Below are 72,089 nucleotides of genomic sequence, written 5' to 3' on the forward strand. Positions count from 1 at the left end.
CCAGTAAAAGAAAGGCTACCCACGCTTGGTTATACAAATAAAGCAGTTCCTAAAAGATTATTATAAATACAGAAAGTTTGTGTGTGTGGTGGGGCTAAAAAAGTAAAAAACCAGCTTAGAAGCACTTTTCTGCTGGAAAAGCTATAAATTTCTGCTTCTTCATCTTGGCAAAAGCACTTTAAAGAAGTTGAAAAATTGACCCCAAATGAAGGTTATTCTTCATTACTTTTCACCCAAAAGCACTTTTGGGTGTAAAAGTGCTTTTCCACCGGGTAGAAGAACACTATCTACTTCAGGCCATGCATCTATGGTCTCCATAAACATATTTGTAGCTCTTCTTTGTGCTTGCATTGTGATTGGTCATCTTTTGGAGGAGAATAGATGGATGAACGAATCAATTACTGCCCTTATCATTGTGAGTTTCTCTATTGACATCTTTTGACGTGGATTTTGTCATTCATGGACAATTCAGCTAAGTTTTGATTACATGGTTTTGTATGCTTTTCTTGTTTGATATCTTTGATTTAAATTACTTTTGTTGGCAGGGTGTTTTTACTGGGGTCATTATTTTGTTGACAAGTGGGGGTAAAGGCTCTCATATTTTAGTCTTCAGTGAAGATTTGTTCTTTATCTATCTTCTGCCCCTATTATACCTTGTAAAAGGTAAAATAGATGGACATATAATACTTGTCCAATGTGAAGCTTTGTTTTGTTTAAATAGCCATTCCTGAGTTTCTATTCTGGCTTAAACTTGAGTGCATTGAGAATTCCCCAATGTTTTCATTGCTGTAAACAGAGGAACATATATGTCTTTTCTACTTGTTAAGGTTTGATGTTTTATTTAAAATTTTTTAGAGTAAAAATGATGGCGACATTTAGTTAATATTTTGCTTTCCTAAAGCCTTTCTGATCTCTGCTTTCTCTGCCAGGTTTCAGGTGAAAAAGAGGCATTTTTTCCGTAACTTTTTCACCATCATGCTGTTTGGGGCTGTTGGTACACTAGTATCTGGTACAATTATATCTTTAGGTATTTCCAACGGCCTTATGGAGACAGTATATAGTAGTGTAGATGTTCTTAAGCGAAGCACCTCAATTCGCTGGAATAATAAACGACAAAGTGGTTTTAAATCGATGAAGAAGAAAATTGAAGGAGCAACAGACGAAATTAGAAATGTTGTAAGGTAATGTAGCTGCAAAATCATGTTTGCATACAGTGGCTTTATTTATATCTTATTGTGACTTTTTTTATAAACCTTATTCTTTCTTACATGCATATCAGTGTAATTTCCCTTTTGAAGCGTTCAAACCACCTGAAACTTCTCTGGTTGTTATATTAGAATGCAATGGTAACGCACATGTGATACCAACATTCATAGTAATAAACTATCACGATGAAGTATTCATTGTGCTTGCAATTATGATAAATAAAAATCTATTATAGAAGATACAGTACAGATGAAATTAAGTGCAAGAACCTTAAACACTCGGTCCTTTGTTTTTTGTTTTTTTTTTTTTGTTATTCTCAGTCCTTTTGATCTTAAAGGAATATAAAACCAGACAAAGTTTTAAGTTTTTGATCCGGTTTGTGCAGGATTGGTAATTACACAATCCCTAAAGAGATGAATGAGGTCTGCAATTGGATTACAGCAAGGTTGGGGCTTGAGGGATAACGCTAAATATAGCAAAGAGTCGGGAAGCAATAAAGGTGAAAAGAAAGAAGACTGCATATGTTACAAGTAGGTAGTAAACAAAATGGATTGTTAGGGTATATGGTTACTTGGATCTGGAGATGCTTCACTACCTGGGGCTACCCTTGTTGAAATAAAAGATTAGTAGAGTTTCTTGGAATTGAAGTTGCAATTTCAAACTGTATTAGCTTTTATGTAGTACAACATCAATATCAATGCCCATCATCTTAGGTACTTTTTTATTTGTTTACTTTTGTACATTGAGTTGAATGTTGGTGGTATTCATTTCGGCTAAATGTTAGTGTATTTTGATGGTTGGATTAATTTTTGTGGTGAATATTCAATCTTTTTTTAATTTTAATTTTATATTTTTTAGTTGTATTTAAAGCACAAATCCTATCATTATTCATTGTAAATGTTTATGAAAATATATTAATATTGAAATAATAAAAAATAGAAAAAAAATACCTTATACGTGTCTATCTCAACCTTTTTAAGGTTACTTTAGACGAGTTTATCCCAACCTTTTTTAAAGGTTGCCTTAAACGAGTCTATCCCAACCTTTTTAAAGTTGCCTTAAACGGGTCTATCCCAACCTTTTTTAAAAGTTGCCTTAGATAAGGTTTATCCCAACCTTTTTAAGGTTGCCTTAGACGGGTCTATCCCAACCTTTTTTAAAGGTCGACTTAGACATGGTTTATCCAAACTTTTTAAAGGTTATCTTAGACAGGTTTATCCCAACAATTTTTTTATAGAGGTTGTCTTAGACAAGGTCTATCTCAACCTTTTTAAGGTTGCCTTAGACGGCTCTATCCCAACTATTTTTTAAAAGTTGCCTTAGACAAGTTCTATCCCAACCTTTTTAAGGTTGCCTTAGACGGATCTATCCCAACCTTTTTTAAAGGTTGGTCTTGATTAGTTTTTTGCCAACCCTTCAATAAAGGTTGGCTTATGTTGACCTATGCCAACGCTTTTTCAAAAGTGTCGCAGCACCTACGCCAACCGTACTAAACACAACCTTTTTAGAAGCGTCAGGAGAAGTGTCGCGACACCTATGCCAACCTTTTCTGTGTCGTCTTAAGTCAAAAAAAAGTGTCGCGGTAAACCTATTTTGTTGTAGTGAATTGAATTGCTTTTAACAAATTTAACTTTTTTAATATCTTATGTAAGTGAATTTTTAGTTTAGATGAATTGAGGTGACCAAAGAAATTACTTGAAAAATAATTTAAAGATAAAACGAAAATAATTTGAACAAATAAAATTTTACACACAGAATAAAAATTATTGATAATATTTATATTTATAAATTATTGATAAATTATAATAAATACATTAAAAAACAACAACCCAAAATGCTAAATATTATTCTCTTTCTTTTATTTTTCTTTCCAACTTTCCTTCTTATTTTTCTACCTTTTAATTCTTCTTTTTGCTCATCACCAAAATCACCCAAAACCTAATATATATATATATATATATATATATATATATATATATATATATATATATATATAAAAGATACATGGGTAGGCATATTTATGGTGCACCCATGTATTTTACTTTATATATTATTATAGATTTTGGCCAAAAAATTGATCTAATATGCATATATTTTTTAGCAATTATGTTTAAATCAGAAAAATGTTAACAAGCATAATTAAAACCTCTTTTGGTCCCATTTAGGCGGTTCTAAAAGCTTATTGCTAAACTGTACAAATTTACATGGCTTAATTAAGAGCAACATTGTTTGAAGAGAGAAAAGGAAGAGGAAGAAATTTCATATTCTATCTGCTTTTCTTTAGGAAATGTTCTTTCTGTAATTTTTATGAACTAATAATTGCATTCTTTTGGCGAAAAATAATAGATATGTGAAAAATAAACTCTTTATTTAATCTATTTTTCAGTGTTGACAAACGATAGCACAACAAAGCTTTAAACCCCCTAGTTCTCGAGGCACCAATGATTTGTGGATCTCAACGATCACCTTTTTCTCATATTTTTAACCGGATGCTTCCCAAAGGTAGCGATCTCGTGATCCGTTATGGTAGCTCCGTACCTACTGCTAGGAGTTGGCTAACTCAGGTGGCTAAATTGTAGATATATGTTGATTTTTTTAATCGGTTAAATATGTCATTTTTTTCAAGATTTAGGAAAATAGATCGATTTTGGAGAGAGTGTGTAAAAGTGCGTCCAATGGCCACCCATATTTTTAGGGTTTTTCTAGGGCTAAGGGTTTTATTTAGGAATTAGGGTTTAGTGTTTAGGGTTTTGAGAGTGAAACTGTAAAAATTTATAGGTATATTTGAGGGATTGGGGATGCGATAACGTGTCTCAAAACACATACGATTTTAGGGTGACAGTGCTTGATACGGTCACGGGTCGAAGTTTAAGTGGAGGTCCCAGTTAGTGGTCGTGATACAGTCACGGGTTTGAGTAGAACTGGGGGCCAGTTGATGCTCGTTATGCGATCACGAGTTCAAGCTTTTTGGATTCTCGAAAATTATGTCTTATATAGGCCATACATAAGATTGGAACCATAATCATAGGAAAAACGAAGGGATTTCCGGTGTAATCAACGCAATTTTTTTATCTATTTCTAGGCAGACGGTATCTTTAACATTTTATTCTTATCCGAAGGCTGATATCAAGGTAGACATAAGAGAGCTCTTAAGCGGAGAGCGGATGTTCTGACGAAGTAGAGTTCAAACTTGGGTCAGCGTGACAACGATTGTAGTTATTAATGAATTGTTTAATAACAGAAACTGTTGTCACCCCGAAAGGAGCATCACATTTACTCCACTGTCACAGGCGCTACTCCTTTGAGAGTCTTCCTACGTCTATGGCGATGTCTACCTTCGGATAAGAGGAAGATTAAAGATACCGGTTACGTGGAAATGAAGAAAGATTTACACCGATTATAGCGGGAAATCCCACAGTTTTTCCTTATGATTTATTCCATTAAACTTTTGTATGGTATTTATAAGGCAACATTTCTGGGTATCCAAAAATTTTAAGCTCGTACCCGCATAAATTCCTTTAACTGGCTCCCTCATTATACTCCGATCCATGACCTCATAACAGTCATCGACTGAGACCTCTACGTAGACATCCACCCGTGATTATATAAGAAAAATCACCCTGGAACCCAACTTCCATAAGATAGGTTTCTGAAGTAATGGTCTTATCTCAGCAGAATATATGAAATTTGTGTGTCCCGGAATGATATTACATCACTGATAACTCAAGAATACCTCAAACAGGAAACTTTGTTATCGAAAAAAAGTTTAACATTAAAGTGGGAAAAAAATCGAGAGAGAGAATATTGTAAAGTGGAGGGATGATGGTCGGGAGAGATGATGAGTTTAGGGATGACAGAGTGTAGAGGGAGAGCCTCCCTTTTATAGGCGAAATGGAGGGGTGAGATTGAAAAGAAAAAAACCTGTGGTTAAAAACGCGTCGTAGAATAGGCATTTTTATTGAATATCTAAAAGAGGAGACTCAAATCTTACCCAAGATTCCCAAGATCAAGGCACTTTTGTTTGGCTTTGGGTGGTGGTGGACAGAAGGTGCATCTAGTTGGGTGAGCTTTCCTACTGACATGGAAAGAAAGTGCACCTAGTTGGTTGCGTTTTCTTTGTATTTAGTGGAAAAGGTGTCCAACTAGGCGCATTTTCCTGTCATATTAGTAGGAAAGCTTGTCCAGCTAGACGCGTTTTCTGTCCACTACCATTCAAACCCTGACAAAGTGCCCTACCTCCGAGAATCCTGGGTATATTTTCAAGCACACTGAAGACCCTTTAAAGCATGCGTTTGCTGAAATCGATACAAGTAAGTCAATAAGCAATTTTTGGATTCCTCTGCACCTTCTATCGATACAACTATTGGTGCAAGTCTAAACCCTTAAAACCTCCACACTTCTATTGATACAAGTGGACTTCTACCAATACATTGAGCTCCAACGATCATAATTTTGAGACTTCTACCGACACAAATCCACTTGTACTGATGCAAGTATATATACAACTGTAAATAAGCTCGTATTTAATGCTTTCAACGGCTACAATTCATCCCCAACGACCATAAATGTCCATAAACTTATTCATTGGTATAAATACAAGTTTAAGATACATCAAGACCTAAGATAGACATATCCAAGCATTAAACACAAGAGAATCAACTTAAAATATTTATTTTCTTCATTTCTTTTGTAATATTATTGAGAGCTTATTGTAATATATTTTTTCACTTTTAAATCTTTGTAGTTAGAGATTCAATTTGCAAAAACACACATACTAAAGGTTCATTGTTAGCTTTCTCGTCTTTTTTTTATTGTAAATAGTATACTTAAGGTTTTTGAGGTATAAAACCTTTAGTAGATTGTAAAAGGTTTCTAGTTGTGCCAAAAAGCTAGAGGGTTTTAGTTAATCCATAAAAACTAAGAGGAAGATTCTATCTTAGCCTTGTGGAAAAGATAGGGATTGTAGATGTTATACCATTTCCGTAAAAGGTAACAATTTAAGCATAGTGAATTGGGAAATCTTTGGTTGAGGTATACTAAGGTAGTGGAGGTAGGTAATTGAGGTTGAACCACTATAAATCGAATTGTCCAAGCTTTTCTTTTCTTTCCTCATCATTTAGAAAAGTTTGCAAAGATTTTCAAAATCCCAATTCACCACCTCTTTATATTTTCGGGCCTAAAAATTGGTATAAAAGTTAGCTCTCCATCAAAGGTTTCACTATTAAGAGAGGCAATCTGAGGCAAAAATATAAGTTTGAATATGGCACAAGATTTTGAAGTAACTAGCTTGGGTAAAGGTTAATCAATTGTGAGACCACATTTTCAATGGAGAAAGCTACTTATATTGGAAGACAAGAACGAAGCTCTTCATTTAAGCAAATTATTATCATGTTTGGAGGATAATCATAAATGGTGATTTTATAGTACCCAAGGATGAAGATGAGTGAGAAGAAGGTGACAAGAAGAAGGCTCAACTCAATACCAAGGCCATTTACATTTTCTTTTGTGTAGTAAGGCTTAATGAGCATAATAGAATATCTTAATGTCATAGTGCCAAGGAGATTTAGGACAAGCTTGCCACCACTCATGAAGGAACAAGCCAAGTCAAGAATCCAAGATTGGTCTTCTTACATTTGACTATGAGCTTTTCAAGATGAAGTCGACTGAAAGCATCAAGGAAAGTTTTGATAGATTCACTAACATTATCAACGAGTTGAAAGCACTTGAGAAAGTTATTCCAACAAAGAAATGGTGAATAAATTGCTCGATATCCTACCAAAAAATGGAAAGAAAAAGTGACGATTATTGATGAATCCAATGATTTAGATAATCTTTATTTAGATGAGTTCATAGGCTTACTCTTCACCTAAGAAATGAAGCTAGAGCATGGAAAAGAAAAAACCAAGACAAGTAGGAGTTGTTCTAAAGTCATATGTAAAAAAAGAAAGCAATGATGATGATAATGATGAGGATGAAGATGAAGATAATGAAGAATTTATCACACTTGCCAAGAAGTTTAAAAGGTTCATGAAAATGGACAAAGGCAAGTTGTCACATTCCAAAACCAAACCTAGTAGTTTTGGGTTTGTAGAATCAGGTCTTTTAACTTGAGGTTGTGTCAGATAACAGAAAATAGGGTCATAAATGAGTAATTTAAGTATATGAGTGTCATAATAATTTTTTTATTTTATTAACTAGCTTAAAACAAAATTTAATTTTGAGGTCTAACTTGAAAAAAAATAGATTTTAATTAAGTTAGGACATAGTTGGAAAATTGCCCAATTTTTGAAATTAGTCTTAATTGCCCAATTTTTTAAATTAGTCTTCTACATGGAGTATACCACCGTCTTCTTCCTTTTCTTAAACCCTAAACTATTCAAAAGTTTTCCAAAACCTAAAATTAGAGAGGTCTTTCACAATTAATTCATTCCTTCAGATTTATTAACCTCCCAACCACCAAAATAAACCTCAAATTCAAACAAAAATCGTGTTTTCTTCCCCAAATTTGTCATTGTTCTTCTTGAGTTCTAATCTCGAATTAGAGTTGTAGATCAACATTTTCATCAAATTAAGGTAATATTTTGACTTTTAGGATTAAATAAAGAATGTTGTTAATTCATATAAACTTTTAAACAATTATATTTGGATTTGATGTTTTAAAGTAAGCTTGGATTCAAAAATGGCAAAGCTCAAAATCTTTAGCAAACTTGTGTATTTAAAGTGATTTTTGATTCATTCTAACCTAATTAGAAGGTATTTCACTTCAATTTGATAGTTTATAACTGAATTTTTAATAATCAAACATTTTCCCCTTTTATATGTTCTTGAAAGCTTCAATTTTTTGAAAATTTTAGAACCATGGATTTGGTGAAATTAATGGTTTAGATATGAAATTAAATGTTATTTAGGATGTTTGAACTCAAAATGGAGGATTAGAAATGAGGTTAAGGTGTTCAAACTTTATTTTTGGAAAAAGTAGCTAGTTTTCGATAGTGAAAAAGGAGAGGCTTGAATTGTGTATTTCTTGATGTTTGGTTGTATTCAAGGTTGTTTTTGATGAGTTTGGAATGTGTTTGTTATGTGTGCAAAGTATCGGATTAATTGGGAGCCATTACGAACAAGTCTAAAGGCAATGAAAAGCTTGTTTGAGCTTTCGGCTTGTAAGCAGAAGCGTGATTGGTGAGTGTTCGGAGTTGTTGCTTGTATGTGCGATTCATAGCATTAACAGGAAGCTTAGGAATAGCCTAAACCACAATCCTAAGTTCCAAGTGTAAGCCTTTCTTATACTGTTGCTTTGTTGTGAAGTTACGTTTGATGAATGTTGAGTTATAGATTGAGATGTTATAATAGATAAACTGATTTTAATGCACACATATGTGGTAAGATATGTTATGGCTCAATGAGCATAATTGTGGCACTTAAACTGAAATAAATATGAATCTGATAAGCTTGTATTGTGTTCAAATTTGTGATATGAATTGATGATTATGATAAGGGATTATGTGCATTAAAAAATAATTAAATGTGTGTATTTGCTGATATTTTGGCCTTGTGATCTCTTAAAACCGTTGGATATAGTTGGCATGCCATAGGATTGTAAGTACTCACCCTTATGTTTTGTGATTTGGGTATTGAGACCCTATAACAAATTTGAGGGATAATGGAATGTTGAGCTAAACTCCCTTCACCGAGATATGTGGGTGTGTTGGAGAATGTTTAGCTTTATGCTACACTTATGGGATATGTTAGACTCTTTGAGTCATTGGTGTGATAGAGATCCGTGTATCCAATGTGTGGTGATAGAGTCTACTTTTATGATTCATGTTTTCAAGTTGTCAAATTATTATAAATTGATTAATATATGAAAATGTTGTGTGTAAATACATGTGAATATATAAGCTAGACTTGTGAGTGATTAAAGAATGAATATGTTGTTTTGTCTTGATGAATTATCGTTAAATGAATTATATATATATATATGAGTTGAGTGTAATTGCATGTGAGAGTATATGTTAGTTTTATGATTTAATGAAGTGTAAATATGTTATTTTGACTTGATGAAAATATGGTTATGAGTGAGCCATAGTATGCTCTTGCTTAACATGTGATGTTGTGTATGCTTAACGGTAGTTCCAAATATTCACTGAGCTTATTTAAGCTCACACTCCACATTAACATCTTGCAGATAAGTAGTTTTTTCTGTTTGAGTGGAGCAATAAAGGAAGTGATCTAAGCAAGGCAATATTTTTGAATAGGTGGTTTTTGCGATTCTTTTGAACTCATTGAATAAAGGCAATTTAGGTTAGACTTTTAGTTTTGATTATTAACATTATTTTAATAATTCTATCTTGGTATTGGATTGACAAAATATGGATGTTGTTTTGGACTTCGTTTGCAACTAAATTGACGTTTGAGATTAAGATTGATAATGCATATTAGATATTCGTATTTAAATGTATGGATGTGGCATGATAAATGTTTAAAGGATGTTAATAAGTTTGGTTAAATTAGACTATAATTGTGTGTTGAGTAGAACATTGTTTTGAGCACTGATAACATTTTAACTTGTGAATTTTTGGTATTTTGGGTAAATATATCGATACTCGAGATATGAATATTGATAACTCAAAGTTGGGACGGTTTCAAAATTTGACAGAATCCAATTTTGATATCGATACCCATATACGGGTATCGATACTTGAGATAAAAATATCGATACGTGCTCATTCGGTATCGGTACCTACATGATTTTTCGAGATTTATTAAAAATGAACCTTAATTATAGTTAAAACTATTTCTATTGTCGTTTAAATGTTTAAATTAGCCATGAACTTTTCTTTAAATGTTAATTTTAGTAGGTTTTGCCCTTATTCGAAACCGTATATGCATATGATTAAGTTTCGTTTCGTTGATTGATGTAGCATCCTGTAACTCGGATCTAACGACCGAACCGAGTGAGGGGTGTTACATAAAAGGCTTTAAGAAAAGAAAATAATTTGAGACATTTGCAAGAAGTCAAGGCACAACAAGTATGATTGTCCCTTAAGGAAGAAGCATAAGAGAGAAGAATGTCATAGTAGCTGTAACACCCCTAACCCGTTTCCTTCGTCGGATTAGGGTTACAGAGCGTTACTATACAAAACAGAAAAATAATTCAACTTAAGTATAAATTTCTAATAATTTATTCCAATTATAGCAAACATACACATTTGGGCCTAAAATCGAGCTTTTGGGGCCCTAAAAATAATTTAAAAATGATAAGGGATCATTTTGAATAAATTAGAAAATTTTAGGAAAAACCTGAAAAATTGGGAAAACAACGGTCATGTGACACAGGTCAAACTGTGTGAGCATTCGATGTAGGGACACATGACCGTGTCCTAACCCGTGTTATAGATCGTGTAACTCACTAACTTGAGACACATGACTATGTCTCAATCCATATCTTAGATTGTATAAAACCTATACCAAAACTAATAGAACACATACGACCATGTGGGGTGATCGTGTGTGGCATACGACCGTGTGACAGACCGTGTCCCAGGTCGTATACTTCCAAATTAACCCCTTAAACAAGTTAAAAATCAAGCCAAAACTTACACATTTAAAACACACCATTTCAACAAGCATTCATAAGACCAAAACTCATTCCAAACTTGCTCATAATATACCAAATCAATCATCCTATATGTTCTAACCAATGTACCAATAGTAGGTTCCACAATTACAATCAATTTTGAAGTTATTCAACAATATAGTTTCCATCACATAGCATACCTTATGCATACCAAATGACCATATCACAAACATATCTGATAGAGGGTTGCGCGCGGACCAAGATCGAGTTGTCAAGTCACGGAAAACTCCTACGAAAACTCTAGACGATCAGATCTGAAACGAAGTAGAAAGATTAACTTTTAGAATTCCTAGATCTGAAATCAAAGAACCTTAAAATAGCAGAAAATAAAACAAGAATCAAAACACTTATTATTAAGGAATTCGGAAGTCAAGAACTCGTGAATAAGCTTCAAATAAGTCACCAATTCAGCCGATTCTGTCAATTGAACCAAAACAGAAAATTAATTCAGTAGATCACAAAAAAAAATGAAAATTGAATTAGAATGAGGAATCGTGCAGCAAGAAAGAGAGAAATTATGGATTAAGAATGATCTTCGATAATCAAGGACGTTTATGAACTTTCCAGGCCGAATCTGAAAAGATTAAATTCCAAAACAGCAAATCAAACTCTAAATTCCAGCAAACCGAATTTAATCAGAATTGAGATGAAAAGTCGACAAGATCAATAGAAAAGATGAATGAACGAATGGTTCTTGATGCCAAAAGAATGCCGATCAGCCTCTTTAATGTTGAAGAAAGCTGGAAACGCAACAAGAAACCGTAAATAAGTTAGATGATGAATTCGGCCACAAACAAGAATTAAAAGGAAAACGAACAGCAAGAAAATAAAAGATAAAGTCTTAAGAAGCCTTGAAATCGAGAAAGATTTCACAACTCCCTTCAAACGGCTCTAATCTCCCCTCCAATGAAGAACAATGGCAAGAAGAAGGCTGAAGATGACTCCCACAATCAAAAAGATTGTTAAAACTCCTTCTAAAGAAAACTCAAGAGAAAATTCTTGGAGAAATCAAAGAGAATTTTCACTCAAAGCAAATCTGAAATTTTCAATGTAATTGTAATGTATTCAATAGGGCGGCCGGCAATGCCTATTAATAGGCCTTCTATCTATTTCCTAATCTCATTAGGAAAACTTAAAAAAAACCTAATTAATAAATTAAGAGGGAAATTCGGCCAAGACATTTTAATGGGCTACTTGGGCCGAATTTTTACATATAATAATCCTAAAGTCTAAAAATTAAACTTAGATATTTAAACAATTAAAATTTTTACAAATTTGGCCACTTTAACAATTTGTCCTGATTTTCAACTAAGCATGGTTTGACTTCTTGGTTGGGCTTGGAATCATCTTATTAGGCCTTGCCTTCAAGAACTTGGGCTTGTAGTCCATCTCCTACCGAAATTGGTTCGTTGATGCTCGTAACGGAGATCAAATGCACTTTGGCTGCAAGATTCAGTTTCTTGGACCAAGATTTTCAAGATTTGAAATATTGATTTTCTTGATTCTTGAAATCGCTCCAAATAGCAAAATTGGGACAAGATTCGGTTTCTTGATTTTCTTGAAAACAAGAAAGTGAATATTGATTTTCTCTTTCTTTCGTGTACGCATCTAAGGCCTTGCTAACAAATTCCTGAATGGTCCTATTTAGTTTGGAACGCATTTGTCTAGCCTTTGACCTCGTTATTGGGCCTTGTGGTAATTTGAGCCCATCACGTTCTTGAGCTTGGGTTGGGCCTTTGTGACTCGTATCAATATCAAACAGCCTTATTCTTTCTACCCACATGAGAGTATGCATAGCTACTATTATCTCATATGAATACACATTATTTACAAGCCTTCATCAAATTACATGAACCAAAATGAACTTGGCACCATTCAAAAACAAACCAATCTCCATAACAACATTAAAATCCTTATTACATTCAAATCATACCAAAATAACACACAACCTTATACATGCCACTTATAACCATTTCAATATGTTCAAAAGCTACCGAATTAATTCGATGGATAGTATGATCGTACTCCGATGAAGTTTCCAATTGTTCGAGTTTTCTAATGATATACAAAACAAAGAAAACAACTATATCAGCAACTAATGTTTAGTAAGCTCATACAAAAGGAGTTAAATTCACCAGTTGTAATAAATTAATCAACTATGAGTAATTTCATTTAGCCATAAATCATATTTCCCTTTTCCTATACACCAAACCTCACAAGGTTAGTAGGTGAAGCAATACGCATATAATTCCAACCCATTCAAGGCATATAAAATATCGAACATTTCAATTTCACCATTCATCTATCATATGACTATCGTATACCTTCATTTTTTTAACTATGCTTATCATATGTTCCATACTCAAATCTCGAAATCAGCCAGAAGTTCCACTTAAAATGATTTTTTTTCAAGAAGAGTTTTGAACCCAAAACCCACGGTTGAGTTTTGTAAACTTGACTTTGATACCACTAAATGTAACACCTCAAACCTGGCCTAGAAGTTTAAGTCGAATCTGGACGAGTTACACCAACGTAGTAAAAATGTACTTCTTTTCAGAGTTTTAACTTTAAAAACCAAAAATTCATTTTTGTTTATTTAGATGATTTTGTAGTTTCATTTTAGACTTAACAGATATTGACGAGATTATAAAAATAAAAATAGGACAAGTCCAAAATAGATTACAAATCTAAAGGATTAAATTGTAGTTATCTCAGTGCAAAATAATCCGAGCTTCTACACGCTGTCCGATCCTAAATCAAATGTCTTTCTAACAGATAAAAGTAAGAAAATGGTGAGTCACCAAGCACGCGTATAACCAAACTCAAATACAAATAAATAGAACGTAATATATAAATCATAGTAACGCAAACATTTGATAATAGTTATATAACCAGTACAGAACAGATCTAGAGTATCACAGAGGTTTCAACAAAGACAGTACAACATAACAAAACAAAATAGAACAGAGCAGAACAACGCAATTCAAACAGAACAGAACAAAATAGAGTAAAACAAAACATCATGGAACAGAGCAGAGCAATATTGAACAGAACGGTGTAGAGCAAAACAGAACATGTATGTTTATGCAGATGTAGTGTTTTTCAAACAGATCAAAATGCAAATTTATCAAAAATAGTCGTCCCAAACTCCGTTACACACCAAAATAGAGTTCTCCCCTGAACTCATCCATCCAAAACACACCAATAAAGTCATCCCAAGTTGCCCGGCAATGATGACTCGCCATCCCGGGTTGCCCAGCAACGATGGCTTATCAATATACAGTTAAACTACCAATCAAATATATGTGGTCAAGCCACTATATTACCATCTAACTGTCAGAACAGAAGTGTGGATAGACCATCAATTAGTACAGATCATTAAACTGCTAGAAATTTCCTCCTTTTACTTCAACCTAAATTCCATGCAATGTGTCATGGCATGCTCATGCAGAATTAAAGTAATGAGCATGTAAGTCATGTTATCTCTCATTAACAGAATTAGAAAATATGGGGGTCCATATTTTGTAAAAAAAAACTTATCAAACCTTAGCGGATCACATGAGATTTTCTATGAAGTCACACGCACGGTTATAAATCAGAATCAGTAACAATCAGTCTAACATGTTCAGATATCGTATATTATTCATCAACAGAGCAACGCAGAGGCATACCAACAAACTTAACAGAATATAGGCCGAACCTGATATTTTGCACATGTAAACAATAGTACATTACATTCTAACGGATCCTATTCACTTAGGTTCAAACATAATAGATATACGTACAGATCACAAGTTATTCATCGTCAATCTAACACGTTCAGATATCACATATATCATTCATATATCAGTCTTAGAGCATCAGATAGTCCTCTTACGATCAAATTCAGATCATAAATACATTGTGGAGGTCAGTGCTCGTGTTGGGCAACACTCACGGCCTCAAAAATAAGATCCGAATCCTATTCATATGCCACAGGACCTGGACACACGTTTATGTACTTGCCTGTGTGGCTCACACGACTTGGGCACACGCTCATATCGTCTGCCTGTATGGTTCTAAAGCATAAACAGTGAGTTATATGGCCCGGACACACGCCCATGTCCTTGCCTGTGTGGCTCACACAGCCTGGGCACACGCCCATGTCCTTGCCTGTGTGGCTCAAACAGCTTGGGCAAACACACCCATGTCCCTAGCCGTGTGGCTTCGATTGTCTCATTTTCTGATGACTGAAAACGCAAAGAAAGAGGGGTTTCAACACCCACCTGATACAGAATCGATACAGGAGCAACAAGGATGAATTCCTGCCCCGGCTAACGAATTGAACTAAAATAGAGAAATCAGACCTCGTACAGAATCAATGTAACGTAACATAGCACAAAAAGAAAAGAACTTGAAACGGTTAAACCGAATCAATAAAGAAGAAAGTAAAAGCGTAACGTTAGAAAAAAATGAAACAATGTGAAATAAAAAGGGAGTTTTTGTTTTGGGAAAGTTTAATTAACTAAAATAAACTACCCCACAAGGCAATTCAATAAAAAACATCTCTCTAGCTTTTGTCGAAACTCGAACCCAAGACTAAAGGGTATGTAAACGCTTAATCATTAAACTAGCAAGCTCATTCTTGTCATTAGTTTATTGAAAATATAACTTATGCCAGGCGATTAAGAGTAAGGGTTTGATAAAAATAACAAAATTTCAAGGAATAGAGTTCGAACCTAGAACCTTTCACACATGACCAGAACACCTAACCACTAAACTAGATCAATTTCCTTGTCAAAAAACTCAAAACCGAAGAATGACCATACTTGGTTTCCAAAACCCAATTTATAACCCGATTTTTAGGGTTTTACAAAGAATGACGTGGATAAAGTGCTAAGTTATCTTCCCAAGATTTCCATGGCAATCCTATTAGCAATCAATCTCACTATTTGCCACGGTAATTTTTCACTTTCCTTATTTTCCCTCTTCATCTTCTTCCTCTTCCTACACCTGTGTTCATACAAAACCACACATTTCCTCCCCAAGTGATAAAAGTAACAAATAAAGCCCATTATATCGTAATCCAAGTTTTGTTATGCAATGTTCTAAAAATACCCTAAAAATGCAAATGTATTCACTTAATTACAACCAATTAATTCCATTTATAGGCCTTAAATATAACTCTTTTCAAGAGTTATCATCTTTCAAAATGAAATTTCTCTTAAATTTTGTTATATCAAAAGTGAGAGATTGTTAGCTTTGATGTCTCAATCTTTTGATATAACAACATTTAAGATAAACTTTTATTTATATTTCCTAAGTCATTTGGTGAAAATAATTATGAAAAATATTGTTAAACATTTTCAAAGCATTTCAAAGACTTGTAAAAGTACTCAAAAACATATTTTAAATGTGTTTTAATTTATCTAAATATTTTTGAGTCAATCCAAAATGTTTTTATGTGCTTTAACTCATTTTATACAACTATGGGAATTTGTATCGATACTTGGAGGAAGTTCTACCAATAGAAGTAAGTCACAGAGCAGTTTAAGCATACCTCTAGACTTTTACTAATACTTAAGGGGACTTCTATTGATATAAGTAAGTCAATAAGCAATCTTTGGATTCTCCTGTACCTTCTACCAATATAATTTCTACTGATATAAGTAAGTCAATAAGCAATCTTTAGATTCTCCTACACATTCTAAACCCTTGAAATCCTTAGATTTCTACTGATACAAGTGGAATTTTACCGATACATTGAGCTCCAACGGCCATAATTTTGAGACTTCTACTGGCACAAGTCCACTTATATCGATAAAAGTATATCTGGAATTGCAAATAAGCTCGAATTTAATGTTTCCAACAGCTAGAATTCATCCCCAATGGCTAGAAATGTCCACAAACTTATTCCTTGGCATAAATACAAGTTTAAGACATATCAATACATAAGAGAGACATATCCAAGCATCAAACACGAGAATTAACTTAGAATCTTTATTTTCTTCATTTTTCTTGTTCATATTGTTGAGAGCTTATGGTAATATCTTTTCTCACTCTCAAACTTTTTATTTAGAGTTTCAATTTGCAAACACGCGGCTACTAGAGATTCATGTTAGTTGTTTCATCTTCTCTTTGTTGTAAAGAGCATACTTAAGGGTTTTGAGGTATAAAACCTTAAGTAGATTGTAAAAGGTTTCTAGTTAAGCCACAAAAGCTAAAGGGTTTTAGTTAAGCTATAAAAGCTAGGAAGAATGTTCTATCTTACCGTTGTGAAAAAGATAGGGATTGTAAAGGTTATACATTTTTCTGGAAAGGTAACAATTCAAGTATAGTGAATTGTGAAATCCTTGGTTGAGGTATACCACTATAAATTGAATTGTCCGAACTTTTATTTCCTTTCCTCATCATTTAGGAAAGTTTGCAAATATTTTAAAAATCCCAATTCACCGTCTCTTGGTATTATTGGACCTAACACCTTAAATGGAGCAATTGTCACTTTTGTGATTATGCTTAACCCTATGTTTGGATAAATAATTAAAAGGAAAAAGAAAAGGAAAGGAAGGGGGAAAGGAATGTTACAGAAAAGATATTGCCCAAGGATAAATAAAAAGGAAAGTAAAGTAAATGAATATTTATAATTTTTATTTGATTAAGTTGTAGAGAAATTAAGATAATAATTGATTATATGAACTTGATTTCAGTTATGTCCATTTATAAAATAATTAGTATAAAAATTAATAAGATACAAATGTAATTTCACATCTTAAAGTAATTTTCTTTGCCTAACTTTCCCCCAATTTAGGGTAATTAAAAATTAGGTAATTTAAGGAAAATAAGTTTACTTTCCCTTACTCAAATAAAAGAAACTATTCAAAAGGAGAAACACGTTAATTTCCTTTCCTTAATTTGAATACAATCCAAACGTAATATAATTGTGGGAGCTATTTGTTTTCTTTAGACTCATATATTATAAGGGACTCAAACTTGAAAGATAATTAGATTTATTGTATTATTTTATAAGTTCTGCTTGTAAAGATAAATAAGAAAAATCGAAAAAAATTTAAGATCGATCTGAATTGAGACGTTTTAGACGGTTTATGAACTATAAGTAAAAAATTTTACTTGAATCAAATCAAATATTATTTTTATTTAATTTATAAATAATTTTAATTTTATGACATAATAATAAATATTTTATATTTAAAATAATGAAAATAATTAAAATTATATAAATTTTTAAAATATATATTTTATAAGAATTATTAATTTGGCTTTTTTTTGAAATTTTATTGTATAATGCAATAAAATAAGTCTAATAAATCAAAACATAAAATTAATAACGATTCGAGAAATTCAATAAACTTGAACGAATTCTACTTCCCTTTATTTGCCGGTATAAATAGGTGGAAGCCCTTTGGTTTTGGATTAGCCAAGACCTGAACCCAATAAAGTTTATACGACGACCCAAGGCCCAAATACGAACAACTCAGTAGGACGGAGCACATGAATTTCATCCTTCAGCTTATAAAAACTCAGAAGTTAGTCCCTCTATTTTTTCATATTTTGATATTTATGTTTTTTGAAAATTAGGAAGTTAATCCAAATCTGTAAATTTGAATGTCTTTATTTTTGTAATTTGTCACATAAATTTGTTGAACTGCTAATATTTTCTTCATTTTATATATAAATTAATGAAGTGATGACTTTTAGTGAACAAGGTGACGTGATTTAATTGGATTACTACCAAACTTTAATAAATTAAAAATAAAAGAACTAATATTTCAAATTTTATAAATAAAAAGGATGAAATTTATAATTAGAACTTCTGAAAGATTAATTTATAATTCTATAAAAATTGAATCCGAGACTTTGACAGGCGCTTAAATGGTCATTCATACGCTGTACAACACACACTGTCTCTGAAACTTCAAGAATTTAGGGTTCACTAAGGTAAACAAGATTCCTGAATCCCCAAATCGTTTCTCAGTTGCCTCCACCAAGTTTTAAACTTTAAAGTTTGTATTTGAAGAAAGCACAGGAACTGTTTTGGAGTGTTTAATGGATCGTCTACGCCTAAGGCAGAGACAGAGACAAAGAGCAGCCTTCTCTGGGTTTACAAAACCCGAGGTGAAGAACCATGTCTTTTCTGTTTTAAGTGCCATTTCTTCATCTGGGTAGTTATTAGTTTCTCCATTTGTTGACAAATATGTAGTTTTAGCTATTATTTTTATTTTTGGGGGGTTTGTTTTCATGTTCTTTTATTTTGAAGAAACTTATCAGGATATTGCATTCATATGCTGTTACCAGTTTATGAATGATTAGCTGAGAAATTGAGCTTTAACTTGTGGGTCTAGAGAAAATATTTGCTTTTTTTCTTCTTCTTATATATGCATATTTCTCAATATAAAAAGCTTACTTACTTTATTTCTTATTTTTAATATATTGTACCATGTTTATGCTTCTGGTTAGCTCTGGCATACATGTTGATGTTTTTTAATTCATGAACATATATTCTTTTTTGTTTATTTTCATGTTCTTTGCTTTTTAAAGATATTTACCAGGATATTGTATTCATATGCTGTCACCCGTAGTTGTTTGTTTATGAATGATTAGCTGAGAAATTGAGCTTTAAATTTGTTTCATGCTTTTTTTTTTCTTTCATACGTGCATGTTTCTAAGTATAGAAAACTTCCTATATTTCTAGTTTTTTTTTTTTTTTTTAAATATATTGTCCCATGTTTCTGCTTCTGGTTAGCTCCAGCATTCGCGTTGATGTTTTTTGTAATTCGTGCTCATGTCTTTATTGTGGATAGTGTATGTTACTGTTATGTAGCATTTCTTTATTTTCATAGTTACGAGCTTCTCTGGTTGTTATCAAAGGTGTATATTTAGCTGTTACATTTTTGTTTATTTTTATGTTCTTTGCCCTTAAAGAAACTTATCAGCATATTGTATTCATATTTGCTGTTGGCAGTAGTAGGTTTGTTAATGAATGATTAGTTGCGAAATTGAGGTTCAATTTGTGGTGTTTAGAACAAATGGTGGCATGCCTTTTTTCCCCTTTTTCATACATGCATATTGCTCGATATAGAAAGCTTCCTATATTTCTTACCTTTTAATGGATCATCCCATATTTTTGCTTCCGGTTGGCATGCATACATGTCAATGTTTTTTGTAATTCACGACCATGTGAAGTTAGAGTTGTTGTCTTGATTCTGGATCTTGCATGTCATAGTTCTGATTCTTTGCATGATGCTTTATGCTTTTGTATTAAAATTAGTATCTTTCAACCTTCTGGTTTGACATGGTAATATTGTTCAAGTGTTGTTGATTCTAACCTTTTGTTCTAAATGAGTCAATGTGATCCTCATATAGAATTTTTGTAGTAGTAACTGTTGAGATATATCATGTTTGTGGCTTTTGCAAAGCTATTTTGTTATGGGATTATAAAACATATATTTTCCCGTTTTATTATATATTTATGTTCAGATCAAGAAGATGGAGAAATTTTTAATGAAATCAAGAGAGCTACTGCTGAGTAAGGAATTCTGTAAAAAAATGGCTAGAAATTTCAGGTTAGTTGCATTTCATGCATATTTCTCACCCTTCCTTTCTTTTATAGATAACCAAATGATTTTTATTAGACATTGATGCATATTGTCTTTGCAGTTCATCTGCCGGTCGTGCTGGCAAACCTATTATTAAATGGACCGAGGTCTTTCTTTACTTTTTTCTTTTTTTCATTTTCGGTGTTACTTATCTCATTATTTCTCCTCTTGTCCTTAAATTATGATCATGGTGTTTATGGTTAACAGTTTAGGATTTCTCCTATTGACCCCTAATTCCTTATATTTTCACAGGTACAAAGCTGGTTCTTAGCTAGGCTGCAAGAAAGCGCATCTAAAGTTCCTTCCTTGACTGATACCTCCAAAACTGAGTCCAGAATCTCTGAAACTTGCCCTTTAGATGATGGGCCTCAAATTCCTCAGATTCTCAAAGGTTCGTGTCTTTTCGGGAAATTGAAAAGTGGAATGTTCAAAATCAAAACTGGCAAAGTTTCAGATGTCTGGTTGTTCTAATACTGTTTCGTTTCAATTTGTTACCCCATTTCATAGAACATGAAAGCTCTATAAGCATTGAGGATATTGTTCTCCCAACTTTGTTTTGCACATGGTCTCATATAAACTAATTGTTTGCACAATGTTATGGTTTATATTATACTATCGCAGAAATCTTTAACGGGTTTCTTGGCCATTTCTACGTTTGCTTTGTGATTTAGAAACCATGACATAAAAATGAAATAAAGAACTTAACCATCACTTTAGTTCCTTATTCTAGAGGCTAAATTTTTCCCTCTTTGTCTCTTGGAGTGGTTTCGAAAATGGGAGAAAAGATCCCTGATCTATCGGGACTAGAGTTCGAGGCACGGTCATCTAAAGATGGAGCATGGTAAGCAACACGAATCTAAATCAATTCAACAGAAATTGTCTAGGCTTTTCTGTTGTTATCGTTGAGCTCTCTACATATAGAAAACTACTAGAATTGACACGCATTTATACTGTTATGTCATAGGAAATCTTATCATCTAGACCAGCTTATATTGGACTGTGCTGATTTTAATGTGCAGGTATGATGTCGATACGTTTCTCACACAACGACATCCCGGTTCTGGTGAACCTGTAAGAAACTAATTGGAACTATTGCAATCACTGTGTAGACTGATGCTCTTCCACGGCTAATATTAAAGTTGTCATAGTTGTTGCCGAACTTTTTGTTGCATGATGGATTCAAATTGATATCTAGGCAGAGACTGGTAATAGGGTGATTTATAACTATTTATTTTACAAGTCGTTTGATAAAATATATTGTTTGTTATAGGAAGTTCTTGTTAGATTTGTTGGATTTGGGGCTGATGAGGATGAATGGGTTAATGTAAAAAAGGCAGTGCGACTTCGATCCATCCCATTTCAACATTCTGAATGTAATAAGGTGATGGTCGGAGATCTTGTATTATGCTTGCAGGTCAGCATTGATGCGCTTGTTCTTTATAAATTTCTCCAATTATCTTACACCTCTTTGTTGCTTAATTTTCTTCTCTCTCACTCTCTTGATTTTAGGAGAAAAGGGACCAATTAATCTACTATGATGTTCACGTCAATGAGGTCGAAAGGAAAACGCATGACATAAGAGGTTGCAGGTGTATCTTTTTAATCCGATACGACCATGACGGCTCTGAGGCAAGTGTTGTATCTCACTGCATACTCCTCTTAATTAACAACTCCATTGCAGGTACGAGAAATTGATGTCCGTTCAAGATGTTAATACTGATCTTTCTTGTTTTCTTTCCCATTTGCCAGGAGAGAGTTCGATTGAGAAGACTATTTTATATTCGAGGCCAAGAAATCTGAGAGTTTTCGTGATACTTCTGAATCTTTGCTCATCTCCCAATCACATTTTCGCATTGTCATCTGTGTGAGTTCATTTATTGTGGTTTTCTGAACAAGAGAATTACAAGTATGTAAATCTATAGCTTATTTGCATCTTGGAACTATATTTGTTTCGAGGCATGAGGGATAGTTTCAATGTGTGTTAGGGTTCATTTCGGGCATCTCTTGTTGTCCACGTTGTACCTCCCTTGGTCTTCAAGCTTTTGTGATGTTTAGGGCTTAGCTGGTTTTGGTTCTGTAAAAGAATTTTAGTTTGAATTAGGTTTCTTATAACCTTTTTTTAGTAAAGATTGATGTTTAGGGTTCGTTCCTCGCATTTAGGCAATCATAGAAAAACCGGATTGGATCGGTTTAATTGAAAATCAGTGGGTTTGGCACTTCAACATTTCACATACAAGTGGAATCTCCAAAACCGGAAACTAAATCGAGAATAACACAAGACAAAAATAGAAATGGAAATCATTCAATTTCATTAAACACAAATGATGAATAGGAAACTACTCGCTGTGAGGATTTCGAGTTGGTCGGAGTGGGGCCGGAAAATCACAATAACAGGATGGGAATAAGAAGAAGAGAAGAGAAGAGAGAGTTCATCCTTAACAGAATATTGTCCTTTTTTTTCACAACAGCCTATAAAATAAAAGAAAACAAAACTAACAGTTTAGAATTAGGTTACTGCAGCTGGCACACCAAAACACAACGTTTCCACTTAAATTTGAAATCATCAAAACACGTCCGTTCTCTTCACTCAGGTTTTTTGCTCTTCTCTCAAAATTATCTGTCTCAAGGATCAAACTGAGGAAAGTTGGTTCTCGGCTAATCAAGGGACTCTCATGTAGCATCCTCAGGAAATGAATTAGCCCACTCCACTAAAGCTTCAGTCACTGCCCTGCTTTCGCTTTTGACTAGAGGTGTTCAAACGGTTAACTGATCGGTTAATCGAACTGAATTAGTATTAATCGAATTAATTATTTTTTTAATCCATTAACATTAACCGAACTAAAATTTTTTCAAAAAAATTAACTGAACTGAAATATTTCAGTTAATTCGATTAGTTAACTGAATTAATCGGAATTTATATATTTTTATTTTTTATTGAAACAAGCATAAAACATATAAAAAAATTAACCGAATTAATCGACTTAACCAATTAATCGAATTAACGAAATTTAAGTATTGAAACACTACATAAGTCTTGAAATTAACACATAATTAAAATGTAAGTCTTTAATATTCTCCATTTGCATCCATTTCTTCTCTCCAAAAAATCTCCATATGCATTATACCTAAAAAAATATGTGCAAAAAATGAGCATATAATAGAAATATATGCATTTTAAAAAATCAAATAAAAAACAAAGGAACAGATTGTAAGTTAACAAGAATAAGATAAGTAAGCATACCCTTCAACTCACAAAAGCTCATGAATTTAGGGTAGGCTCTAATGCATTCCAAGAAAAGTCCAAACATTGAATTGATTAAATAAGTTAGTGTAGGAGTGGTGTGGTAAAAAATTGAAACTATTAAATTAAAAATAAATATACCATTTTCAATCTTGTCAAGCTCTTAGATTTGTTCTTCATTCTTTTTTATGTCTTCTGTGATGATGATTTCTGAATCCAATCTTTGAGTACACACAAGAGCTTGTACAATTTTAGGAGTTAAAGAACTCCTAAATTGATCAAGCACATGCCCCCCGATGCTAAACTCAAACTCTGAGGCAACCGTAGAAACCAATATATCTAACACATCTCTGGCCATTTTTGAAAGAGTGGGAAATCAAGGGCTATTCACTTTCCACCACAATAAAATATCAAAATCTTCAATAAAATTCTCATTATGTTTTGTCCTCACCACCATTTTCCAACTCACACTTTTTATACAAAACTTGTATACGCCTTTTCATTTTTTGTTGTGGTTCACCAAGACAAACATGTGCTGCCACACTTGATTGGTTATAAGACTATGAAGTGGAGGCTTATACTCATCAAACAATTCATACAAAGCTTCCTTCAATTTTTGCATCATTTCACAAGCTTTTTCAACATTAGACATTTCACTAAGTGCAAATTCAAGATATTTTAACTTTTTTTCTAGGATCTAAAACACAAACAACAAACATAAGCAAATTCATCTTATCAATATCACCCCAACACTTAACATATTTGTCTTTCATCTTCATGGCCATAACACTAAAGTCAACATCAATATTTGACTGAGCATCTCATAAAAGGATATCAATTTTAGAAAGCTCATTAAAAAAATTATTGGATGTGACATATGAAATGTCAGAAATACGCAAAGTGACTTCATAAAAATATTCTAAGAAATCCCTCAAGTTTCTAACACTAGCCCAACCATCCGCACTAAGTCAACCCTCCCTCCTTTCAAGTTCAACCCTAATGTTTGTATCTTGGTCCTCAAATATCTGAAAAGCTCTCTCAAAATTCTGAGTAATGTCTAACATTAAGTAGGTTGAGTTCCACCTAGTACAAACATCAAGACACAACAACTTGCACTCTATCTTTTCCACCACAACACACTCCTTAAACTTTTGTAATCTAGCTGGAGATTATCTCACATATTAACAGCTCCCCTAACACGTTCAACGAATTTATTCATTTCCTTTAAGCCTTCAACAACAATCAAATTCATAATGTGTGACATGCATCTCATGGGAAGATATTTACCATTTTGAACTAAATCCCCTCGAGAGCTAAATTTCTTTCTCAAATAACCAATAGCAACATCATTTGAACTTGCATTATCAACAGTAACAGTAAACAATTTATCAATCCCCCAATTCAACAAGCATTTCTCAATCACCATCCCAATGGAATCACCCTTATGACTAAAAATTGGATAAAAGTTTAAAATCTTTTTATTCAATTTCCAATCGTTATCAATAAAGTGAGCAATAATACACAAATAATTAACTCTTTGCAAAGAAGTCCATGTGTCAGTAGTTAAGCAAACTCTAGAATAAGAACTTTTCAAAAGTTGTTTTATCTTGGCCCTTTCATCTAAATACAATTGATAAACATCCTTAGTGATAGTAGTTCGTGAAGGAATATGAAACCTAGGACATGCCTTGAACATAAATTTTCTAAAGTCTTCACTTTCAACAAATTTGAAAGGTAATTCATCAATCACAATCATTTGTGCTAACCCTTTCCTACATACTTCTTGATCAAATCTCCAAGTTGGAAGATGCCCTTTCGCCCCTTCAACTCCCTTACTATGTAAAACTAGTTGTTTTTGGTTAGTGTCAACAACATTACTAGGATTTTCTTACATGAACTGATATGATATTTCAATGACCCATACAATTTTTTTTCCATCACAACAAAATTCCTTTTCACAATAATTACATTTAGCTTTTCTTTTTCTAGCAATCCCCTTTGTTTGGCTTAAAGCTTCACCTATCGGTTTTCCAGAATCTATCGAATTAGGAGATGTAACACTACCCTCAACAAATGTTGGTTCTGTGGACATTCTGCAAGAAAAAAAAACTATATAGTAGATTAAAATACATTTATATACAACATACAAATGAATTAAAATGTATACATATTTAAATACATTTACTGGTGAACAATAATGAAAATTATCAATCTGTTTATGTATTGGGACAATGTGAAGGTGATATAGGAGATTCAAATTGTGGAGAATGTATTAAAATGCAGTTCAAAAAGCTCAAGTTGAATGTGGTGATTCAAATTGAGGCCAAATCTATTTACATAAATGCTTCATTAGTTACAATTATTATATCCATGGAATCCCTTAGAGAACTTTAAAAAACAATTAGTTTCAAAAATGGTTTTTTTTCATTTAAACTCTTTTAAAATTAATTTCTACTTTTCTGAATTTTCAATCCATAAATATCAATATTAATATAAATTTATATAACTTTTAAATATTAAACATATAGGAACTTTGGTATTATTCAAAGTTACATGTGATAAACAAAGGAAATGAGAATATATTTTATAAATTTTAAATACTAAACATATGCTAAAATAATTAAATCTAAAAATACTCTAATTTTTAGACATCAGATTTTATTTGTATGTTACACGAGTACATATGATTTCCAGTAAATTTGATTAGATGTTAGAGTATTCCACTATTATTATAATTGTTCTTCCAGTATGCAAAACCATATGAACGACCTTGTTCAGCATTTTGTATGTTAGCTTGGCACCTGTTCTATCTTCCACAGTATTCAGCTATTAACCTAAAAAAATAAATTTACAAAAATGATCCTGTTCGAAAAATTATGACGGAAATAACCTGAAATCTACAGTGCCAAGCGATGCCGACATCTCACCTCCGGTACCACCCTCCATCATTCCCTAATCATGTCTTAATGATTGTCCCGTCTAATAAAAAAAAGATACTTTTTTTTTGTCGGCACTATAATGGTCGGCACTCATATGTATTTTTTGAAATACCTTCAAAAAATATGGATATTCTACGATTTAAAAAGAAAAAGAAATAAAATAATATTTTAATAGGTACCAGCATTGGTTGAGAACTTTAAAAAATAAATTTTTTTTTTTTACTTTTTTGGTGCCAATGTTGAAGTTGCCTGCATTGGTTAAAAAAAAATGGATTGAGGAGGAAGAGATCTGCACTCCGATTATGCCAGTTGGTCCAATGGACGTCGGCAGTAGTTGACTGCATAGTGGAGTGAAGGCGGTGGCTAGAAGAGAAGCAAAGAATGAAAAATGAAAAAAAAAATAAAACTCATCTGTTACCATTATTAAAGAGAAAGAGGATATGAGATAAAAGAGAAAAGTATTACAATTACCAAATAAATAACAAGGTTTAACATTAATGGTCCACCAAACAAATTTTGAAATAATAATAATAATTGAATTATTAATTTTACCTTTTTTAGAATTAACCAGAGTTAAATAAGCTTTTCATTTACCACTTAAAAAGATATAAAATTTTATTTGAATAAATTAAAACTCATGGTTCATATTTAACATTCAATTAAATATTTCTAAAAGAATCATTCAATACATTTTAAACCCCTTAGCGTTTAAAGTCTAATTCCAAATTTCATTATTTTAGTTAATATCTCTTGCATTTCGAATGAAGCAAGAGTTTTTTTGTTAAGAATGATTCTTTTCAAAAGTTTTGGTGCTTGCGGGTATGATATTATTAGTTTTCATTTTTAATTATTTTGTTTTTTTCTGATTAATTTCATAATAAGGCTCCAATGTTATTTCATTGGTATTTTCTCTTTTATTCAACTTTCATCTCATCTCCTCCATAATTGTTACACATGGGTTTTGGTTTTTTATTTTTCATTCTTTGCTTCTCTTCTTCCTTCTCCATTTGCTCTAAGCCACCTCTTTCGCTCCACTCTGCAATCAGCTATCGCCAACGCCTTTCGGCCCAATTGATACAATTGGAGTGCAGCTTTATTCCTCCTCAATCTTTTTTTTGAACCGGTGTCGGCCACTTTAACACCAGCACCAAAAAGTAAAAAAAATTATTTTTTTTAAGTTTTGAACCGATGCCGGCCACTTCAACGCTGGCACCTATTAAAATATTGTTTTTTTATTTTTTAATTGTAGAATACCCATATTTTTGAAGGTATTTCAAAAAAATACATCTAGGTGTCGGCCATTATAGTGCCTGCACAAAAAAATATAAATTTTTATAGGACGGGACAATCATTAAGGCATGATTAGGGAATGATGGAAGGTGGTGTCGGTGGTGAGATTGTTGGCACTGCCCAACACTATAGATTTTAAGTTATTTTCGTCATAGTTTTTCAAACAGGGTCATTTTTGTAAGTATTTATTTTTTGAGATTAGTTGGGTAAAATAGCCTAAATCAGGCCTTGTTCTATATATTGAATGATCATAGTATATTAATAGTTGAATACTTAAACATATGAATGACCTCGAGAAATGGCTATCTATAGATAGCCTTAAACATATAAAAATAGTATATTGCATGCAGTTAGTGAATAAAGAACAAATTGTTGAGGGAAGAGGACTGGTATCTCTTTAAATGCCATAGCACAGAGAATGAGCACATCAAGAAACAATACTATGGAACTAACTTTTCAAGAATCATGTTTAAATCTAAGCCTCGCACAACACACAATTATACCACACTAGATTTAACCCTTTTTTAAGTTCACAAGCATAACAATACAAATATACGTTAAAATACAAATACGTAACAATCACAAAGTTTAGAATCAAACTATTACAGTTCAGCACAAACTAAAAACTGAAATAATTTAAATTAAAATTGAGTAACTAAACCAAAACCTACAACAACACATAGTGAGATTTAGATACCCACATATATAATTCAGATACCTAATTTCATAATTTCAAATAAAGAAAGAGGAAGGGAAGAATGAAATTTTTGTCATAAAGAAGAAGAAGATACCTTTAATCCTAAAGAGTAATAGTAGAAAAGTTCATTTCCAATGAAAACAAAAAGAAGAGACCTTTGACAAAAAAAACACCTGAAAAATCCAAGGTGAGTGCCGAACAAACGTCGAACAATGAGGGTGACCTGGTGGACGCCAGACAGTGTGACTAGTAGTAGGGATTTGGGGAGATTTTAGATTAGGGATTTCCAATTTTGAGGGATAAGATTAGAGATTTAGGGTTAAGGATTTCTAATTTTTTGATTTTTTGTGTGTTATTTTTAGACTTCTAGATTTTTATGTTTTATTAAATTATTAAATTATTTTTATTTTTTAGGATTGGGTTGGGTTTATAGATATATATTGGATTGGGTTTATTTTGGTGGTGGGCCAGTGGTTAGGGTCTGGGTGGGTAGTGAGCTAATACTTATAATATATAATATTAATTATTAAGTTTAGTTAATTTGATTAATTACCCTATCTCGAATTGAATTAACTGATAACTAAACTTCTAAAAAATAATTAATCGACCTCCGATCGATTAATCGAATTAGATTGGTTCGATCGGTTAATTCAGTTTTAACCAAAATTTGAACACCCCTACTTTTGACCATTCGACGATCGATAGCTCGTGTTGGTTCCTTGGCCCAAGCACCACTTGCACTGACTATAGGTAAGGCATTTTGGACTAGAGCTGGGCCAACATGCTTTTTAAGTTGTGAAACATGAAATGTGTGGTGCACTCGCAAACCAGGTGGCAATTTCAGTTGATATATTACCTTCCCCACTCGAGTTTCCACCTTAAAGGGACCAAAGTATTTGGGGGATAACTTCTGATTCAGCAGCCTTCTGACTGAATGCTGCCTATATGGCTGCAACCTTAGATATATCAAGTCATCCTCCTTGAACTATCTTTCTCTTTTATGTTTGTCTACTTGTTGCTTCATTCTATTTTGTTCCCTCTTCAAATGGAATTGAAACAACTACCTAGCAACTTCCCTTTTTGTAAACTCCTATCAATGTTGATTATGGGAGAAGTGTCTACAAAATAAGGTATATGATGTGGAGGCTGTTGGCTGTACAGTGCCTCGTAGGAGGAGTGCAGATAGAAGAATGATAAGTGGAATTGTACAAACATTCGGCCATAGGAAGCCATTGTAACCAATCATTTAACCTTTCCCCTGTCATACACCTGAGGTAGCCTTTAAGACATCGATTTAATACCTCGATTTGGCCATCATTTTCTGGATGGTACGCAGTGGACAATTGCAACTTTGTTCTATCTCGCCTGAAAAAGGTCTTGCCAGAAATTACTGATAAATATTTTATCTCTATTTGAGACTATAGACTCGGGCAACCCATGCAATTTAAAAATATAGGTCAAGTACTTCTGTGCCACTGTAGTTGCTATAAAATGATGTGAAAGGCTCAAAAAATTCCCAAATTTAGTCAGACGATCCACCGCAACTAATATAACGGGCTTCCATTTTATGTTTGGGAGGCCTTCTATAAAGTTCATACTAATGGAGGATCAAGCCCGATCTGGTATTGGAAATGGCTGAAATAGGCCAAGTTTAACTATTTTGCACTTTTGGCAGGTAAGACACTCTTTGACCGAAGTCTTTTTATCTCCTGTCATACCCTTCCAGTAGAGAAAGGATGTCATTATACTTTTAGAAGCATGAACCCCTGAGTGCCTTCCTATGGCACTAGCATGAAAGTGTTGAAACAATTCCATCCTTAGCTTTCCATCATTTCCTACCACGATATTTCCCTTCCTTCTTAAAAATCTTCCATCCCACACATACTTAGGGTGTTGAGATTGTTGTTATAGAACCTCTTCATAACTTTTGTAGCTTTTCATCTGATTGATACAAGGCTCAAACCTTAGATAAAATTTCAGAAACAACAGTTAACCCATTCATTTGTTATACTTGGCTATCCATTAGGGATTTGTTCCTAGAAAGGGCATCAACAGTGGCATTATTCGAACCCTTCCTATAAATAACTTCATAATCATACCCTAGCATTTGAACAACTCATTTTTGTTGAAATAGGGTAATGGCTTACTAATCTGATAGGAAACAAAAACTTTGATGGTCTATTTTGATTTTAAAATGTCTCCCTACTAGGTAGCCATGCCATTTTCTCATAGCCAACAACATTGCAAGCATCTCTTTCTCGGATATCGATAAAGCTTGATGCCAAACACTAAGTCCCTTGTTGAAAAAAACTACTAGTTGTCCTTTTTGTTGAGGGACAGCCCCAACACCATATCTTGATGCATTTGTGTCTTCACATAGTTCAATTTGGAAGTTAGGAAAGACTAGTACTGGGGCTGAGCACATGGCCTCTTTTAGTTGTTGAAATACAGTAGTAGCTTGCTCATTCTAACCCCGAGCATTTTTCTTAAAAAAGATTTATTAGTGGCTTGGCCAAAATACCATAGTGCTTTATAAACCTCCTATAATATCTAGATAGACCCAAAAAACCTCTCAATTCTTTAATACATGTAGGCATCAGCCACTTAGCAACATAATATACATTGCTTGAGTCCATGGCCACAATCCCATTAGATATTACATGGCCCAAATACTCCACCTGTCCCATACCAAACGAACACTTACTCTACTTGACAAATAATTGGTGTTGCCTTAATATTTGAAAAACTTCTTTAAGATGTTTTAGATGCTCATCCCAACCTATGGAATACACTAAAATGTCGTAAAAAAAATACTAGAATTGACCTTCTCTATAGGGGCTTGAATATGGCGTTCATAAGAGCTTGGAAGCTTGAAGAGGAATTAGTGAGCCCGAAGGTCATCACTAGGAGTTCGTAATACCCTTCATGCATATTAAAAGTTGTTTTATGGATATCTGGCTCATGTATTTTAATTTGGTGGTAACCCAACCTCAAATCGAGTTTCAAAAAAACTCTAGCATTACCCAATTCATCCAGAAACTCTTCGATAATTGGGATAGGGAACCTATCCTTAACGGTCAGTTGGTTGAGCTACCTGTAATCAATGCAAAGCCTTGAATTGTCGTCCTTTTTTTTACCGTAACAATGGGGGATGCAAAGGAGTTGTTACTGTCCCTTATGATACTATTATATAGCATTTCCTGAATGATTTTTTCCATCTCAATTTTTTGAACTATAGGGTACCTATAAGGCCTGATTTCTACTACCACACCCTCAAATTTTAGTGGGATTTTATAGTTTGGAGTCTTGGTGGAGGCAAACCAGTTGGAGTTTTGAATATGTCACAAAATTCTATTAGGAGTGCTTGTAGATCAATAGGTACCACTGAAACTGCTGTTGATAGAAAAACATGGGCAGTGAGATCATAAATATGGTACAAGGGCCTAATATCTTATTAGCTTGAGACAGACAGTTCGATGATTGTCTAGCAAACATTAATTGAATATTGCCAAGCAATACACCCTTTAAGGTACATGGACTACCTTCAGAAATAAACTTCATGGTCATGAAACTATATCACTGTATCCTAATAACTATATCACAACCCTTCAGAGGTAGTAGCATAAACTCGATCACAAACTTAGATCCTTAAGCTTCCCATTGAACTTTTTTGCAAGTACCCCTAATGAATAATCTCTTGCCATCAACTATTGTTACCTCGAGTTGCTTCTGTTGCCATATAGGAAAAGATAATTTAGCCACAAAATGAGTGTCCAAAAAATTTATAGGTGCTACCCGAGCCTACCAAAGTAATAACTCTAGCAACTCCCATTGTGATTTCAATTCTCATTGTGTAAAGGCCTTGTAAACCTTTTATGGTATGAAGGGATATGACAGGCTCTTGAGACTAGTCACCTTCAGTAGGAGAATCTTCTAGCTAATCCGAGCACTCATGAAAGTCCTCTGCCTCTCCATCTGAGTGAGAGTTAAGTAGCATTTGGTAAAGTTGACCCTTTACACATTTATGGCTAGTGTGGTATTTGGCACCACACCAAAAACACAACCTTTTTTTTTTCTATCGGCAATCAATGCTGGGATGATACCTTTTTAATAGACCCTTAGCGCATTAGTCCCACTGGACCTAGCAACATCTGGTTGTGCAAGTGTACCATGATTAGAAGAGGTCCCTAATTGTTTAGCAATATGGAAACCCTCAACTAAGGTCTGTGGTCTAAAAAATCGTAAGTACTGACTTACCTCCTATCTCAAAATGCTAAAAAAATGCTTAAAGCGTAAGGCTCAGGTAATTGTAATTGATTTAAAAGACTTACAAAAAAAATCATGGTAGTTCTCTACTGATCTTTGCTACTTCAAGGTCACCAACTCAAACACAGGGTCCTTGAACATGCTAAAGTCGAACCTTTCCTTTAGACTCTGGGCATACCCTCCCCAATCCAACATTTGCATGCCATCATGCTTCTAGGCATGAAAATAGTGCCAATCCAAGGCTCGCCCTTCCAAATGTAACATCACCGTTCGAACTTTTTCCCCATCTAGTACCCCTTCAGCTACGAAGTATTGTTCTAATTTGGACCACCAACAACTAAAATTCAAACAGTCAAAACGAGGACCCTCCAACCTATAAGTTCGATCTTGCGAAGACCTTAAGCAAAACAGGGGTAAGCCCTCGAGACCAAACCCCAGAATAGTTTGTTGTGCCTCCAAAGGTTTCTTGGGGAAAAACCCAAAAAGTGCCCCTCAATACACCTTTCCCTTTAGCCTGAGTAGTAGCATTACTAGAGGAAACCAGATTCCCAATATACTGTTCAAATAAGTTATGAAGTTCAGACCGCACCTCCCCCTCTATCTCATCTTTGAACCCTTGCAACCTTGCACCAACCTTAGCTTCTTGTTTAGCATCCAAGTGAGATAGTTCCTCTTAAATCTTCACCATCTCTTATTGCAATACATTCACTTCGTTCTGCAAACGCGATGTGATTCCATCCCCGACCATAGCAATTGTTGAAGCTCTAGTACCCTGATATGAATCGAACTTGAAAATCACAATAACAAGATAGAAGAAAGGATAATAGAGAAGAATAAGGAAGAAGAGAAGAGAAAAGTAACAATTAGGAGAAGAGAGAATTCATGCTTAACAGAATACTGTCCTTTTTTTTTACAACAGTCTAAAAAAATAAAAGAAAACAAAACATAAAGTTTAGAATTAGATTACTACAGTTGGCACACCAAAACGCAACGTTTCCACTTAAATATTAAATTGTCAAAATGCGCATGTTTTCTTAACTCATTTTTTTGGCTCGTAACAAAGAAGTTTAGGTTTCATTGTTTTGATTGGTTTATGTATATTTTAGGGTTTAAACAAAAGACAAGGTTACATTGGGAGAAGAATGAAAGGGAAATGTAACTTAACAATCAGGGCAAATGTACCAACTTGTTAGTTGAATTGATGAAATCGAAAAAAATCGAAGATTTAATCGATTTAATCTCAATTTTGGATGACATTCAGTGTACTTTGACCGCTATCTTCTTTAGAGAAGAGAATGGCTAACGTTAATCTCAAGCTTAGAATCTCAATTTTGGATTTAAATTGTTTGGTGTTTGTAATTTGAGTTTTTAAGTTTTGACAATTTTAGGTTCTGACATTCAAATTTAAATTACTTGTTGGAAGGGCTTTGGTAAAATGGTATAATTTTTCTTTTAATCCCTCTTAAAAAATAAGAGTTCAATTTCAATTTTTGTAGGTTCGGGGAAATGAAAAATATCGCATATTCCATGGATGATTTATTCCATTCAGATAATTTTAACATGAAATTCTATTAGCTTTTCCAAAAAAAAAAAGAAGATTTTATCTTAATTGAGATTACAAATTTTGACTTGAATTCAAAATAACATGAAACGGAGAAATGTATATATTTAGATGAGTTGTAGTTGAGGTTAAAGAAGACAAAAAAAACAAATAGGGAATTAGGAACGCATGGTGGGGTGAGAAGATTCTATTTACTAAGGATAATATTTTTAAGGAAGAACATCCATTGATAGTACCAAATATTAGAATGACACCCACCTGTTTCCATAGTCAAGACTTGACACTTTTCCTACAGAGAATACAGAAAAAAAGCAGGCATTTGTCCTCATAACTTATTACTAGAGAGTTCAATTTTAATAAGGATTATCATCTAAATAAATTGCAAATATCACAATTATATCAATTCAATTTTCTTCTTAGTAGACAGTTCAAATCACAATCAAGATTTGACATTTAATATTTAAATTGAGGGATAAACTGGCTAGTTGATATTATTATCAAGTTTTGGATTGAATTTAAAATTTAAAAGACCACAATGGAGGGAGAATATTCCCATGATTTAAATACTTTTAATAAGGATTATCATCTAAACAGCATCACCAGTTTCCATACAGAATACAGAAAAAAAGCAGGCATTTGTCCTCACTCTTCAAAACTAACAATTAAATCTAAGAAATAAAAATCCTAAATTATGACTTCAATTTTGTTCATGTCGTCTTCTTTTTTTAACCTCCACATCTAATAGCTAGAAGCTTCGATTTTATCGGGTACATTTAAAATTTATAGGTTAAATTAATAATTATAAATATTTAAAATTTGGACGTGAATATCACCATTTATAATCAAAAACAAAAAACAAATATCGTAAATTTCGAGATTTCAACCTTAGCATCCAACCATCTCCTAATTGCAAATTTTCATATGCGTTACTTAAATACAAATTACACACAAAAAAGCGGGACAAAGATAGCATGAAAGAACGACTTTGTCGTTAAAAACCTTTGCTGAAATGTTACATATGTTACATATCTGTTGAATTTGTTTCCCCTAAAGATCAAAGGATCAACATATATATAAACTTCCAAAATTATACATTCTTTTAGGCTTTTTAGCCATAGTAATCGGTTGCTTCCATGACAGCCAACCATTTCTGCAACCTTAGTTGCGTATAAAAGCTTTGAATAAACTCCTCAGCCGCTTCATCTACACGGTATTCATCCTCATCATCTTCATGATCCTTCAACACCAATGGCAACTCCCTACTAATATGCACTCTCCTTCCTTTTAATGGCTTCGGCGACACGTAATCACCCGAATCTCTACATCCCATTGCTCCCAAAACCACACCGTCTCGCCCCCGAGGCCGCCCTGCGTAGTAACGGTAACGGGCGGCAGCTTTTCGCTTTCTGCCATTGAAGGGGTCGTAAGGTTGATGCGACGGACTTGTACGGCAGCTGAACTCGTACTCCATTGGTGATACGAAGGAAAGATGCACGTCACGTGATCTGCAACTCAGTGATGCCTCATTTAATGCTTTTCCCATGATCTTCCCACGTTTCATTAAGAATTGAAGGTCGTCAAGCACTAGCTTGCCCTTTGACAACCCTTTTCTTATCATGAATACACTTAAACGAGCCAAGTTAGATAGCTTCTTGGTGATAAAGGGTGGGCTTGGTTCCATATCTAGAGGGAGACTTTAGGGGTTTCTTTTTTGGCTTTGTTGTAGGAGAAGAATTGGAGAAGATTAGGGTTTATATTTATTGGAATGAAAATTGGAAAAGTTGATGAGTGTACTGTTTTGGGTGGTGTATGTCATGATTACTTGACTTTGCTTTTCTATTGGCTTTTTTTGTTGATTATGTTTCTTTGTCCTCAACCATGAGAGTTTGGAATTATTTATTCAAAAGTGGTTTTTAATTTAATGCCTCCACTTCTAAAAGGGGTTTGATTTCGATTGAAATTGACCAACTGAGTGTATTGTTTTTTTACTATCATTTCACCATCATGGTTGCCAATGAGAAGGAAATGATGAAAAAGAATCTTGCCTGTAATCATATTGTTTTACATGAAATTTTACGGCAAAAGATAATGATATTCGTTTGTCTTTTGGTAATTGGATAGGATGAATGGGCTCGTTTTGCGAGTTAAGAGGAGGTTGAAGTTGGTATTTTGAGACGTTATCTAATGTTTTAAGTTAGTAAAAGATGTAGTCTGAGCAAAGAAGCAAAACAAATTAGGCTAACGGTAAAATTGATAGTGTAGAAAGGAGGTCATAGTTGGGTATTTGTATTGATCGGTCGTCTAGCCATCTTAGTATGTTGGTTTGTCGAGTGATCAAGCTGTACATCCTGCCCGAAGTAAGGAAGCCATACAATTTAGGTTAGTAATAAAACTGAGAGTGTAGAGAGAGAGAGAGAGAGAGAAAGGAGGTCGAGAGGCCACTTGGAGACTATTAATTGATCGGTCGTTTGCCTAGAGATTAATTTGTTGGCCCTGCTGTCTAGAAATGTTGACGCGTTTGTTTACTTAGTGATCAAGTTGTTAACTCTACAACCGCAGATTGATGCTTATAGTTGTCCTAGGTGGCTAGCTCTTGGGTTAACATCTTGCCAAGCTGAGTGCTTGATGCCCTATGAGCTTAGACATTTTTTGAGCTATGGCCTACTTTAGTATTAAACTACAGCTTTACTTATAAGTTGAAATAACAATATTATTCAACTTAAAATAAATAAGAGATTCCATTTGAATATAAAATTATAAATAATTCAAAATATTAACCGATAATATTTTTGAAACCCTAAATCCCAAATCACAATTCTCATGATAAACATATCAGCTGTTTCATGCCAGCAGTTTGAAGTTTAGATAAGTTGGAAGGGAAAGAAAGAAAAGATGGAAAGTTAATTCCATGGACCAACTAATATCAGTGGGAAAGTGTGAAAAAGAAGGAAAGATACAGGCGATTCGTTATGTATTTATTATTATTTGTTAAAGTTAGGTGTAAACCCTACTTTATATCCTTACACTATACAATACAAATTTAAAAATTAGCTTTTCTTTAGTTTATTAACTAATGGGTTTCATAATGATTACACAAGCTAGGATTAATCCCTGGCTAGTGGATTGCAGAAAATAAATGTCAGGTTTATTTGCAATTGAAGGGATTATGGCTTTGATTTATACACAAGCATTTGCTAATGTTATTTTGCTTTATGTATGTGGAATTGGGGCGTTGGGGGTGTAAGGGAGGTTGATTCCTTGACATCATAATTTAGGCTGGATACTGATAATGATAGGTTTATTTTGACGTGAGGATTAGGAATGGTAATGGCTTTTTTTTCTTTTTTTGAATTTAATAAATATGTGAATCTATTTCCAAATTCATTTATTATATGCATTATATCCGAGTAGAGAATGAATTGTATGAAACTAATGACAAATCAGATCAGTTTTTTCCTCTCGAAAAAATTCAAATCAAACCAAAAATACTAAAAATCAGGAGGAAAAATCTGATTTGTCATTCTCCTATTGGAAACGGGTAGGGATGACGTGGAATCATAGTTTTATACAATCCTTTCTCTATCCGAGTATTATCATTTAAATTAATTAAATTATCTATCGGATATTCAAATATGTTAAATGTTAAATTATCGGTCGGATATTCAAATATGCTAAATATCTACATTTGGTAAGTACAAAATATTTTTTTCAAATAAAAATTTTGAAAAATAAAACAGATAATGGACTCAAATATTTTCATTTGAACCCATTATCTACAAAAATAAAGTAGATTAAAATATTCATCATCCAAATCCATAATTCGTATATGTAAAGTGAATTGAATAATTAATATTTAAAGACTAATATATATACATTTGCGGATAATAATTAAAATATTTGAATTCATAAATAATAAGTCGGACATCCATAAATATTTCAAGCTACACTATCCATTGCCAATTTGCCATCCTTGGTAAGGATATTGCCCTAACATAGAATAGATTGTACAATGTTAGAAGAGAGTTGTGCTACTTTCGGCTTGCTTCAACGCTTAAAGTTAGATGTTGCTTGATAAACTGAAACTTAAGTGTTGAAAATTTAAGTAATAAAATATTTACTTCTAAATTTTATAAGTGTTGAATATATATAAAAAAGTATTTGATAAATTTAGTAAAATATAAGTAGATAAAAGTAAATAATAATTTTAAAATTTTTTTATTATTAGTTTTAATGTTAATAACATTTTATATTATTTGGATGGTGGAGGTTGAGCCTTGGTTGTTGCTGCATAAAAACTAATACCGACTGAAATTGTGCATTTTGTACTTGTATATTCTCCATCTTTCTCCTATCTTCATCTTTTTCATTCTTCCTTTGGCTTCATCTAGTTCTTTGGCTATTTATGTGAAAAAGCATTTCATTAAGAGCCAGATCTGAAGAACTGAAATGGAGTCAGACCTATTTCGGAAATTTGCACTCCTCCATTCCTCTTTACTCCAAACACTTCAATAATAACCCGATTTTCAAGTTTTTACGCATCCAATGAAGTCCCTTCTAGTGCAGCATCTTGGGGTGATTTGAAAAACAATGCAGGTTCAAGAGCTAAAAGAGATGAAAAATTAAAGAGAGGACTAAAATGATTTTTTGTAAAGTTGGAGGGCTAAATAAGTCATTATGCATTTTTCAACTATATATGAACATTTTGACAAAAAAAATAGAGACCATGAACACGGCAAAGTGGCATAGCACCATATTTTTTCTATATATTATATAACAATGGTCAAGTTTCAATTTTGGTCTTTATACTATGCTCAAATTTAAGATTTAATTTTTGTACTCCAACTTCCTGACATAATTGGTACCTCAACTTTTACGGTGTATTAGTTAGCTCAACATTCTTTATTTTGATTAAAATGATTATGTAATTTTTAAGTTACTGTATGAGCATTTTTAAAAAAATCAAATTGTCAATCCAATGAATTTAGTAGAAAAATCTAATGGTGTTAACAATTGAACTTAAATTTTAAATTTGAAAAATAGAGACTAAATTTTTAAAAATAAAAAATATGAGGACTAAATTTTAAATGCATAAAGAGTATAGAGATTTGACATATATTTCAACCTTCAAAATTTTCTTTATAATTTGATTAAAAATAATTAATCTAACACGAAGCATGATAAAAAAGATATTATTTTAACATTGAACCCTCATAGAGTGTTATTTAAAAAAAATAAAAAATTATAGACCCAAGTGTTTGGGGGCCATTTCCGTTGAATTGGCAGCAAGTAATGGTTAACTGATTGACACCCTCAATGCTGCAACTTTCCAAAGCTTAAATGGTAGGCCAAGGTTTCTATTGATATGAAAGGCTATAGCAACAGCAAACTTTGGACTTTTTAATATATATAGACTTCTTCTTAACTTTCATAAATGGGTATCTGATTTTTTTTTTAATTTATGTCCACATCATCGGATTATCTATTCTTATTGTTGATATATTATAAAAAATTTAAAAAATTATATTAATATTTTTTAATATTAATCTCACTATAAATTTTTATAATATACAATACAAACTACTTATAGCCCTTCCTCAACTCTTAAATAAGAAGATAATGCGTTTCAGCCTACTCGAATCCACGTTCTATTGCACTAATAATAATATTGATACCAATCAAGCTAAAACTCAATCAGTAAATTATATTAACATTCATATATACTTATAATTTAATTTGAATATATATAAAAAAGCTTATTTCAATTTCTTCGAATGGTTAGTACTCAAAATTTCTTTTAAAAAGTTTGGAACGACAATGACAATGGCACGCCCGTTAACTTAGGCTTTATTTCTTATTTTTATGCAATAAAATAAAATAAAATTCTTCAAAATAAACTTTACAAAAGAAGTTGGCTTATAATTCAAACTTTCACAACGATGTGGTCCACTAATTTATAATAATGTAAGCATAATACAAATTACATAAATATGTAAATTTATTAAAATATCAAATTATATATAAATAATATTATATGTTGTACCTTTCATAATAGAATTTGTAAATATGAAGGATTAAATTTATTGATTTATTTAAAATTAAAAATATGTAAGTATTAATGACTAAATGTGATATTGTACCTCTTAGAAAAAAGTCATATCAGTGACCAAAATAGAAATCCAAATATACGCAGCACCCCTTAACCCAAAAACTAAAGCTTTGCATAGCAAGTAACAATCACAAATGCCAACCCATAGAATGAAAAAATTTTAGACATCAACCGCCACATATATAACATCTGAATATGGTTACAGATTTCATTATAAACCTCAACCCTGAAACCAACCTTGTAAAAACATCTACACGTGCTTTCTAAAAAGAAAAAAAGAACACTTAAATCTATCCTGATTACCAGAGGCAATCAATCTTTTAATATCTGCCACTGCCATCTAATCTCTTCTCCATCCAGTCGATTATATCCTGCCCTATTTCTTCACGCTCCGGTTCAAACAGAAGGTCGTGCAAGAAGCCGTCATAGAGCCTTATGTCTTTGAACTTAGAGCCCGCTTCGTTGTATAAATCCTGGGAGGCAAGTGGATCAGTGACTTTGTCTGCGGTTCCATGAAGAACAAAGAATGGGACCGTCACAGACTTGAAGCTTTGCATCAAGTACGATGAAATGCGTAGTATTTCATGCCCTGTTCGGACCCTTATCGGACCAGTGTAGACCAAGGGGTCGGAGTACTTGGCCAGTAGTGCAGCAGGGTCCCTCGAAACTGGGATGCCCCTCTTGTTTGCACCTTTGAATTGGAGCTTGGGGACAACCAGAGAAAAAAGGGGAGCAACAGCCTGCGTGTGGACAAAATGTACAAAATTCAACATGGAGAAAAAAGAGAAGCACTTTGTCATAGGCAACTGAATTAACACCAGTCCCATTCTTATTCTATATACAATATGTCACCGAATACTATGACTATATCCTAGCATTATCAAATGGAAAAAGAAAAAGGTTGTACAAACCCAAAGAAACTCACACTTACCATAATATACACGGCATCAACATCATATACAGTTATCGAATCCTGGTCCAGCTTAATATACGAGCTTCAAATTTTGACATGCCCATCCATAGTTTTAAATAGTTAGACTCAAGCCTATTTAAGTTCGTTCATATTATTTTTAATTTTTAATTTTTATTTAATGCTTACTAATTTTATTTTTTTTCTTTTATTAAAATTTTAAGCATAAGCTACTTAAATATTTTTTTAATATTTACATTATAATATATTATGTGTAATATTCATATGATATAAATTTTATAGTGTATAAAAATAAAATAAACATAATATATTATCAAATTAAAAGAAGAGGCAAACCAAACCAAATTTGAACCTTAAATATTAAAGCTCAAGCCAACTACTTTTAAACCCAAACCCATTTTGTCAAAACTTCAATCCCCAAATAAAACTCAAGAGGCAAGTAAGGCATGATTTAGCACAAATATAAACCAAGAACAAGAAGCAGCAACTGACCCTAACAATGGGATGTGCTGGCCTAACACGCAGGGCTGGAGATGTCAGCACAATTCCCTCCACCATTTCTTCAATATGAGGATATGAAGCTGCCTGCAATGTTGCACCCTTATTACCTCAACAGTTTCAGTTCATAACAGAGTTGCTTAAAACTAATACATAGATAAGAGTACCTTTAGAACCACAGCTCCACCAGTTGAGTGGCCAAAAAGGAAGCAAGGTACACCTGGGTTCTCTGTTTTGATCTTTTCCAAGAAAAACCCCTGAAGAAGACAAGAGACAGTGCTCAACACCAAAAACTTGAAACCCTAATCCTAAAATGACCCAAACCAAAAACATCTCAACCCAAAACTACCGGAAATCAAAATGACCCAAAGCTGAATATCCTGAACCCTAAACCTTAAACTCTAAAACGACACAGATATGAGATGACCCGGCTGGAAAACGCTAATGAATCAGAATATTTTAAAGCCTAAATGAAACCGAACCAAATTTTCCTAATCTGAAATCAATCTGACCCGCCAAGGTCTAGGTTCATTAGTAAATGGTTTACCATCAAAGACAAATGCATCTCAAGTGCACATTGAAAGGATACAGAAAAACTGAATGAGAACTTACGGTATCTGCAACAACATGATCAAGTGAAGGAACATAGCCATGCAATCCATCGCTACCACCATGACCTATATAGCAAGAAAATTTATCTCATTCACTACAAAACAAAGGAAAAGAAAAAAAAAAAAAAAGGCATAAACATAAACTACACTAGTGTCAAATTATGTACCTATCCAGTCCATGGCATATACACCATAGCGGCAAGAAGTTAGTTGCTTAGCAAATTGAGTATACCTTCCACTGTAAATGAACACCCCCCATGAAACAGAACATGAGAAAGAAATGGAAATTCTTAAAAAGAAACTGAGATATGTTCATGGGGATCAATTAACAAATTAATGTTTTACCTATGCTCATTCAAGCCGTGTATAATGATCAAAATTCCCCTAAAATCAACAAAACAAGAAGCACTTAGGAGGAGATACTAGAGTGAAGCAAAAAGGCAAACATAATGAAGGCAACTACAAGAAAGGAAAGAAACATTCTCATTAAGAAAGACAGAAAATGATTAACTTTGAATAAAGGAAAATTATTTCTTTACTTCAATTCATCGACGGCCGGCAACCAAGATCGGCAAAACAAGGCATTTCTTCGGACCCCAAAAAACAGGGACGTGCCCCATCGACACCGGACCTCTCCGTCGGCGGTTTCGAACCCCATGTCCCAACCCTCCGCTAAAGCTCTCCTTCTCAACGTGTCCTCCTCTTCCCGCCTCCATACCGACCTCCGCCTCGCGGTTTTAGCCTGCAACTGCGGCGCCTCATCGGCAGCTCCGACCGCCGTCTGGCGTCGGCGAGGGAAGAGGAAGAGGAGGAGATACAGTATTATTGATTGAAGGAAAATGAGCGGTATTCTTAGCGTTCTTAAGATGGGAATTATACGATTGCTTGCTCCCGACGTTAATTGCTCCATCCCCGTCTCCCCCGCCATTGACATGGCAGAGAAGGAAAAAAAATTAAATAAATAAAATAAAATAAAACTTCGTTAAAAATGGAAAATAATGAAAAATCAAGTATTACGTATATATGATATGAAGGAGAACGAAGAAAAAACCGATAATGTCGGGATTCAGTTGGGATATTTATAGCGCGCGGGGTGGTTTTCGGACAAGGAAACTACTAAAAAGGTTTAATTTAGTTTTCATCTTTCTATTATGCTGAAATTAAATATTTAACCTTTTTATTTTTTTATCAAAATAATCCATCTATTTTAATTTTCCTTAATCTGATACTGTATTTTTATAATATTATTACATCTAATTTAACATTGATTTTAAAATTTTTAGTTTAAGATTTAAGTGTTAAGTATTACGGTCAAAAAATGATTTTAAGAATACAAAATTTTGATTTTAAAGATGATATTGCAAAGTACAAAAATACATTTAAATAATATTAAAATTATTTTTGGATGCCATAATCCTCCATGTATGTTTTATGGTACATAAGATTGTTTTTTTGGAGGTTCGTGATTGTTCCTTCTAAGAATGTCATCTCTAAAGTTCTAACTCGAATTATTCCCTTAAAAATACAATGTATCTTACTAATATATCCACTGATTATTGATAAAAAGTACTTTTTAAAAGTAATTATGAACAAAGCTTTGCTAGGTCCAACAATAACACTATTAATTTTTCGCATTAGAGTGATCACGCTGATTCCTTAAGCTAATTTTGTTTTATAAGTTTAACATGGTTGATTGGATTTCGACATAAAGTCATCATGTCAATTTCTTAAATTAATTTATTAAAAGTTGAATAGGGTGATTGGATTTTGGCATAGGGTGATCGCGTTGATTCATTATAAGATGAACATAGTTGGTTGAATTTTCACGTGATCTATTATTAACATTAAATAAGAAGAGATTGAATTATATTGAATTAAAGTAGAATGATTAAATTTCTAATTTCAACCTAATATAGGGACTAAAATCAGAATTAGGCCGAAATAGAAACCAAAATTAACTGCGGTCTGTAACGTGGAATTTTATGATTGAGTGGTGGATACGATTTGAATTTGTAAGCAAGATAAACGGTGATGATATGGCGCGTGCGTTTTATCAGGGGAATAGGAAAGTGAAAATCTGGTTTAAATTCAATTAAAAGTGGAACTAAAAAAGTCAAGGTTACACAACTCGGCGATTGAGTTTTAAGTTTTAGCGGCTTGTGTTTGGCGCGAATAATCAGAGGGAAAACTGGTCAGCAATTTGATTGAATCATTGAACAAAATCTATTTTAGGTGAACTGCATTTTATTTTTAATTATGTTTAATAATAATTTTAGTTTTAAGCCTTTATTGGTTTGATTCCCATAAAATTTAATCCACTTTTATGTCATCTAAATTATGTTAGAATTATTCTAAACAATACAATCTAAAAAGTAATATTATTTTAATATTTTAATTTTGAAGATATCGGTTAATAAGGAATTTTTTATTAGATCATTTGGCAAACTTATTCAGTTAGATAAATCAATCAATTCTTATGTATTATTGAATACTGAACCAAAACATCTTTTCTTCTATTGCAATGCATATTTGCAAAGCATAAACGTTGTGATGCTTTCATCTTTTATCTTGTATGAATGCCTAATTCAACCTCCTTCTCAATCTTTTACTAAAAATGACATAAGCAAGTTGTAATATTTAGGAAAACAACAAATTATTAGAATAATAAAAACTGTAAGTTTAAAGGCAACCAAACTAAGTCACACGTGTGAAGTTTGAACACCATGTGGCTAGAGGTTACGCAAAGCCACACGACGTAAATTCTTGAAAGCATCGTCACCGCGTGTCATTCTTGAAAGCACACACACAAAAGTTTTATGAAATAATTATTGCTAAATTACACAATTAGTCACTAAATTATGGGTGAGTTTTGTTTTGGTCACTGGATTAAAAAGTTACAATTTGGGCATTGAACTATTTTAAAATTTTCATTTAAGTCACTGAACTGTTAAAACTGATGCTATATGGTTTTTTCTATTTGCTCCGCCTGCAAAAATCAAAAGCTCTCTTTTCCCTTTTAACTTCTCAGTTTCAAAAGTAGAAAATTTTAGCAAAAAACAGTTTGTTCAGCATAAATTTCTTTTTCCAAAAGTGATTTTCAAACCAAAAGTATTTTTTTTAAACACTATTAAGGGTGAGTTTGGATGGGCGGTGCGTTTACCTGCGATTAGTGTAAAAACAGCAGTGGCGGTAAGATTAAATATTGTAGCGATACTGTAACGTGAGACAAAAAGTAAGCTAAACGCACCGCACCGCATCCAATCGCCCATCCAAACTCACCCTAAGACTTTGTTTAACATTGCTTCTCAAAAGTGCTTTTGGGGTCAAAAGCACTTTTGAAGCTAGAAGCAATGTCAAATAGACAATTTTTTTAAGTCAAAAGTGCTTTTCAATAAGTAAAGTAATTTTTTTTAGCTTTTGCTTTTAGCAAAAGTGCTTTTAGGAATAAATAACAATTTTAACCCTTATAATGTATTTTATATAATATTTATATGGTGTATGTAATTATTTTCTTATTAAAATTTATGTTATTTATAATATTATATATTTAAATTTTATTGGTCATATTTTATTATTTAAAATATAACTTCTATATTCAATTAAAATTTATGAATAATTAATATTAATTGCTTAAAATATTTAAAATTTATATTTCATATATTAAAATATTAATAATAAATTATAATAAATTATTTTATATTATTACTAACGTATCATGATATTAACTAATTTATTTTTAAAATTTATATTTCATATATTAAAATATTAACAACAAATTATAATAAATTGTTTTTATATTCTTACTAAGATATCATAATATTAACTAATTTGAACATTATTTAAATACATATTTATTACTTTATAACAAAATGTCCAAAATGGATATTTTATTTATCAAAAATACTTTTTGACAGTAATACTAAACACTTAAATCTTAAACCAAACTATTTAAAAGTATTTCTTAAAATCACTTTTCCACAACACTTTTTAAAAGTACTTCTCAAAAGCAGTATTGTGGACGTTGGCAGTTCTTATATCGTAAATGGTGTGGAAAGTTATTAGAATGTTAGGGTGAGAAGGTTGAAGTTGAATTTTAGGAGAGTGTAGGTTATATATGTTGTGTATCGCAGGGGAAGTCTTTATTGAGGGAAATTGGTTGGGTGTAGGTGTCAACCATCGAGCTCCTTATTTCATAAGTAAAGTGATAGAAACATCCATTATAAAAATGTGGTGTTATCAATATCAGTAGTTAATAATTTCAGCAGTGAAATCAATTAATGAAGATTTGATTCGATTATTATTAATTGAACACTCTGGACAAAGTAAAAGCATGGAGATTTTTATTTTCTCAAAAGAAACATTGAAGGATATAAATAATTTCCTTTAAAATATATACCAAAAATTGCATAAAGATGTATTTAATTTGAAGGAAATTAGTGGATTGTGGCAATGCGAATTTTTGTAGGAAATCATTTTTGCCCTCATTTTCCTAACTTTGGCTTCCAGCTATGTTATGTTATTGCATATTATTCCACGGTTTCATCGCGATTTTAAAGCTGTTTAGACATAATTATTGGTGTGTTAATTTCCACTTATTATGTCTCTTTTGTTTTATATGTGAAAAAGGAAGGCATATTAATGGATGATCCAAAATGAAGTTGCCAACCACTTATGGTGACAACAACATGCTTTTCTCCCCTCTGCCCCAACTTTATACTGACATTCTTGGGAGTGTAAAAAAGAGCCTCCATAATTATTTTCATTAGTGACAAATATATATTTAGTTATTAAAATCTAAATTAATCTTAAAACTTAAGGATTTTTCAATAATAATATTATACCTCGTAATCACTTAAAAATATAATTTTTTAAAAATAAATAATGACGTAATTTAATCTCAAAGTGCCACATCATCACAAAGATCAAAATTTTAAAAAAATTGTCAAGTTTCCAAAATGTGGACCAAAACAATTTTTAAAGACCATCACCAATATTTAAAGCAATAAATTAACGGATGAAAGAAGTCATAAATTTTCTACTTTTTCATAAATTTAAAATTTAGTCCTTGTATTTATAATTAGGAATTTAATTTATTTATTTTTCATATTTTAAAATTTAAATCCAATTATAAACACTATTAAAATAGTTTTAAATTTAGGCTCATTCCACCGTTATTTACTAAGTTACTTGGTAGCAAGTAAGTATTTTTATTCTTTCAAAAGGTTATACCAACAAATTTAACTAAATAAATTTAATAATATTAACAATTAAATTTAAATTTTAAAATCTAAAAATATAATTTAAATTCTTTAAAATAAAATAGAAAAATTAAAACCTTCAAGTTATTTAGTAAAATATGTCGAATTGATAAGGGAAAAGAGAAAACGTCACTGTTTTTCAGCTATTTTAGGCAGGAGATTGATAGGATAAAATGCGTTTTGAAAAATAAAATTAATGATTTTTGGCGCTTTAACTTAAAAATTGTTTTAATTTTTTAAAACTTTTGAGTTTATGAAGTCATTCAAAATTAATGGAAAAGTTCATGTTTATTAACTTTGTTGACGTGGTAATCCATGTCATATGTATACCATATTAATAATTAATTAATTTTTATATTTTTAAATACTTTTAATAATTTATAAAATATTTTAATATTTTTAGAATTTTAAATTTTAAAAATTAATTAATTATTAATGTGATTCTTCCATGACAATCCACATTAATGTCAAATCAACAAACATTAATTTTTTCGTCTATTTTAAAATGATTTGACAAACAAAACAAGTTTAAGGGCTAAAAAGATGAAAAATTAAATAAAAACTAAAATAAATTTTTATTAAAGTTAGAGGGACAAATAAATCATTATGCCAAAATAATGGTATAAAATGTAATTTCATTCGTGGCGTTTCTCTGTCAATTTCACTAGTGTTGTTAAGAAATTTTAAATTTAACTTTTAAAATATATTTTTTTTCATTTGATGTATTTTAAAAATCCAAATAATTTGTATTTAGTTAAATTTTGTGTTAGTCCTCTATATTTATATGGAATTTGAGATTTGATACTTATACTTTAAAAGTTAAAATTTCAATCTTTTTATGTTTTTCGATTTAAAATCCTAGTCTAATCACTATCGTCGTTCGTAGCTTTTGTCAAAATTTGTCAATTTAACAATGTTTTTATTAATCATATCCCATGTCATTTTAACTTGATAAATTTTGACAAAAACACTTACTATTTTAATGGTTAAATTGATATTTTAAAATAAAAATAGGAGAACATAATTTTTACTTTTGAAGTAGAGGATTAAATCTCAAAATTTACAAAATAAAAATGCTAACAACATAATTAACCTTTGTGTTTTCAAAAAAAAAAAAGACTCGCTTTCGGCTAAATAAATTCCAATTAAAATTCAAAAGCTTTGAAAAGGAAAGAAGTAGAGAGATGATTGCTGATAATTATGGATTCTATAAGCAATAGGTCATTATTAAGCAAAGAAAGATATGGTGCATGTTATTTTCAGATACGGACTTCTATTTATACCAACAATACTTTTCTAGTTTATAAATGAAAGGAATATAAAATATGATTTTAGGTAATATAAGTATACTTGGCGCAATAATAAAAACATTGTATTGCAGGCATGAGAATTTGTGTTTAAATTCAAGTAAACCCATTTTCTCTCTCAATTATCAATATATATCCTAACGGCTTTGCGGTTTGGTAGTTTAAAATATTGTAGATAAAAAACACATAAATATTATGTGTAATTCATGTGAGAATTAAAAAAAGAGATTATTTTCATTAATAAATTAAAGAAATGATTTTTTAGAACCATGGATATTATTACAATTTAATATATATATCTGTAGATATGAACTTGTGGTCCAAAGTAGAGAAAAATATATGATGACTTCAGGCCGAAACAGTGAGATTTGTTTTGGTTAGGCAAATAGGGTCCAAATTAGGTTGATAATTTTAGAGTTCTATATTTGATGTCTTGTTTGGGTTATAACTTTGTACGTTGTTAGTGAATAACATGATGGTATATTTGGATTTTTTTTTACCATATCATCATTTAGTTTACTAGGAATATGTAGAATTATACACTATATTATGTATGTGAAATATAAATAAAAAATAATCCTATTATAATATTAAAAGTTATACAAAACATTTGATGGTATAATAAGAGCGGTTCATATTATATGAGACATGAAAAATCATTAGAATAAAGACGATTCATATTATGAAAAGGTATAAGAAGGGTCTAGATTAGATTCTCATCTCATGATGATCTCTTTATAGAGTCTAACTTTAGCCCTAGCTTAGGATGTGGGTTGGATGTAATCTTTTTGAGAATTGGTGAACTTGGAGAGTTGAGATCATTAAATAAAATAAGACTCTAATGTGAGTGTGACAGTTATCCTTAATGGCTTGAGGCGATGGTGTGAAGGTGGTTCTTAATGGTGTGGGCTTCATATCAAGGTGTGGGTGATAACTTGACATAGGGTATAACAAAATAATATTGGAACATATTATACACATGTAATTGCTAATTGCACAGATAAATTGGGTCTAGCATGTCAAAAAAATAAAAAAATTATCCTCCTAAATTTATTAACATTATTTTTTTAATATGTCAAATCTAAATTGTTATTTTAGTAGGTACACATGTATTTATAATTTGATCCGTGTGTTTTAAACGTGCTCCACATTAAATTCGACTTGCTTTAATGCATAAATTGATATCTTCATTGAGAGAAAGACCTAATTACTATAATATGGATACATGGATATAATGTGGAGCATATTTAAAATACATGGATATAATTAAAAGCATGTATGTGTCTTATGCACAACTTAAACCTAACATTTTAAAAATAGAAAATGTCAATAAAATTTAAGAGGACTATTTTTTAACTGTCACATTCAAATTATCCATACAATAGACACTTGTTTATAATTTGATACTTGTATTTTAAATATACTTCATATTAGATTCGAGATAGCATTTAACGTCCAAGCTAATAGTCAAGTTAGAATAACATTATAGATACAATATCGATACATTGAGGTCTCAATTAAAAAACTTTATAGTTTAAAATTTAATTTAAAATATGAGTAATTAACAACAAAGAAAAGAAAAGAAAAGGAGAATTATCTTTGTCGAAATCATTTAAAAAAAGAAAAACGGGGATCGACTTAAAAATGGAAATGGGAGTCGCCACCGATCCTTTATTGGGGTGTGATTGACTCACCTTAAAACGATTTTGGTCTACGAGATTTGAGAAAACAGGTTTGGGAGTCGGTTATGTACGAGGAAGGATTAGCACCCTCGTAACGCCCAAAATTGGTACCGAATCAATTGTTTAATGTCTTAATGTCGAAATTTTGAAAAGATTTAAAATACGATCCTTTGAAAAGAAATTTGAATAAAATGGATTGGAAGATGAGACTCACTTATAAATTGTCACACTCAGTAAGTTAGAGTGCAACATTTTAAATCAAAATTAAGTTTATCTTTTGACATTTAAAACCTATGCATTTTGAGAAGGATATCTGATTATTTAGGTCAAATGAGAAAATCAAAACCCAGTAAGTTAGGGTTCGATTCCACAGCATTCCTAATTATCGAATATTGCCTTTATTTGTTTTTGTCAAAAGAATCCTCGTCTCGAGGAAAGGCTATGTCATATCGAATAAGTTAGGACACATCATATCGACTTCCCGAGAATGAATTTATTATTTACGTTTTGAAAAGGATATCCAATTTCTTAGATGCAACAAGGAAGATTGGAATCCAGTAAGTTAGGGCACAATATTTTCGAGGATCCAAATTTCGAATGTCGCGTGGCTTTGAAAGTTTTTGAATAAATTGGTTTTGATACTTAAGTAATATTAGACACAACTTTGAATGAGTAAAAGCGCAATGGAATGATAGTGTTTGACGCGATGTGAAAATTCGTAAACCACAATACATGTTAACGAGCATAAATAACTCAATAAATACCAATAGACGAATACCATACATAAAGATAATAATCTCATGCCATGCACCATTTAAATACTAATATGAACGATTAGCAATGAATTGATTGTATAATACAAAATAAATTAAAATAAAATAATCGTTTTTTAAAATAAATAGGATTTAAGATAAGATACGTAAAACAATTTGAATAAATGGTAATAAAAATTTAAATAGATAGCACACGGAAAAAAATAAAATAAAAGACTAATACAAATCGATTTAAAGCTAGTGTTATGGAATAAATTTAAAATTTTAAGTATAAAGCAACTAAAAATAAAACCACATAAAAATAACTTAAAATAAATCGTTGCAAAGTAGGTTAAAGTAACACCTAATAAATTAAATATGATATATGAAAGAGGATTTTAAAATAAATAGATTTAAGGATGATCAAACTTTAAAATAGCATGTAAAACACTTCAAACTAAATAATATATATACGTACATATATTACAAATAGGTGTTATATACAATAGTTTAAAATATGTAAATAAAGTAATTAAAGAAGGAAATGAAATCGTTTGAAATGTAAAATATATCAAAACAATTTAAATAAAGGTTAAAATCGAATTGGAACTACCGCAAAATACGGGGGTATAAATAATAAATAAAGAAAAGAGGTCAGGGACCATATTAACATATGCGCTAAGATAACAAGGATCCAAATAGAAAATATCCCAATAATTAACCTCTATGCGCAGTGCTACGTTGGACTAGAACGCTATAAAAATAAAATGCTTGATGCAATTCGAAAATAAAATAAAATAAGGCGAAATAGATAAAATGATTTTGAGATAAATTATAAAACCAAGGGGACCGTATGCGCAAATAGACCAAACGCCAAAAGTGCGCGGATCCTTCCCTGGATCGGGTCGATAGCCGACAAAATGGTACCGTTTGGATGAATGATATAAATAAAAAAACCTAAACAAGGTTCATTCAGTCAGAAAAGAAAAGAAAAAAACAACAAGGGAATAAACCCTAAACGATGCCCCTCCCTTCTCCGCCGCCTTGAAAGCCAGAACTCTCCTCTCTCTCGTTCCGATTCGGACAGAGTAGAGGATGGCTCCAATGGCGCGCAAAGGTAAGATTCTTCTTCCCTTTTCTCTTTTATTTTATATATATTCTACTACATATAATTAATAGCAAATAGAGAAGGAAAGAAAAGCAACCGAAAAAAAGAATAGGAGAGAGAAAGAAGAAAACCTTCTCTCTTTTTTTTGTATTGATCTTTTTTTGTTTTTGATACAGTCTCTGTGTTTTCCTTCGTTCAGTTTACAATCGATTTTATATCGAAACTACAGAATAAAAAAAAGAGAAAAATCTCATTCTTTTTCGCTATTTTGTCTTCTTCCTTTTTTGCTGCTTTGGGCTTGTTGTTTGCTGCAGGTATGGGTACGGAGACGCATGACGTGGCTCGGCGCGTATGAAGGCAGAGGCTAGCGTGGAGCGGCTCGGAGGCGTGGCTCGTGGGGCCGAGGGAAAACCCTGGTGGCTGCGGCGCTGGAGGCATTCTGGAAACCCTAGGGGTTTCTGAAAATTATTCAAATCGGGCCATAGTGTATTGGGCCTAGGGTTTTGGGTATGGTTGTATTTGGGTTTGATTTTGGGCTAGTAATTTGGGTTTAGGTTTGGGCCGTGTTGATTTGGTCTGTACGATTTTTGGCTTGTAACTATGGACTGATATTATTTGTAAATGGACTTTTAATATTTTTACTTTTATGTTGATTTTATTTATTTTTAGCGAGCCTGGGTCAAAATTGGGCATTACAATCTTTATTAAATTGGTTGATGTTTGTGAACTCAAGTGGCCCAAACCATTTTTCCCCAAATGACTACAATATAGATATTCCCTTAGGGGTCTGGGTTCATAAGCACACTTATTATGGTCTAGCCCACTTGAGAATACAGAGCCATTAGAAAGTAATTGGTTAGGTTGAAATAGGTTAATTGCATGTGAACTTGATCCAACTTTATATTAAAATTTGTTGAAGTAGATTTTGGGGTGTATAAGAAAGGAAAGAACCAATTTTTGTATTGCGAAAATCCCTACAAAATATATACAGACAGCTTCAGTTCTGCACTTCCAAAAATGGATTTAATTCAACTGATTTTACCATTCCATGGGATTTCATGCAAATTGGGAATAGAGTTAAAAAGGGCAGGCATTCTCATTTAACTTTGTTGACCCTAAAATTTACACACATAAACACTAATTCCATGTCGGTTAATTTGGTTGTGGATAAAAAAAAAAAAGCAGTATTAAAAAGAGTTTTTATTATTTATTTCAAGAAAAAAGCAAAAATCCTACTTTTTCTTCCTTTTCTCCGGGACCCATGTGAAAGAAAAAACCCTCACTTTTTATTAAATATGTATATATATTTGCGTAATCACATGCAAGCTTTGATGTAGTTCTCGTGAAAATGGAGTTTTTTAGTTTATGAGTGTTAATGTTGGCTCAAAAACGATCACACTTGGAAATTCGTATGGTAGGAGTAGACCATCTCGTGAGTAACCATAAAAACCTGATCCAACAATAACTTTCATCAAGGCATCCCAAGTGTCATTACATTCCTAAAACTACCTAGTTCTCCACTTTACCTGACGTCACTCATTCTCGGTAGCTTTTCTTCCGTTTTATACTTTAACATTGGATGTAGTTAAAACTACCAGCCGCCTCCCTCTGCCACTTTACTTATTCCTATTTAACCATTTTAGTTTAAATTATTTTAAATTTCAAACCAAGTTATTAATGAGTCTGGAACAGCTGTTTTCCATTAGGTTTAAATCATTTCGAGTTATTTTAAGTTACTTAATTTGAGTTTACATCTTTTCAAATTATTTGTTAGATAATTTTGAGTGCAAATCATTTTAAATTATTTGTAGAGTAACCTTTTGTTCATATTATTTCAATTATGAATTAACTTTTTATGATTAAATCGAGGGTGAAAATCTACATTATTCCGGACCTATCTCTCTATTTCTCTCTCTTATTAATTGCAATTTTGAGGCCGCGTTAATAGTTTCAGCAGTCCATGTACATTTCCCCAAAGACTTCTAGAGAAAATTTACAGCATCTATATATAACTTAAATCACTCCAATAAATAACTCCATTATTTTTGGGTTTCCCCCATGGCACCGAATAAAGAAAACAACATAGCTAACTCCCAAACTCACCCCAACAATGGTACTGTCAACAAGCCTCGACGTCTTTCAATGGAAAGCCTCCAGAGAACGATATCTGATATATCGTTTGAGCTAACCAAAGAAGCCATCGACGCAACGCAGCTTCCATCCATATCCGAAGTCGAGGAGGCCAGCTGCGAATGCTGCGGCATGTCCGAGGAGTGCACTCCCGAGTACATCAACCAAGTCCGTGACAAGTTCTCAGGGAAACTGGTGTGTGGGCTTTGTGCGGAAGCAATCAACGAAGAGGTCGTGAAAAACGGAGGCAAAAGGGAAGAAGCTTTGAACGAGCATATGAGTGCTTGTGTGAGGTTCAACAGGTTCGGTCGGACTCACCCAGTGTTGTACCAAGCCGAGGCAATGAGAGAAATATTGAAGAAGAGCTCGGGAGTTCGGGCTAAGTCAATGAGTCCCAGAGACAAAAGCGGTCCCAAGAAGGGTGGTATCGCGAGGAGCTCGAGTTGTCTGCCGGCTTTCGCCAAGGAGATTCGTGACCGAGCAATGGTGAACTAGGGGTCTTTGTATGATATATAATATTATACGTATACTAAAACTTAAAATCGAAAGATTTAAGTTTTAGATTGGTAGAAGAAAAGTAACTCGTTATATGATAGTGGGACGTTGTAGGCATAATTTGTAACTGTGTTGTGAATATGTTTTATTGTAATTATCATATTTCTTATTATATGTATATTTTTTGTTTTAAATATAAATTTTGTTGTTTAATTAGTTATATTATATCTCCAAAAGATAATGAATATGCAATTTAATAATTTCATAGAGATATGATTAAAGAGGTAATTGCATTAAACATCTATGACTTCAATTTAATTTTGACTCTTAAACTTTAAAACAATATTCTAATTGTATCTTCAAACTATCGATTTTATATTAATAAACTCCTTTCGTTGTTAAAATCAATTTAACATTAAATGAGATGTCGGTCTTATATGATATAATTTAAAATGAAAAATTTTAAGGAAAATAAATATTATAAAATGGACGTTGTAAAAAGTTTGGTTTCGAGTTTTTAAATTTTTATAGAAACTATGTTCACTCTATCTTTTTTCTATTTTGTTTTATTTTTAGTTTTAAATTTTAAAAGTTATGCGACAATATTTCACTTTTCTTTAAAAATTTTATTTTAAATTATGTCATATAAAATTTTAAATATCATTTAATGATTAAATTAACAGTTTTAATAATTAAAAATTTTGATTGATAGGACATCTATAACTGTACGAAGAGAATGGCGAATGGAACAATTAAGAGTAACCATAACTATATTTAGAAAAAAAAATCAGCTTGATAAACAAATATGAGTAAATAAATTCGAATAATTCTTTCAAATTAAAAAAAAATCCATTAAAATTGGTATGGCGGAATTTGAGTGAAGCTGAAGCAAGAATCTGTTTCTTTGAACCTTCATTGGGGGTCATAAATCATGGAAAAGTCTCATTGGCCCAAGAAAACATGAATCTAAGACCTGACATGGCATTTGACGGAGTGAGGCCGAAAAAAGAAAGAAAAAAAAGGCCGAGATTGGTCCACACAGTCAAATTATTTTCAAAATTTGGAGTTTTTTTTTGGGTTTTTTAATAAATAACCTAAAAAAATTATAAAAATGATCTTAGTATTAGATTATTTATAAAAATGACACTGTTTCAATAGTAAAATGGGTGCCTTAATTTTCCATGGCGGTACCACCCTAAAAAGTAACTCAATCATTGCTTTATGATTATAAAAATAATCAGATGAAAAATAATTATTTTTTTTGGTGCCGTCACTTCCCAAGACGGCACCTGTATAAATATTTGTATTTTTATGCGTACTTCCACAGTTAAACAAATAAAATATTTTTTTATTATTTTTGGTGTCGCCTCCTTTAATGGAGGCACAAAGTTGGATTAAAAAATTTGTTTTCTGGTGTTGCCTCCTTCCATGGAGTGACCAATATTTGTAAAAAAAAAATTTTGCTGATGACTACATGAGATGTGGCGGCACCAGTATTATTTTTAGAATTTTTTTGTCCCGCCACTTCATGTGGTGTCACCAAAAATGGTAAAAAAAATTCCCTTGGTCCCTACTAAAGATGTGGTGGCACCAGTATATTTTTTTTGAATTTTTTCCCACCACTTCATCATATAAAGTCACTAAAATGGATAAAAAATTTATTTTCCAGGTCCCTACACCAGATGTGGCGGCACCAGGTAAATTTCTTTTAATTTTTAGGTGTCACTTGTAAAAGTAGCGACACCAAAATCAATGTTATATAAGCCCCCATTCTGGGCATGGTTTATTATATGTGCTTATTGCTAATTGCTAAAGAGAAAAGAAAAAAAAAAGCAATCCTTTTTTTTAGTTGGAGTGTGCGGCATAAAAATTGTATAAAAAATGAATAACCAAATTATTGTTTATGTTAATTTTGATGGGGTCATTTTAAAATGAGCGATTAGTTGTGTATTTGAATCTCGTTAGAAGGTTGGAATGAGGTTCGATAAAAATATAGGGGGCGTAACAAATGAAAGAAATGATTGGTATCACAATAGCTCGACATTGTGGGAGGGAAATGTCCCAACTATTCTACAAATTTTTTATTTCCTTCAATCCGTTGAAATTTCAACAGATGAAACTTGTAGACGAAGAAGACTTTTTACAATGGTGGGAATTTATTGCTTGAATGGGGACAACAACACTAAACCAATTCCATTATTTGCCTAGTTAGTTGACCCTGAGCCCGTTTAAAATGTCGTTCCATTAAGTCAACACCATGGGTTTGACTTTGATCTCAATGTTAGATGGACAAAACAATCGTGTTATGGAAGGCCATCAACAGGGCTGAAAATACATAGTATGGGTCGACAACGTACAATTACTCAATTTCGACCAGCCATTTAGAGATACATCTTGAGGTGAGGGGCACTGATGCAAACGATGAAGAAGAGTCCGATAATGATGTTCATTTTCACCACGATGGTGAAGAATATAGTGACCTTGATCAAGATGAAGTCTCGGATAATATCAACAATAAAGGCGTAGAGGACAGTGAAAATCTACAACCCTTTTCGGTTGGGCACTTGAGTCGTGAGATTATTTTACGAAATGACCCTAGGGCAAACATGTTGAGTGTTGACCCCGATGCAACATCAACACTTAAGTTCCTCGATGCAACATCAACCTGCTCATCGGTTGATGGCATCTTCAGAAACGAAAGATTTATTCGTAAGGCAACAATTCCCAAATAAGCAGGACTACTTACATGCCATCAAGCGGTACAACATGAAGGTGTCAGTGGACTACAAAGTCATCAAGCTGACACTGACATTATATGTTGGACAATTTTGGAAGTCTGGGGAAGGTTGCCAATAGCAGATTCAAGTAGCATTGGGACAGAGGACTCAACAACGGTGCATTCGGAAACTTGAAGAGCCCCATACATGCACGTCCGCACATATGACACAAGACCATCGCAAACTAGATGCGAAAACAATCTACAACTACATCACGTCGATGGTGAAAAACATGCCTACCATACAAGTGTCTATCATCATTGTTGAAATGTAAGCTCGGTTCCAATATCGGGTGTCGTATAGCAAAGCATGGTGGGCGAAACAGATGGCGATGGAGCAGTTGTATGGTGACTGGGATGTGTCGTACAATGAACTTTAAGGATGGATAGTCACGATGCAACAATACATGTCAGGTAATGTCGTGTAGTTACAAACGCGGTCTTATTATAACACAGATGACTAACATCAACCGGGGAGAAGAGTTTTTCATCGGATATTCTGGACATTCGATCCATGCATTTGGATATTTGTATACTACAAGCCGCTTGTGCAAGTTGACGATACCTGATTATATGGGAAATATACCCAGATACTTCTTATTGCGGTTGAACAAGACAGGAATTGAAATGTCTTACCGATTGCGTTTGCGATCGTAAAAAAAGAGGACATGAAATCGTGGGAATTTTTATTAATAAACTTGTAGAGTCATGTTGTTAGAGAAGGCGACATTTGTATTATCTCTAATAGATCGAATGGGCTGATTGTTGCGATTCAACAATACGGGGTTCCGTGGAGATTCGTCTACTGCATCTGTCACATCGCGGTTAATTTTTACCGAAAGTTTAAGAATACGGACTTGCGTAAAGATTCGATGAAAATAGGTAAATTACCGAATCACATTATTATTTAAATATATTGAATACATTTGGGGTATATAATGAAAATGTAATATGTCATATCTTAATACATGTAGGGTACGAGTGAGATAGAATTTGCACGACATGATTAATCCTTCTTTTTAAGAATTTCTGAGTACCATGGAGCTTTAGAAATGGGCTCAAAGTTTCGATTATAGGTCTCGATATGACCATATGACCACCAACCTCTTGGAGGGGATTAACTCTGTCTTGAAGTGTACATATCATCTACCAATTTCTGCAGTTTTCTCAGCTACGTTCTACAAGCTCGCAACATTGATGCTGAGAATGAGACTGAGACAACCGAAGCAGTTGGAGGTAGGATACGTGTTCATGGAGCATGTGCAAAAGACGATGGATGTGAACACCCAAAAAGCAAGGTTGATGAATGTAGAACTATATTCACGGCACATGAAAATTTTTTGGGTAACTGAACACATCAGTTGTCGAGATGGTGTACTGGTTAGGTCTTATGGTGTTGATCTCCGATAGAGGCAGTGTTAGTGTGTAATGTTCTAGGCCCTTCGGTATCTGTGCACACACGTTATTGCTGCATGTGTATGGGCCAATGTGGATTGTCAACAATATATCAAAGACGACTACATGTTGGAACGTACATTACGTATTTGATGTAACAACTTTTTTATGTTGTGGAATGTCACGACATAGGAAGTGCCCCCTCCTGAGTTTGAGTTGATCTCGGACAAAAGGCTTCGTAGGAAACCCAAAGGTCAACCACAGGTCACTCGAATTCACAATGACATGGACATAAGGGAGCCGTTGGGACAAAAACATTGTTGAATTTGCAGAATTGTCGGTCACAATTGGAACAAGTGTCCACATCAAAACTACCATCTAGGACAATCCTCAAGGTCGAGGGGTTTATAAAAATTGAAGAGCCCCATTCATTCAAATTAAAATTAAAACATATGATAATAATTTATTTATCACTTAATGCATTTAATCCGGTTACTGCAGTCTTACACATTTTTTAAGAGTTTTATTCTTTCTTTTGTTTGGGGTCATTGCAAAATTAAAATCTTGTTCAATTTATGATATCCATAGAATTAATTAATTATAGATGACCGTCCATTTAATACATAATTTATGGAAATTAATACCATTCTATTCAAGTATTAACACAAATTACATACAATATTTTACCAATAACTTTTCCACACTCAAAATACATTCAAGCTTAGAGTTGTTCCCTGGGTGTGCTGTGGGGTGTACCATTGAGGTGGCCTTCTTTACCGTCGGAGGTGAAGGACGTTATCATCATTCTCCTCGTGTTGCGTCAAACCTTGGGGTGTATTGAACAAATTCGAGAAATCAAATCCGCCTAATGATTGGTATTCAAGGGTGTAGTATATTGGGTGTCCGAGGGTGCCGATGGAAATATATCCTCTATCATTATTGATTGTGGTTGCCCAAAATTACTATCACAACCACCCATCTCCGGACTATAAGGGTCACAACTAGAAACTTGCATCTTCGGACGATAAGAATTGGCCTCGGACTGTGAATGTGGTTGCAAATGTTCAGGATCAGGGTCGGCATTGGGATGTGCTTGGGTAGCAAGGTTTTGATGGCCTCGACGACGACGTGGTTGATTCGATCCACGCCGGTGTATGTGTCTCGGGACTACCATCAGCTGCCCTCCAAATAGATGTAGCACCCCGTTCTCTAAGTACTATCATTGGTACTCAATAGAGGGGCTGAAGTCAAACAAACACGTTTCTAATCGAGGCCTACACTGCAACCGAGCATTTCAAAATACGATAAATTGTTGATGCTCGACTGCCTAATTCTTTAACTCCTTTCCCCTCTTATTGATACCATGGACAGTGTCGAAGATGATGGGGTTGTCCAGAACATGTTTGCAGCCGAATTGCTGAAGAACTTGATCACCGTTATACCACTCAATGGTTGAGAAATTCAATACCGGAGCATTGATGCACCACACGGCTGAATGTGCATGAGCCCACTAGGGAATAACGACGGCAATGTCCGGAGCGGAATAAGGCATCCACAAAAACTGCAAATATTTAACATAGTTACACAAACTTAAAAAAATGATGTAATCAATTAAAAATCATGATACGATCTTGATTGACATTTTTTATAAAAATTCCACCTCCTCTTTGGAGCAAGCCTTGACCATTTGATGATACACCCCAAGCTGTGCGAACCGCCCTATAGCGAGGCACGTAGACCATCTACCAATAAAAAAAATTAACAAATAAATTAATGCAAAAAAGATTGAATTGTTGATTGGGTTATTCTTGATATTTACTTACCTATTTACAATTGGCCACACTGGTGGTTGATGGCTCACTGATGTCAAAAACGACATCCTATACAATGCCCATGATTGCAACAGTATTAGACAACCACCTATTTCTTGCGTATCGTGCTTTGTAGCCCTTCATAGCTCACGATACAATGTTGCCAATACTATCGACCCTCAACTATACTCCCAAACGGCGCGTAAATCTGACAATAGGGGTAAGTACATAATGTGGACTCTATTATTGTTTACGTCTGGCATCAATACCCTCTATCAGTTGCATAGTAAATGCTTGAGCAGCGCACTTAAGCTCTAACTCTGGGGCACTATTCAATACATTTTCAAAATTTTGTTTTAACCAGCAACATTTCAAACTGGTAAATTTATTATCCCCACAATCCAACGATCGACCAAGCAAACATTCGCACAAAATTGCAGGTTTGGCCACTTTACTGAAACTAGCGATTGCATAACTATCCACTGGTAGCTCGAGTTGTAGTGCGATGTCTTTGAGCGTGATGGTGCACTCCCCACACGGTAAATGGAATGTGTGGGTCTCTGGCCACCACCTTTCAACCAATGCGGATATTAAGTTAGGCCGCAACTCAAACATCTCGATTAAACCGACTGATCCAAATCCAACCATTTCCAACTATGGCATTATACGGTTGTCAGGATGATAGCTCGACCCATAGCTACGCGCCCTTAAAACGCGATACTCATGCTGCCAATTAAAAAAAATGATCAACTAAAAAATAATTTTGCAGATTTAGCATTTCAACTTCTCGGTAAGACATAATTAATTCTTTTACCTTATTGATCTTTCGTACGTGTGATCGTTTGATTTGATAAGTGTACTCATACCTTAAATACGAAAAACTGATATAACTTAAATACAAAATAATAAATAAATTAATATAACATATCAATTATATTAATAAACTCAAATAACCAATTATAAAAATATGCTCATACCTTAAATAGAAAAAACAGATATAACTTAAACACGAAATAATAAATAAATTAGTATAACATACAATTATATTAATAAACACAATCCCCAAACATTAAATAAACTCAACTAACCAATTATAAAAATATGCTCATACCTTAAATACGAAAAGATTCTCCAAAAAAATAATAAAAAATTTAACAAACCTAAATACAAACTTAAAGCTAAAAAACACAACAACAACAAAAATAACATTTCAAGTAAATATGAAAACTAATATAATATGCCACAAAACATTAATAAAACAAATTAATCATACTTTCAATACAAACCTAAAACTAAAAAATACAATATATATATATATATATATATATATATATATATATATATATATCATATGGGGTTGTGGGGAATTTTTTTTCTTGTATTAACAGCCATATGGGGGGACCATTTCCATTTCATTAGGGAGGGAAGAAGAGAAAAAAAATAAAGACTGATAGGCTTGTGACCCGCCAATCTTTTTTTATTTTATTTTATTCATTTCTTCATTTTCCTTACATAACAAGTAATTTTTAGTCACTCACTAACATCTTCTTATTAATTCGTTTTTTTATTTTTATTAATACATCAAAATTTTCAATTAAAATTTCATATTTTCCATTTCCAAATATTATTTTTTCCTCAATTCTATTATTATATTCAAATTTCTTTATTTAACTCGGGATTATTTTATTAAACTCCAATCATATATTTCACTATTCTTCTTTTGATTAACTGAAATCTTACATTTTTTAAAGCAAAAAATAATTGTTAAAGCAAACATATTTTCATTTATGTATCAGATTATATGGAACAATAAATTTATTTTTCTCATCATCTAAACAATTTTTCCTTCCACTAATCATATTTTATATACATAATTAACAGATTAAATATTGCTTAACACAATAACATTTCAAATATTACAATAATGATAAAACTTCAATTGAAATCATCATATTATAGAGTTGATAATCTAGTAAAATCAATATTTTGCCCGATTCCATCAACTTTTGCTTGAATCAGGTTGATCAGGAACCCCATAGTATTCATCTTTGGTTGCTCTTGGGGTACGACATTCTGTCGGCACCTCCCCTGCCTGAAAGCACTTTTCACACCGACGCTTCTCCCTTGACAGCATAACCAATTTGCGGTCGTAACCGCGTAACCACTACCAACTAAAATCCCCATCTCCCTTAGTGTTAAATGAGGTATTTTGATAGGGGATGGACTATTAACCGTGTTATCACTACCAACAAACTCTCTTATCCGCATAACTACTACCCTAAAAATGACATATTTTACGTGTCGTTTATATATAACGGTCATGACAAAACAATTTTTTTTGTTAAAGAACACCATAATAATAAATATCTCCCTTTCCTTCAACATAACACATTTTTTTTTCTTTTAACATAACAAAAAAAAAATACCTCTACTTGTGTTAAGGTTGGGGGTATATATAGTTGATGGTGTCGCCATATTTATAGTAGGGACTAGAGAAAAAAATTTAAACAATTTTGGACACACCATATGAAGTGGTGGCACCAAAAAATTCCAAAAATAATATTGGTGCCTCCACATCTCATGTAGTCATTATAGGAATTTTTTTTACAGATATTGGTCACTCCATGGAAGAAGGCGGCACTAAAAAATAAATTTTTATTCCAATTTGGTGCCTCCATTAAAGGAGGCAACACCAAAAAAATAAAATAAAAAATATTTTCATTTAACTGTGGAAATACGAGTGAAAATAAAAAAAAATTATATTGGTGCTGCCTTGGGAAGTGGCGGCACAAAAAATTAATTTTTTTCATATTATGATTTTTGTAATCATAAAGCAATGGTTAAGTTACTTTTTGGGGTGGTGACGTCGTGGAAAGTGGAGGTACCCATTATTATTGTAGAAACAATGTCATTTTTCTAAATTACCTAGTACTACGGTCATTTTCATAATTTTTTAAATTTTTATAGGTTATTTATCTAAACAAACCTGAGTTTTTTTTAACTACTATTTTGTTGAGTGTTGATACAAAATTCAGTTAATCATGGGATAGGATTATTAAAGACACATACTATCCTTTGTAGGTAATACAGATAAAACAAATATTCAATAGTAGAACCCCTCTTTATAAGATATTAGAAAATAACCTTATTATTAGTCTTTGTATTCAGATAAATTATGGATTTAATTATTACATTTTAATTTGGTTAAATTTAGTTTTAGTATTTTCTTTAAATTGGTCAATTTTAATCTTAATTCTTTTTAATTTTTGGAATTTCAGTCATGACTCAAAAGTAGCAATTAAATTTGTTTAGTTAAACTCTCATATTAGTCTTGTAGTATATATAAAATTGTAGATTTAGTCCACGTTAACCAATTGGATCATTCTCACTTATACATTTTTCGAATTTAAAATTTTACTCTTGATACAAACAATGTTAAATCCATTAATTAGCTTCTTTGTGAGTAATATGTAGAAATTGCAAGCTGACATAATATTGCACATATGATAATATGTTTGTCACATCATATTTTGGAAAGGCTTAACTATAACATTGGTTCCCAAACTATATTGTTTTTCTCAATTAGGCACATAAATTTTTTTGGTTTAAAGTGGTACCTAAACTATCAATTTCGTCTCATTTTATTGAAAAAGTGTAAGAAGTCTAATAAGAACATGCCACATATCACGTTCTTATTGGATGGTATCATGTTTAGAGGGTAAAATGGGACGAAATTGATAGTTTTGGTACCACTTTGACAAAAAAATGTTTTTTTTTTTTGCTCTTAAAAAAACTTTAGGTACCTAAGTGGAAGAAGTGGCATGGTTTAAGGCTAATTTTTTATTTAAGCCTTTTGAAAATAATAGAACTTAATGAATTTAACAAATACTGTTTGGCCAGGATTGAAATTTTAAAATGGCTTAAACAACAAAATGGTAACTAAACTATACTAGTTTTCCCAAATTGGTACCTAAACTATTTTTTTGTCAAAACTGGTTCCTAAACTATTAAATCGTTACCCATTTTACCCCAACTGTTAGTCCCGCTAGAAAAAAAATTCAACCAATCCCAACTTGCCACGTAGACATTTATTTTTTTTTCAAAATATTAGTAAAATTCATAAATGCATTTTAAAATAGTTAAAAAAAATTAAAACATATTAACTTAAATTTAAACGACAAGTAAAATAAAAAAATTTCACTAACCCTATTTCGTTCAAAAAATTTGAGGAACCCTATTTCATTCAAAAAAAATTTAGCAACTCTCATTTAATAAACAAAATTTCAGCAACGCACTTTACTTCAAAAAATTCATCAACCTTTGCAATCACCTTTTGGGAACCTTTAATCCCCTTGTAGACTTCAACCCTTTGTAGAATTGATAGGAGGGTAAGTTTCAAAAACCAATTTTTTTTACTTAAACCTTGTTTGATAGAAGAACTTTTTTTCTTCTTGGAACCCTTGTTTGCCATTTTTATTATTGAAACCTTTCTAATTCCATAATTATTTGATTTTTATTTTAGGCAAACCATAAAATCCTAATTGATTTGGGCAAACTGAATGAGTTGTAGAAAGGTATGGTTTAGGCTTAAGCTAACGCTATTTTTAATTGTTTTTATAATTAATTTGTATAATCTAATTTATGTAATTTTTGGCGAGATAGTAGGTTCTTGAAATTTTCAGTTAAAAAGTTGTATTGGGTGCAAAAAGAAAATTTCTTAATTTTAATTATTCATTGTTAAACCATTAATCTATTTTTGTTATTGTCTTTTTTCCTCATCTTGACTGAATCAAGATATATACCAAATTACTTAACAATGGGTTCTTGAAATTTTATATTGAGAAAGTGGAACACACCTTTTAAGAGACAAAAGGCCAAAAAGGTACCATATTTGTTGTATAATCTAATTTATATTTTTGTTTCTAATTAATTTTGTTTAAGTATGGTTTAGGTTGACTGTTTGAAATATTTGTTAGTGGTGTCTTATGTTTTTTTAATTTACTTTTTTAAACTCAAGCTATAGGGAAAATGTCTCGGGTTAGTGTTGATAGGGTTCAATTGAACTTGAGTTAAATGGTGAGGGTGTTAGGCTTGAACCTGAGTTAGAGGGAGAGAGGATTAGTGGTCCTACAAAGTTAAATAAGGAAACTATTGCTGCTAGTGAGGTTGAAGGAGTAAATACTAAAAGGGTAAGTAGTGATATAAGTGAAGATGCAAATGAGGATGAGGATGATAGTGACTTTCAAAGTAATGAACCTATGAGGTAAGTACGGAAGGATGGGTTAGTAATGGAGATGATGATGATGATGATGATGATGATGATGATGATGATGATGATGATGAGATAATGAATATTAGCAATAAGTATAAGGTTTTTATAGAGAAAAAGAAAAATAGGTCAGTGGGAGTTGAAGATTTGGAGCTTGTTGTTAACTTAAGTGGCCTTCAGAAGGATAAAATAAGGGAGGTTAATGGTGAGGGTATTGGGGATGAGACAGATTATATAGGATCTGATGATGTGGGTAGCTATGATTCAGATTCTAATGGTGAGCTAGTTTGTAGGAAAAGTAGGAAAATTTTCTTTAATGAGGGTAGTGTTGAGCCTAGATTTAAGATATGAAAAATATTTGAGAGCCCCAATCAATTTAAGGAAGCCCTTTCAGCTTATGCTATCCACTATAGATTTGATTTTAAATTAGCTAGAAATGAAAATTTTAGGGCAAGAGCTAAGTGCAAAGCTGAATGATGCCCATGGATGATATATGTTGCCAAGGATAATGAGGGTGGATGCTTTAAGGTCAAGACATTTGATAGTGAACATACTTATTCCATAATCTTGAAGAACAAAAAAGCAAATTATAAGTTCATATGGAAACACTTTTTTAGCAAGATCAAGATTATCCATAGGTTAAAGCTATTTAAGATGCAAAGACTAGCTAAGGAAGAGTTGAAAGTAGAAGTAAACAAGAATGTTTGTCAAAGAGCTAGGTCTTGGGATATAGAACATATAAGAGGTAGCTTAGAGTATGAGTTTAACTATTGATTATGTTTTTGCTTTGAAAAGTGTAAATCCAAATGGTAACTTTGACTTATTAGTTGTGAGACCAATTCCTACTGAGAACCCTAAGTTTAGGAGTTTATATATTTGTTTCAGTACTATTAAGGGTGGATTTAAAAACTTTTGTAAACCAGTTTTCTCTTTAGATGGTTGTTACTTTAAAGGGTCGTTTAAAGGAGAACTCTTAGCTGTTATGGGTAGGGATGGTAACAACAAAATTTTCCTTTTAGCTTGGGTAGTTGTTGAGGTAAAGAACAGGGAATCTTGGGCTTGGTTCTTGAAACATCTTCAATCAGACTTGGAGATGGGAGATGGGAAAGGCTTCATTGTAATAAGTGATATGCAGAAGGTTGGAAATTTCTATATATTTTTTCTTTATTTGACTACTGTTATGTGTATGATAACATTATAATAATTAATTTTACTTCTTTTAAAGGGTTTTCTAGAAGAAATGCCCTTGATATTACCACATGTTGAGCATAGATTCTGTGCAAGACACATGTATGCAAACAGGAGGAAAGAGAATAGGGGTGGTTATTTACATAAACTACTTTGGGCTTCTTGTAAGTCAACAATTGAAGTTCTCTTTCAAAAATATACTGCAAGAACTGGTCAATTAAAAGAAGTTGCTTTGGAAAGTTTGATGAGGAAGGAACCAAAACATTGGTCAAAAGCTTTTTTCAAAACTCATTTAAAGTGTGATGCAATCAATAACAACTTCGGTGAGGCCTTCAACTTCGCAATTATGAGAGCTAGATTTAGATCTATCATTCATTTGTTTGAAGATGTTAGACACTACATCATGAATAGGGTAGTGCAAAATAAGAAAAAGTGTGAAAATTGGTCCACTGATTTATGCTAAAAAATAAGTAAAAAAATTAAAGAACATAAAAATTTAAGTTCTTTTTGTCATGTCTATTGCAATGGGCAAAATGGTTATGAGGTCGACTATAATGGGGATACTTATGTTGTAGATATTAGGGGCTGGAAGTATACATGTAGATCTTGGGATCTAATAGGCATTCCATGCCCACATGTTGTATTTGTAATTTTGTTTAGAGAACAAAGAGTTGAAGAATATGTAAGTGATTATTACAAAAGGGATATGTACCAAATTTTATACAATTGTACATTTCTCACTATCCCAAGTGAGAATTTCTAGAAGAACACTAGAATGGGGCCGATCGATCCCCTTTTGAAAAGGAAGCTTATTGGAAGACCCAAACATAAAAGGAGAAGGGAAGAGGGTGAGACATCGAATAGAAGGAAGCTATCCAAAAGAGGAATGAAAATGACTTGTTGAAGGTGTGGGATAGTTAGCCGTAACTCTAAAACCAGTCCAACTCAAAACATATCAGTAAGCTTATTTAAAACTTCTTATTTTCTTTTATACATGTGGTTCTCTAATCTTATTAGAAATGACTTTAGTTACTCTTACCTTTCTTTGTAGCAAATAGGTCAAAATGAAGGAATTGACTCACAACAGTATCCCTCAACAGAGTAATCGATAGATGAAATGATATTGAATGATACAAACTCCCAATTGCTAATTTTTCACATTTATTCAACTCTTTTGTTGATTTGTTCGTAGGTACCTCAGCGAACAAGTAGAAGGAAAGTTCGTACCTTAAGGATGGATACATCAACTACTTCTCACTCACACCTTGAAACTAAAGGAATGAGAAGTAAACCCTTTGGTGCGGGAGGGAGAACAAGAATGCAAGACATAGGCATCTACACCAACAATACAGCAGGAATGCAAATTCTTAATGTAAATGTCCTTAAACCCTCAAAACTTAATTGTTACCACTTTGATATTGGTTTGTTTGATTTATAAATTTTTCTTAGAAAAAAAATCCTTTTTTGGCAGCCTAGAAGACGAGGGAAAATGATGATAAATAGGCCTCCTCATTAATCGCACCAACATTCCCCCAATTTGTTGCCTCTTCAACACTTACATCCTCTGCTACTTCCTTAATATCTGAACCATCTCAGCTTGTAGCCTCATCAAGACTTGCACAACCATCCTCATCAAGCCATTGGCCTACTTGAAAGAGACAGTTTGTTAGTTAGATTGCAGTTGTGAAATGCTCAAAATTTGAAATTTTTGGTGTTATGTTCATTTTGTATTATTGGAAAACGCCAATGTCAACATGTCAAACTTTGAGATTTTTGATATTATATTCCCTTTATATGCAATGTTTTTTACAGATTCTAATGCTTCTGTTGCCATGATTTATATCTTTTGGCTATTACTTCTTGGGGTATCTGTGCTAATAGAAAGTAGTGTATGATTCTTTTTTTTACTATTATACTTAATTTTGTTTTATTATCAATTTTTTAAATCATAAAGATGGACTGTTGAACTTTCATACATTAGGCAAAACTTTAAAATCTATTAATCAATTGTTCACTTTTTAATATGGTTTTTTTTTTCTGGGGTATGTTTCTGTCCTTCAAATAATTACAATATGTAATTAGAAGCCTATGCCTTTATCAAGGCAATATGTTGAACTTTCTTCTCATTTCTTATGGAACTTTGGTTGTTTCTTGTCATCACATCTGCAACAGGGCTACTGTTAAGTATTTTGGCAACTACATCAACCATACTTGATCATTACTTGCAATGTAATCCAACATCTGCAAGAAGCCTATGCCTTTCAATAAGGTTTTATATCAATTGTTAATAATTGTAAGTGCAATTCTAAAATATTGCTTGTGTTGTTTCCCAGTAAAAGAAGATTTCAAATTAGTAATCCGACATAAATATGCTCATAAACATATTTTTAAAAGCTAAATCATCTCATTACCTTTCATAAGTCCCATAACTTCCATTCCATTCCAAAGTGAATAAACAATGCAAAAGCATTACAAATAATTATTCTACACTTTAGACCACAAATTTAAGGACAACAAAAACTATCCATGATGAAATGAAAGCAACCTTATAGAAGTACACATCATTCTTAGTCTTTGTCACCAACAATTTATACCCTCTTAATTTTTCCTTTTTCTTTGCAATGTTCCCCACTAACTTCTCTATTTCATCCACCTTTATTATTTTCTTCAATTCGGCATTCTCGATTCTAATTTCTCTAGTCTTAATCAATAGCATTTGGATTTGCTTTTCCAATTCATCAAGATTTCCATTGCCATCTTGCTTTTCAACTCATTTAAAGAAATCACAGCCACCCTACACCATTCAAATATACAAATCAATTTAATTCGAAAATCAAATATCTCATTTTAACTAAATAACATCATCAAACTAAACTTCATATCAAACAAAACTCATTTAAAAAAATCAACCCTATAATATTACCAGTAAACATTCATTAGCCAATTTTTAGAACATCTCAAATTCAGAACAAAACTAAATTCCTGTCAAATTAAGCCTTCAACATAAAAACTCATAGATATATACAATTATCCAACATTTATTTAATCCAAATATGGTGCGAAACTAAAACAAAAACAAAACAAATTAAAATACATCTTTATACTTTGAACAACTATAAAATTTCTTCCTTTTGCCCCAAGGGGTATTTGAAGTATAAATCGGTGCTCTTAATCCACAAGAACAATGGACAACCTTCAACCCACCATGACTTTTTAAGCTTACAATCAACATCTACTACATCCAGCCAAATAAGAAAGAAAGAACCCTAAGTTTTTACTCTACACCAAAAAAAAAATTCTTCAGTAAAACAAGAGTTTTAAGAAAAATTAGTTATTAGTTCTTCAAACTTACCCTCCTATCAATTCTATAAGGGATTGAAGGTTGTAAGAAGATAATTAAAAGGGTTGATGAAATTTTTGAAGTAAAAAGAGTTGTTGAAATTTTTTAAACCAAATAGGGTTCGTGAAATGTTTTGGGATATATTGAAGAAGTAAAATTTTACTTACATTTAAAAATGTTTTAATTTTTTAACTATTTTTAAATGAATTTATGAATTTTACTAATATTTTGATAAAATAAATAGATGTCTATGTCTCAAGTTGGGATTGGTGAATTTTTTTTCTAATGGGAATAACAGTTGGGGTAAAATGGGTAACAATTTAATAGTTTAGGTACTAGTTTTGACCAAAAAAAAGTTTAGGTACCAATTTGGGAAAACTAGTATAGTTTATGTACCGTTTTGTTGTTTAAGCCTTTTAAAATTTGAAAAGTACATGATTAATGGCCAATTTAAAATACAAGGACTAGATTCACAACTTACATATAGTACACGAACTAATAACAAAACTGATGCAAAAAGCCAAAACAACCCCAAAACATTTAAAAATATTGTCAATCAGTTGAATTAATAAGGATGAGAAGATTGATTTGGTGGTGGTTCACCTTTGGTTGGGGCGGAGAGTTACTAGGTATTCAGCTAAGGAAATTTTTGATGTCATGAGAAGGAGAATGAGGGTGGAAAGAGGATGATATGTATGTGTCTTGGCCTCTCTCAGGTATTGTGATGAGTATATATACTAGGGGACAAAGATGCCCACATCCCTTGACCTTACTGACACTGAAGTTATACCTTGTTCTTTTGCAGTGACGGTGATATGACATCCTATGATATAACCCCTTAGGATATCTGGATAATCAATAAGTTTGAATCTCTATGTGCATCCATTTACATCTAATGAGAATAGTTTTATAGAGGTTCACATTCTATTATGGTTTGAGTTTCGCCAGGCTCGCCCAATTAAAGGTTCACTCGATGTAGACATGTTAGGTAGTGACTTGCAT

General features: G+C 32.5%; 5 protein-coding genes and 2 long non-coding RNA genes across 16 annotated transcripts in view; 4 read left to right on the forward strand and 3 right to left on the reverse strand.

The window, feature by feature from the left end:
* Positions 1-2,012, forward strand: part of LOC105774671 (uncharacterized) — a 3,246-nt gene extending 1,234 nt beyond the window's left edge. For 3 of the 8 annotated variants that reach the window (XR_008197176.1, XR_008197178.1, XM_052633008.1), the window contains 2 exons: positions 930-1,181; positions 1,592-2,012. Coding sequence is in view for 1 of the 8 variants with exons in the window: in XM_052633008.1 (XP_052488968.1) it covers positions 976-1,181; positions 1,592-1,670 (285 nt within the window). In the remaining 7 variants the exon portion in view is untranslated. Of the gene's footprint in view, positions 1,182-1,591 lie in introns of all 8 variants that reach the window. The other 5 variants (XR_008197173.1, XR_008197174.1, XR_008197177.1 and 2 more) reach the window with 5 other exon arrangements.
* Positions 2,013-18,639: 16,627 nt separating this feature from the next.
* On the forward strand, positions 18,640-22,580 carry LOC105774185 (protein SAWADEE HOMEODOMAIN HOMOLOG 2). 3 transcript variants are annotated; one of them, XM_012596576.2, is made up of 10 exons: positions 18,640-18,778; positions 18,858-18,955; positions 20,318-20,403; positions 20,498-20,543; positions 20,689-20,827; positions 21,199-21,277; positions 21,456-21,507; positions 21,707-21,850; positions 21,946-22,065; positions 22,186-22,580. In XM_012596576.2, the coding sequence occupies exons 2-10, from the start codon at positions 18,887-18,889 to the stop codon at positions 22,234-22,236; spliced, it is 786 nt and encodes a 261-aa protein (XP_012452030.1). In that variant the 5' UTR covers positions 18,640-18,778; positions 18,858-18,886; the 3' UTR covers positions 22,237-22,580. The 3 variants fall into 3 exon arrangements, with proteins under 3 accessions (XP_012452030.1, XP_012452029.1, XP_052488822.1); XM_052632862.1 differs by having other exon boundaries at positions 18,721-18,778; positions 18,867-18,955; XM_012596575.2 differs by having other exon boundaries at positions 18,717-18,955.
* Positions 22,581-25,252: 2,672 nt separating this feature from the next.
* On the reverse strand, positions 25,253-28,965 carry LOC128041825 (uncharacterized). Its single transcript, XR_008196702.1, has 2 exons — positions 28,777-28,965; positions 25,253-25,770 (listed from the first exon to the last, which is right to left on the reverse strand). It is a non-coding gene; the product is annotated as an uncharacterized LOC128041825 (long non-coding RNA).
* A 6,573-nt stretch (positions 28,966-35,538) lies between these two features.
* On the reverse strand, positions 35,539-36,111 carry LOC105772333 (uncharacterized). The gene has a single exon (XM_012593622.2). The coding sequence runs from the start codon at positions 36,109-36,111 to the stop codon at positions 35,539-35,541; it is 573 nt and encodes a 190-aa protein (XP_012449076.1).
* Positions 36,112-40,626: 4,515 nt separating this feature from the next.
* On the reverse strand, positions 40,627-43,629 carry LOC105774051 (uncharacterized). The gene is made up of 7 exons (XM_012596365.2): positions 43,116-43,629; positions 42,922-42,960; positions 42,744-42,814; positions 42,578-42,642; positions 42,133-42,222; positions 41,960-42,052; positions 40,627-41,276 (listed from the first exon to the last, which is right to left on the reverse strand). The coding sequence occupies exons 1-7, from the start codon at positions 43,508-43,510 to the stop codon at positions 40,857-40,859; spliced, it is 1,173 nt and encodes a 390-aa protein (XP_012451819.1). The 5' UTR covers positions 43,511-43,629; the 3' UTR covers positions 40,627-40,856.
* An 8,865-nt stretch (positions 43,630-52,494) lies between these two features.
* Positions 52,495-53,330, forward strand: LOC105774757 (uncharacterized). Its single transcript, XR_001127532.2, has 2 exons — positions 52,495-52,692; positions 52,998-53,330. It is a non-coding gene; the product is annotated as an uncharacterized LOC105774757 (long non-coding RNA).
* A 1,271-nt stretch (positions 53,331-54,601) lies between these two features.
* LOC105771460 (uncharacterized) lies at positions 54,602-55,533 on the forward strand. Its single transcript, XM_012592929.2, has one exon. The coding sequence runs from the start codon at positions 54,742-54,744 to the stop codon at positions 55,306-55,308; it is 567 nt and encodes a 188-aa protein (XP_012448383.1). The 5' UTR covers positions 54,602-54,741; the 3' UTR covers positions 55,309-55,533.
* Positions 55,534-72,089: the final 16,556 nt, after the last annotated feature.

The sequence above is a fragment of the Gossypium raimondii genome, chromosome 6 (genome assembly GCF_025698545.1).
Source record: "Gossypium raimondii isolate GPD5lz chromosome 6, ASM2569854v1, whole genome shotgun sequence".
Lineage (NCBI taxonomy): Eukaryota > Viridiplantae > Streptophyta > Magnoliopsida > Malvales > Malvaceae > Gossypium > Gossypium raimondii.

Coding starts and splice junctions, on each gene's coding strand:
- LOC105774185 (XM_012596576.2), top strand. CDS start 18,887: ATGGATCGTCTACGCCTAAGGCAGAGACAGAGACAAAGAGCAGCCTTC. Junction 20,544..20,688: donor CTATTATTAAATGGACCGAG/GTCTTTCTTTAC, acceptor ATATTTTCACAG/GTACAAAGCTGGTTCTTAGC. Junction 21,508..21,706: donor ATCCCGGTTCTGGTGAACCT/GTAAGAAACTAA, acceptor TGTTTGTTATAG/GAAGTTCTTGTTAGATTTGT.
- LOC105772333 (XM_012593622.2), bottom strand. CDS start 36,111: ATGGAACCAAGCCCACCCTTTATCACCAAGAAGCTATCTAACTTGGCT.
- LOC105774051 (XM_012596365.2), bottom strand. CDS start 43,510: ATGTCAATGGCGGGGGAGACGGGGATGGAGCAATTAACGTCGGGAGCA. Junction 42,961..43,115: donor CCGGCCGTCGATGAATTGAA/GTAAAGAAATAA, acceptor TGTTGATTTTAG/GGGAATTTTGATCATTATAC. Junction 41,277..41,959: donor CAGCACATCCCATTGTTAGG/GTCAGTTGCTGC, acceptor GTCCACACGCAG/GCTGTTGCTCCCCTTTTTTC.
- LOC105771460 (XM_012592929.2), top strand. CDS start 54,742: ATGGCACCGAATAAAGAAAACAACATAGCTAACTCCCAAACTCACCCC.